General features: G+C 34.6%; 2 protein-coding genes across 2 annotated transcripts; both read left to right on the plus strand.

Annotated features, from left to right (window-relative positions):
- Positions 1–7,337: 7,337 nt before the first annotated feature.
- Positions 7,338–9,783, plus strand: LOC128551936 (uncharacterized; the record flags this gene model as incomplete). Its single annotated transcript, XM_053532894.1, has 3 exons — positions 7,338–7,443; positions 8,973–9,046; positions 9,624–9,783. Coding segments are annotated over 3 exons (335 nt in total), but the record flags the coding sequence as incomplete, so codon positions are not given.
- A 9,749-nt stretch (positions 9,784–19,532) lies between these two features.
- Positions 19,533–36,634, plus strand: LOC128551935 (uncharacterized). Its single transcript, XM_053532893.1, has 10 exons — positions 19,533–22,849; positions 25,032–25,619; positions 25,912–26,633; positions 26,827–26,905; positions 28,492–29,079; positions 29,376–30,097; positions 30,284–30,368; positions 31,894–32,103; positions 33,937–34,072; positions 36,274–36,634. Exons 1-10 carry the CDS (start codon positions 22,819–22,821, stop codon positions 36,488–36,490), a joined length of 3,378 nt encoding a protein of 1,125 aa, XP_053388868.1. The 5' UTR covers positions 19,533–22,818; the 3' UTR covers positions 36,491–36,634.
- The last annotated feature ends 34,711 nt before the right edge of the window (positions 36,635–71,345 follow it).

The raw sequence follows: 71,345 nt of genomic DNA on the forward strand, positions 1-71,345 counted from the left end.
CTTTGTTCTTCATTATTTTATATCTAAAATATCGCGCAAAATAAGAAAAGATTAAAATCATTAAGATCTACGTATGAATTGTATACATAAATACGAGGTTTGTTCGTATCCACAAGAAAGAAATATACAACATTTAGAATGAGCAAAATGTGAGGCATCTCTCTCGTATGTGTGGACAAGTTTAAAATGACCCGAAAAGGCATTTTAGTCGGAGAAATTCTAAAGCGATTAATCTAATTATGAACACATGTTTCCTCTTTTTCATAACACTATTTTATAAAATTTTTGTCTTTGTTTGAAAACAGGATGTAAAGTTTACGATTTGTGAAACGTCGTTTTAAATAATTTATCCCTATTCATACAAATTATTCCCAAAGTAACCTTTCTTTGATATTTCTTAAATAATGTAACTTTGAGAAACTCTACATAGACCAATTGTTTTGTCACCAGATTATTAGAAATTTTGAAAAGGGCGATACAATTTTACACGTTGCTGAACATGATCAAATATTTTTACGAATTCAATTGTCCTAATGATGACGTCATCGTTTGCCCAGGCTTTCATGGCTGACTGATTCGAGTGTTCCATATCCAAAATTTATCTTCTGGTATTGTTCATTAAGAAATGTATTATCTTAAGTCTCTACTAAAAATATGCAAGGTTCGACTATTTTTAGGATTTATAAGCCGGGCTATTATATACACTACACTAAAATAGCTATCCTTTCTTTTACATTAAACATACAACCCTAACCTACAGCAGTAATTTAATCATCTTTTATATTTGCACCAACTTTAACATAAACAGTACGTTGATTCTAAACAGAGCAACCACACCAACAATTTGTGATAGTTTTGCTAAACACAGAAAGCATGACACACTACAGTACTAGGATCACTCGTTCTAGAGAAAACAATGCAAATAGAAGTAGGATTTATTAACGAAACCCTGCTTGCTATAGAATTCCGTTTTAGAACCATTACAGAATTTGGCAGTTAATAGTTCAGTCAATGCTGACTTTTACAGTATGTATGTAATAACCGGTACTCAATTTATTTGAGGGTCTTCTCGACCGTCAGGCCGTGTAATGAAGTATTTCGACCCCCATAGAATAACGACCCCCCGGTCATTATTCTATAGAAATGTGACTCCTTTCCTGTAAAATATTGACTCCCCTTATAAAAAACTGACTCCCTTTGAAAACTCTATAGAATAACGACCCCCGGTCATTATTCTATAGAAAGACTGACCCCTCCAAGAAAAATACTGACTCCCTAAAGATGACTCCCTTCGAATATCATTGAATAACGACCCCGGTTATTATTCTATAGAAAAAGTGACTCCTTCCATGTAAAATACTCACTGCCGATTTACTACATTCGAACTCTCATACAATATCGATTCCCGTACATTATTCTATTTAAAACAGTTACTCTTTCCGTGTATAAACACCGGCTCCTAAAAGACTTCGACGATAATATCTATTAAAAAGTGATCCCCACCAAACCTAACGGACAATTTTACTAAATCTACAACTCTAATACCCTCCATTGCCAATAGTTAACATTTTGATTGTACTACTGGTGCCGCTACTTCTATTGCTATTACTACATGTACTTATTCTTCTTCTACTACTACTACTACTACTGCTACTACTGATACTACTATACATGCTTCCACTAATACGTCTTGTACATCTACCCTCTTCTTCTTCTCCTGCTGCTGTTGTTGCTGTCACTTATTCCTCTGCTGCTGCTGCTGCCACTATACTACTACTATACTACTACTACTTTCTATTGTTGCCGCTATCGTACTTTACTGCCACTGCTAAGTATTGCAACTTCTATTAATACTAAGTTCTATGCTAGCAGTTTCTTGTGCAGTTTTCTTCTGAAGAATTACTTCATAACGAAGTTGCAGGGATTATTGACACTGGTGTGTTTGTGAACGTATTGTGAATTGTTATTATCCTGAAAAAACACACATGGCCATAGCTTATCAGATCAAGTGGTTCCAACGTTGTTTGAGCGGTGAATATTTACGGAGAAATATGGCCGATACTACAAAATTTCCGGTATTGTAAGTATGATTTTAAGGAATTTCTACCTGTTAATAAACTAATCAAATGAAAACGATGGGTGCACCTGGAGCGCAAATGTGTCTATGTTTTAGGCACATATGTCCATTTAGCTGAGATTTGTGCCGTTTATTCAAACACTTCTGTACAGTACGGCGGGGGAAGGAGATTTTTGACAGTTTTTGACAATATCGCATCAAATATAGTGTTAATCGAGAACAAGTAACTGTTTATAAACACTTTTTATGTAAAGGGCTACCTCTTAAAACAAAGCGTGTGTATTTTCATAGAATTATTCAGGGTTATTTCTGAAAAATCGGCGGAAAAAAACCTAATGCAACGCCGTTCGAGTGGGTCGCTATGCAACGCAATCAAGTGGATACCGTTCTGTGTCTTACTTGCGAAGTCTTTACCCGTCTTAAAAACAGCCATTAAAGCCTACAATGAATAAATTTAGTGAGTTTTATAGCATTATAATGATCCCGCGATTTCTAATATATTGTACTTTTACATTTTTATGTTAGCTTAACATTTAACATATTTTTGTGGAAATTGTCAAAAAACATCAACACAAAAACTTTAAAGCAAGGATGAACATCGAACAATATCATTAAGTAAATAATAGTAATAGTTCGTAAAACAAGAACCATTTTACGGATATGTCTCCTCCACGAATGGTAATGAACTGCATACCAAAAGCAGGTTGACTCTTTACATCAGTATAGTTACAGTTGGTTACTTTTTAGTCCCTTAAAACCATTACATTGCGATTTCATTACTGACTTGTTGTGCATTTAAGCTGTTCTTAAAAAATAAATAAAATTTGGTCCATGATAAAAAGTATTGATCAGTTGTTTGTATTCATTTTCGTTCATATTGTTGGTGTAGCGTTCATTTATTTTCAGAGAGATAAATCACAGAGAACGTTAAAATTGGCCAGGGAAAAGACAAGATTTTATTTGTCCTCCATAAAAACAGAAACGACGTAATAAACCTCTATGGTTGCCGTTCAAAAATGAAAATACAAATGAAATACAGACACCAATGAAAGAAAATAAACGGACAGTGTGAAAAAATGTATACACAAGAACAGCGTCTAGAAACAGAACCCCTTTTCCCGTTGCGGAATGCTGATTTCTGTGTCAAGTGATGGTATCTGGGGCTAATGGCAAACGGAAGGACGGACGGACGGACAAGGGCAAATCTATATGCCCCCCTCCCCCGAGTGGGGGCATAAAATGCAGCAATTAGGCCTTAGATACATGAGTACACTAAATTTGACCAAATGACCCGGGGGTCGTTTTTTTTATGGGAGTCAATATTCTTCGTGAGGTTCAGTTTACTTCACGTGGGGGTCATAGTACTATGATCTGGAGGTCATAATACTCTGACCGGGGGGTCACTTTTCTATAGATAATGACCGGGGGGTCATTATTCTATGGGGGTCGAAATACTTCATTACACCGGCCTAAACTATAGACAGGTACTAGTATAAACAAGCAGTATTTAAGAAAAGTATTTAAGATAATACCTGCTGAATGTATTTTCATTTTTTAGGTCATTTATTGGGAAGTCAAAACATGAATTGCGCTCAAGGTTTACTGGGGGGCAGATTGCAAAAGTACATGTCCCGAACGATGCTCGTCCGTTGGATGTGCAAAGTTACTGGCTCTTGCTTCGGATGCGACTCAGGATATCACGGTAAACATTGTGACATTCCATGTCCGCTTCACTGCCGGTATGGATGTGATCGTTTTTACTGCGAAATGCTCCTCGTGTTACGCTGTTGGTATGGCGATTCTTGCAATATACCATGTCACAATTGTGTCTCCTGTTCAAAAACTACGGGTATATGTTCAACATGTAAAAATGGTTGGTATGGGACCAACTGCAGCATCCCATGCTCCATTGAGACAGGTTGCAACAGAAATGACTGTACCAAGTCTACCGGAGACTGTTTAGTCTGTAAAATAGGATGGTTTGGGTCAAAATGTGAAAAACAATGTCCAAACAGTTGTCACAATGGATGTCATAAAAGTTCTGGTTATTGTAATGCTGCAGCTCTGGATATTGGGGTTCTGATGCTCAAAACGTTGCCCCAACGGGTCATAAGGGCTGTTACAAAAGTAATGGTCATTGCAGTTACTGCAATTTCGGGATTCTGGGGTTCGGACTGTACAAATATTTGCCCGGGGAAATGTGAAAGTTGTGATAAAATCTCGTGGAACGTGTTTGTTTTGCCCATATGGTTTATGGGGAAGTGACTGTTCGAAGACGTGTAATACTAATAACTGTAAATGTGTGATATCAACACAGGTATCTGTAAAGCCTGTGTATCAGGCTTTGGGGACCAGACTGCAACTACCTATGCAATAACTGTTCCAATAATAAATGATGACATTTCCACAGGTGTATGTGAGACATGTCCAAGGGATTTGCAGGAGAAAATTGTAATATAAAGTGTGAGATTTCTGCGTGTTCAAATTGGCTGTGTGACAGGAAGCAAGGATTTAAATGTTCCAGTTGTGTGAATGGGTTTTGGGGAACGCTTTGTGAGAAAAAATGCATGTTAAATGGCAGTTGCAACTACTGCGACAAGACAACTGGAATATGTAAATCATGTTTAAGCAGTTATTGGGGAGCAAATTGTGACAGAAAATGCAATGGAAATGACACTTTACTTATTGCAACAGAAACACTGGAGCTTGTACTTCATGCTTCGGTGGATACTGGGGAAAACATTGCGAAAATGGGTGCAATAAAAACTGTGCTGGAAATTGCCAAGTTAGTACGGAGCATGTAATTCTTGCAAAAATGGATGGTGGGGAACATTTTGTGAGAAAAAAATGCCCGATTGGAGAAGGATGTCAATATTGTAGCAAAACTTCTGGAACTTGCAGCACGTGTATAATTGGTAACTGGGGTTAGTTTCTGCGACAAAAAGTGTTCTACAGTCTGTACAGGTCGTTGCGACAGGTAACAGGAAAGTGTTCCTATTGCAGACCCGGTAACAAGGGTGTAAACTGTGGCAGTAAATGCATAGAGGAAAATTGTGAGACATGCAAAGGTTCGGAGGATAGTTATTCATGTACAAAATGCCGAGCGGGTTACTGGGGCGAAAGCTGTGACAAAAAGTGTAGATCAGAGCGATGCCTGGAATGTCATATGTCTGAAGGACGATGTACTTTTTGTGAGGACGGCTTTTGGGGAAATTCATGTAATCAAAAATGTCATGGCAGTTGCCAGTGTGCAGCCTGACTTACGGTAAATTGTAGTGCACCGCATACCCGTTTGATGTACAAAGCACCAGGTATTTTACATTTGTAAAGACTTACTGTTTAATGTCTTCAAATCGTATATACAAAACAATTTCTAAACTTTTTAGATGGAGAAGGAGATACATTTAAATTTGACCATAATTTTAGACATCATTATTTTACATAGAAATGTTTTCTTATAAGAATGTCAGTGTTTGAATACTTGACCGTGAAATGTTCGACTTTTCGAAAGTTTTAAGTTAGTTTTATATTATATTTTATCCTAACTAAGACATTTGGAAGTTTAACATGGAACCGAGATGTCAATATTATTATTTCCAAATTGGTTGACTTAAATAAACATAAAAACCTCTCATGTCTGTCCACGATTACAATAACTGTGTTATACTGAAGGAAGAAATCATATTAACATAGCTACAAAAATAGAGTTCTGATTACAACTTGACTCCTATTTATAAGCGTCTGTTCCATCATATTCAACCCAAAAGGTAGCCTTTGTTTGGGGTTGTTAAGATGCATCACCTTCCAAAACTCACTCTCAAAAAGCATTTACGGTATAGCTGTCATTATTTAAAGGTTATTGCAAACAATGATTATAAAAATGATAAGGGTAAATGCTTTTAAAAAAAAGAATCACAAGTGCAACATTTACCCATTAGTATATTTGTCCAGGTTGGAAAACTTTAATTTGATTTCATTTGGAATCACTGCGAAAAGACTGGTCGTCGACTGCATTCGTTTTAAAGTCGACACGAAGAATTGCATTTTCTAAACATGCATAAGGCCAGACTAATAAACGCCCCATAAAAATAAATAGTAAAACACAAAAATAACATCGGTACATAATTGTATTCCATGTAATTTATTTAGGTTGATTTCCTATACCTTTATTCAATATATCGTTTGTTAATAAACTGAAGTGAAGACAGTTTAAACATTAAACTATTCAGCAAAATCATATGATAGACTTTTACAATACATAGGCTTTGCAAAAAGACGGAACTACATCAAAAACACACGTAATACAATTCATATCCATGAAATTAGTAAATTAAGTAAAAGTAGACTGTAGCAGAAAATATAGCCGAAAGTCGGCTTTAAATGTGTATTTCATTCCTGAAATTAAACGGTGTTGGTGGGTTGAACCAAGTTGTTAATACACTTAAAAGGTATGTATGCATATTTGAATTAATTATGTAAACAACTGAAACACGAAAGGGTTTTGAATATATTGTCTGGCAACAACCCGACTTTTTGTTTAATTTTGTACGACAAGATAATGTATTACTAAGCTTTAGAAAGTAATTGTTATTACCAGATAGTGTGCTCCTACGGCACAATTTCACATATGAGATATTAAAAGTACTTTTTTTTGCTATTATTTTGCTTTGTTGCATCTATGCTTCCAAAGGATAATATCCATTTCGATTTCTACAGTAATGGCGAAGAATAGCCGCTGTATTGTTCTCCTACTTCCACGTTCAAACTACTACTAGTCTAGTAGAAAATATTTTCTCTTATTCTGACTGTTGGAATATTCCTGACGTCAAAATTTTACGCAGTGAATATCAACAGAGTGACACACAGTCTTATGAATCTAAATAATGCTCTTAAAGCAAATTAAACCTTTTTGATGTGTGGAACTTTTAATTATAGCATGTTATGAAATCTTTCTTTATCAGATATGACAGTTAAATAAAATGAGTTTTGTTACAAGACATTACACATAATTCTTATTGTGTAATTAGTATATATTAACGATCTTTTCACATTTTTGAGTACTTGTTGACAGTAGCCAATGAAAACAATATATTTGAAATAATACGGGAGTATAATATTAGGTTAAGATATTAGTACAGCATTCAACCTTTTGACATGAATGCCGTGGGTATCAGTTTGCAGAAATCACTAGCCTTAATATGTGTTTTATGATTTTATTCGGTATGTTAACATACAACCTCTTCTTTATTTTGATTTCTAGCGGCGCCTTCACAGACAGACACTGTGATTATCGTTGGCATTATCTTGATTATTTGCTCTTTAGTGGTACCGTCTCTGGCACTTGGTTTGTTTTGCTACATAAAGCGGTAAGACGTACCCCTTTACTCTATATTTACTCCGTATAATGTAAACAGCATAACGATTCATATTCCATGTAATCTAAATAGTACAACTTTTTCATACTCCATGTAATTCAAACAATAAAAAGATTCATACATACTTCATATAACCAACACAACGGTGCATAATCAAATAATCTTAACAGGATAACGGTGCAAAGTCTATATAATCTTGAGAGCACAACAGAGCGCAGCCGTTAAATCTAAACAGCACAACAGAGCATAATAAATATAACAATACGGTGTATATTCCATGAAATCTAAACAGTATGTGATTAGTGACCCGCGCCAGGGGAAAACAACATAGTGGGTTTTGCAACCGGGCCTGCGCTTCCGCGTAGCTAACATTTCTCTAATTGCAATAGACTTTGAAACCGAACAGCAGGGATCCTGCCCAAAGACTGCGTGGATGCGGCTCATGTGTGTTTTCTCGGGTTTAATCGCCTTTTGCAACCAAATTTTTCAGTCATATAAACTACGGCCCAATTTTATAGTCTGTATCACTTTAAATATCACGCTGTAGACACATTATACGACACCGGGCTGACCAGTTCTAGTTTTATCCACTAATGCTGAGCGCCCAAGCGAGGAAGCTACTAGTAACAAATTTTTTACTTTTTGATATGACGCGGCGAGGGATCGAACCCACGTCCTCCCGCAAACGAAGCGGGCGCTCTTCCACAACTACCAAGGAGGCGGGAACGACCAGAGTGCAAACACATTAATCTAAACAGCCCCCCGAGGCATATTCTTCATAATCAAAACAGAACAGCGGTATATATTTGATATAATCTTCATATAGGTTTGTATATGGTTTGCCAGTAATTAGACCAAATGCAAAATTATCCATTTTTTACTGAAAATCATGCAACTGCTTATGTTGTTTCCCCATAGATGACGCGCCTTGTATCAATAAGTATTGAATTACTGAAGTTGTAAAAGTAAAAGGTAAAGAAACTTTCCCTTGTGCTAACGATTAAGCTAATCTGTCGCATAATGAAAAGTAAGACAGAGCCAAAAAGTGCTTTATGCGTGATACTAAAATTTTAAGGCAAAACTAAGGCTAACACAGAAATCATTTGTAAAAGTGTTACATCAAAATGATCAAACGGAACTTCGTTGCCTTTTGCGACAATAACTTTTATAGGTTGAACAATGCAACAGGCCCATTATTTTAAATGAGGCCATACGTCGCTTTTCATGAAATTGCACTCACTTTATTTTAAAGGTTTCAAAAATAAAACTCTTATTGTTTTTCGATTTCGTATGTAAATTATGGGTTATGCTCAACCCGTAGACGAGGGCTTGTGGACATGGATAGTAGCTTGCTTTCCACTACCGTCCATGAACAGGTTCTCCTCAAACTAAGCCTATTGTATTTTCATTTATATGTATTTGGGACCTATAATTTTCCACTTTTTCTATTTTAAAAACGTTTTTCGTATTATTTCTTTTTGATAATCAATGTATGAAATATAGCATACTTCTTTTTATAGTCGGAGCAAGCAAAAGGCAGACACAGCTACAGCTGAAGATAGAAATGTTGGACATCAGAGCGTTTCATATTCAAGTACGACTAGTAACTCTTTTACTTTTAGTCAAAAGAAACATATTTTACTTTATTATCTCTTTGCAACATCTAAACTGTACATGCTAGGAGTCCGTATTGATAACAAATGTATTTTGTTCACAATGTTTAAGTGTTCGTTTGTCGTCTCTCATACTGAATACTAATATAGCATGTACTTCGTTTATAATATTTTGAATGTACATTCGGCGTGTCCGTATTGATTACAAATTTATTCGTTCCAATGTTTTGAGTGTACATTCGACGCGTTTGTTTTGATTACCAAACGTTTCGAGTGTAGATTTGATGTGTCCGTATTGATTACGAATATATTTCGTTCCAATGTTTTAGTGTACATTCGACGATTCCGTATTGATAACAAATATATTACGTTCTAACGGTTTGAGAGTACATTCGATGTGTCTGTATTGATTATCCGACGTTCCACGTGTACATTTGATGTGTCCAATACTGATAACAAATATATCTACTTAGATATAAATTATATTTTGTTGTATATTTTATACGTTTGTAAGAAATGTGAATTTAAATAATCAATTCTTTTTTTTCTGATGATTAGTGGATCGTAAAAGAAAGGCCAAAGTTGAGATAGCATCGCTTCAAACCGGAAAAGTCAACCGCACATATATGGATCAGGAAACAAACAAAGGATTTGAAGAAGAAGAAAATTATGAAAGCGTCCTCGAGACAGACGACATCTACGAAAATCCGTAGGGCTCTTATAAGAAAAAGCTGACTTTTATTATTGTTGTTGTTGTTTGTCATTTTTAAATCAAACATTTTATATATACTTATTAACTTGTATATACAGTGTGATATGGAAATATTTCCTCATACACAATATCCTTAACATATATTGTAACGCAATGCGTGTACTGTTTCAACACGTGTATTGTTTTGCTAATATCTAAAATGTTTAACTTTTAAACATGGTTTTGTGAATTCAATACATAAATTTCAATGGGGATTTACCCATCAAATACGCAATCCGTTTATCAAAAAAATACACAAATGTACAAATTTTTTAACAATTACACAGAAAAGAACTGACATAAAAAATTAAAACATACACGTTTAAAATTTTTTTGGGTGAAAAAAAATTTTTTTTTAAATTTTTGATGTAAAGTTAAAAACCCTTTTCTTTAAAGTCCCAAATCTGCTTCAAATGGAAACGGGAAAGTATTAAAGCAATGTCCCTTCAGATATAAAAAATTAAACTTTGTAATAATCCCAAGTCGAAAAAAAAATTCTTTTTTAAGTCTTTTGAAGGTTTTATTAGACAAATTTAAAGTAAAAATATGTGTGAAATATCAAATGAAAATTTTAATGTTGAAAAATGAAAAAGGAAATTTTTTGTATTTCTGATTGTTTCAAAACTCGTTGGTTTAAAACTGTTTTTATTTGAATGTATCGGTCACTTTTGTAATTTAATTCATCAAAGTAACTTCTGCTTGATTTCAGAAAATTGAATTATATTGCCCCGGATCTGTACAAACAGGGGCTTAATGTGTAATAAACAATATTGTTTGTTCGTTTACAAACAGTGGGATATTTTTTTTTCTATTTTGAATGCAGCTCTGCAGTAAAAGTAACAGTTGGTTGACTTGCTTTTTTGATGAGATTTTTTTTAAATTTTTGATTATTGAATGAAAAGGGAGGCAAAGTTTCGTCAGTTTCATTGTTTTATTTTTAAAACACAAATATTCAGTGCTTTATATTTGTTAATTTTATTTAAATCGTTGCATGCATGCTTCTTAATGAAAAAGTTTAAAAGTTTTGTTTTAAAATTTTTTTTATATGCCCAAAAAGGTCCCTTAAATGATTTTAGAACTATTTTAAATTTTATGATTTCTATTAATTCTATTTTGTGCAGAAAGGCCGTACCGGCGCAGTAACCCTCAAAAAAAAATCAACCCCTTACAAAATTTAAAAATTTATTTACATAAAAGGGTTATTAACAATGAATAAATTTAAAGAAAAAAAAAAGATTATAAGGAAAAAAAAAAAAGTTCATATCTTAATACAAAAGTTTTATGTCCATTTCTATCAAAGTGAAGGGTTTTTAATGTAATTGGAACTTTAAGAGCAAAAACAAAACATAGCTTTAAATTCAAAATACAGCCCCTTTAAACCGTGAATACTTTGTTTCCCGGGGTTTTGGGGTCCCTAGGTGGTAGGTGAGCACCCCTGAGCGGGATTTCAGAGGAAACAAAAACAGCGTTTTTGCGGTTTACGGCCAACCATGGGACGAAAGCTCTGCGGGGAATATCAACCCGGGGGCGAGTAAAAGACAAGTGAACCTCGGCTTGTATTTCCCGGGGTTATGCTCACCCAGGAAACGTCGGCGGAAAAAGAAGCTAAAATATATAACTAGGGTAAGCACCATAGCAAAACAATAAGTCGGGGATAAAACTGCTTTTTTGGGGTACACCATACCCCCGTATGCTCCCTAAAAATACGTGCTACTTAACAAAACATATTGTACAAAATTCAACGTCACATGTTTAAAATACTCACTTATTACTCCATTATTAAAAAAATTACTTATTTAAAAAAGATAAAGTTAAAGTATGAAATGATATAAAAAGATATTGAAACTTTTAATACGGACATGAAAAAACTGCAGCTATTTTTTTACAATACAAATTAAAACAAAATTCAATGTAAATCAAACGTATATGTATTTGGGCACCATATAATATAATGCCATACATAAACGCTTTTGTATGTGTTGCAATAGACTGTACACAATTTCATATTCAAAAATTAACATGGTACAGACTTGCCAAAGATTTATAAAAAAACATAAATGCAGAAAGGGCTTTCCCATAATTAAAAAAATTTTGACATAATTTTTTGAAACAAAGATTTTAAAAAATATCATGTTACAAATTTCAGACAAAAATTTTTACATCTTTTTAAAACGAAAATTTTAGATTCCCTTTTCGAAATAATTTACAAAAGTCTAAAAAATTTAAAAAATATCCTGACATCCCGAAACAGCTAAATCATATCCCGAAAAGTAAATTTTACGAATTCTTAAAATGAACAAAAATTTACCCAAAAAAAATGAAAAGCAAAAATCAACAAAAATCTAACAAAAAAAATTTCTTACCTCGATCAGCAAAAATTTTCTAGCAAAAAAATAATTCAACATAGATTTCGTCTTAAAGTCGTAAGGGGGTTTGGGGCAGGCAATCTAGTCCATCATTTTAAAGGGAAAGCCCCGCCAAATACAAAATTTTCTGGGTTTCACGGCTAACCCGGGGACCCCGATTTTGTCTTTTTACGGGATTCACGATATACCGGGGAATCTAATACTTTGGGGGGAAATTTTAAAATTGAAAATTTTGAGCCCTTATGGGGTTTTTGGGGAAAAAACAAAAAATTACTGAATTTTATAAAATATCAAATTTTTATTACGAACAGAATTTAATGAAATTTAATAAAAATTTAAGTTATAAATACAGAAAAACATGAAGGTATTAGCGGAAATTGACTTTCCCCTCAAAACCCAAAAAATTTACAAAAAGATGATGCAATACCTGCATTTACAATACATATAAAAAAGGCCCGTATGCAATTTTGGACCACGTCCCCCTTAAAAAGAAAAATTTAAAATTTTTTTAATTGAAAGCAAAATGCAACTGAAATAGCAAACACAAAAAAAAACACCACTGCCTATCTGTCACCATTAATATACCACTGTTACACTCACTAAATAATCTGCGCCTACTTTTCTCTACCAGAATGCTCTTATATGACCCTATATGGCTGCAATGCCAATCCCCCTTCATCAGCCTGGAATTGCAAAAGTTCGTTTTATTCAAATAAGTGAGGGGTGATGATCTGTCTCTAATACAAAGTTTTCCCCGAACAAAACCGGTGAAACTTAGCTACTGCCCATACTATCGCAAAAAACACTCCTTTATCCTGAGTACTTTTGCCCCCTGGGTAGCAATTTTTCTACTAGCATACGTCAGTAATTTTCTCCCACTTTCTGAAGCAATACTGACCCTAACCTAATCTGAAGCATCTACTTCAATAAAAAGTCTGTCTAAATCTGGCAACTTCAAAATAGGGGGGGCCCTTTTTAAAGCTACCTTAAAAGTCGAAAACCCTTTTTCTTGATTTACCCCACCTACAAGTTTTGGGGAACCCTTTTTCGAAAAATCTGTGATGGAACGAATGGCTGAAAAAATTTGGATAAATTTTGTAAAACCCAACTACCCCCAAAAAATGAACGTATGCCTTTTGGTTTTCGGTCTTTGGGCACCCCCGGTATCCCTGACCTTTTTTGGAACTGGTTAAAGGGGTCTGAACTTCTCCTATCATGTGCCAAAAAATTAAAACTTCTGAAAACCTATAAAACACTTAGCGTTTCTGTTAATTTAGCCTCTCTTAGTCGGGTTTAACAACTCAGAAAGGGTATACTGTTTGGCCTGGTTTGTATACCCCAGGATTCATCTATGAAGCATCTGAGTGCCCTGGGTTTAAAAAACCTTCCGAAAGTCTAAAAAACGTTGCGGGTGGTTAACAATCCAAAGGGCACTTACGGAACGGGAACAAACCTTTGGGGGTTTAAAAAGCGTCATGGGTTTTGCCTTTCAGAAAAGGAAACCTCCGTAATTTTCCAAAGTCTATTTAGAAAAAAATCTATATTAGTATTTGAAAAATCTCCTCCATGTTTGGCATGTTCAGATCAAAAACCGTCATTTTTTGCCCCTGACGAAATTTACGAACTTATACTGTTATTTTTTTCCTAGAGACGATAGGGGAGGAAATGGAGCATTGGATGGTTGTTTACCCCAAAACCCCCAACATTTTATTATTTCCCTTTCACAGGGCGCGAATAAAAAGGGAAATAGGATAACCCTTTACTCTTATGGGTCGTAAAGTTGACAATGAATATCGTTAAAACAAGTTGTATTTCCAGGAAATCGTCGTAATCGGGAAAAATTTTCTAAAAAATTTACTACTTCCTGTTAAATTTACGGTAACTCGGGTTTTTATTTTACACTTTGTCGTTCTGCCCTGCTTTATGGGACAAAAAACTATACCCTTTTTCACTCTACTTGAAAATCACATACTTTCTTGGGATCAAATCTGTCATAACCTTGACCTCCTTAAAATAGCTGCTCCAACCTTATTTAAAAATACCTTATCGGGTTAGAACTTCATCCTTCCTTTCACAGTACGTTTCAGCATGTTTGCATGAAACGTTTTCAATTTTCCCGTTACATCTATCCTGAAATCTAGTCATTTATACCTCACTCCCGTAAGGACCTTCCCAAAATGAACAACAACTTATTAGTTTCGTAGGTAAAAATACAAGTCCCTTACCCTGCCAAAAAACCCCCTATCCTAGCCTTCCTATTGAAATTCTTGACTAGAATTTTTGCTAACTTTTGTGAGCTTTTTACACTATCCCCCAACTTTTCTTGCAAACCATAACATACGGGTAAGGGGTTTTTTTCCCTCATCTTTCTCCGTCTACAGCCCATAACTCCTTTAGCCAGTTATCGGTCCACGGTTTGTTCTACCGAAAGTAACTCAAAGGGAGAAAATCCCAAATTTTCTTGCGGAATTTCCCGGGTAAGCAAACAAAAAGATTAAATACCATCCAATCTCTAGGTTCTCATCCATACCTTCAACATTTGCTTTAAATACCGTTAAATTTCTCTACAAAACCCTTTACCATAGGGTGAACGGGTTGTAGTTAACTCCTTAATACAATACCTACTAACTTCTCCCCAAAAGTTTGACGAAAGCGATCCAAAATCGGTAAGCTTTTCCTCGGCACTCCTAAACTATACAATCTACTAATGCCTCTGCTACTCTTCAGTTTCAAAATGGGAGTGCTTAGTTTTGGATATCTAGTAGCATAACCCCATATCAAAATGTACCTTTTTTTTCCTATCAGTCATAGGTTCGATGGGACCAACGATCGACGGAACTCTCTTAAACGGAGTAAAATCAAAGGCATTTTCCTAACGGAACTTTATTTACTCCCCTTAGCTATATACGTTGACAAATACTACTGCTGACGTCCCTTCTAACCTTGCCATTACTCCGGCCAGAAAATTCGCCTAATCCCCTTTTCACTGTTTTCCTTATACCAAAGGGCCGACAGTCAACAGTGCAATTTTCATACAGTTTTCTAAGACATTTAGGTACAACAATTTTCCTTATCTCAAACCTAATGAACCTTTTTCCTCACACGCTTAATGATTCCTCAGCCTTCTTTTACACAAATCTAATGCTATCTTTTTTTTGCTTTTTTAAGAATTCCTCTTGAACATCTAAAATCTGAGACGGAAATTTTTAAGTTTACTTGCTTTTAACTTGGCTTGCCCCCTATTTTTTCTGCGCAAACACAAACTGGGGTTTCTACAGCTCCCTCCATTCCCATTATAACATCATTGGGAGGATTTTCTCAACCAAAACCCCTCTGTACCCCTTTAAATACGGACAAACAAAACTTTTGCTACACTGCCCATGTTACTCCCTCTATGTACTTTCATCTAGGGTTTTCTTTAAAAAAAGACTTGTTTACTAAGCCCCTTTCCTTCACCCAAAGTACAACCTGTATCTCGCATAGCGATTTCACCCCACCCTTTCAAGTACCGGTTTGTAGGGCATTACTTCAAAGCTACCCAAATCCCCACATATTTGTTCTATAATTATTCCCTCTTGACCTGCTTTCTTACTCCTATTTTTCTCTATTTCTTCCCCTACCTTCTCCAGATCGGGCACGGCCTCTCCCCTTTTTATTTTCCTTTCTATTTCTATTTCCCCTTTACTACTTCTTGTTCCTGCCTATTTAAAATTGCCTGTTAGCCATTACCGTACTTTCCCCTCCCCACAGAATATGAGCATCCCTATACGACCACAAATTGTCATTTCAGTACAAACCAAAGGGTCAAACCTCAACTCTATTAGCAACATTGTACTACCCGTTTTACTAGTTCTACATTACGAACTGGTAGTGTCTTGAGGGATTTAATGGTTTATACTCCGGGCCTTATGGCGATTTACGACTATTGGGGCCCCCCGAGTCTTTGCAAAAAATCTGATCTTCTGCTAATCCTTGCTTTTAAATAAATTCTTACTACTCAAATTTTGGTTAGTTCCTATACATACATCTAAAAATTGGGCCCTAAGAATAAAATCAAAAATCCCCCGCGTTTTTTTACCTTTCCAATCTAACCAACCCTCTAAATATCTATTTTTCTGGCTAGAAAATCACAAAGGTTCATTATCACGAGGCCTCTATTCTAAATTTTTTTTTATAGCATCGCGGAGTTCGAACTGACGCAGCAAAACGGCTTAGTTTTATAATCCTTCCTATCTTTCCCAAAGGGAAACCCATCAAAAAACCCTTTGCCCACCCCTTTTGAAGGGAAAGGTAAGAAGTGACCATATCTCTTTATCCCCAACCTGCGCAAAAGCGTACGTTTCGTACACATTAAGTACCATATGGAATCAATTTTCTCACAAAAAGGGGGACATCTTAACCCCTTTTCCTTTTTCTTACTCATCTTTTAAGTCGTCTTAAACTTTTGCTTGTTTCTAATTTCCCACTTTTGCTTCCTCTTCTTGTTTCTAACTTCCCAGCCAACATTTAATTCCCTTTTCCCTTTCTAACATTAATTAACTTTGTTTAACTCAATTTTTTTTTTCACTCTAAACTCTACGTCGTTCATTTTTTTTTTATCTTTTCTTCTGCAAATAGTTTAACTCTAATCTTTTCCTTTGCTTCTAAACTACCTTTTTTTGCTTTTACTCTTAAACTCTCTGCTTCTAACCCCATCTTTTTCTCTTTCTCTCTCTGCTTTAACCCATCTTTTTTCTGCCCCTAATTACTATGTTTTCCTCACGTTCCCTAGCCTGCCTTTCCCTTTAAAAAAGTTTCGTAACTCCTCTCCCTTTAAACCTAAAACCCTTTTCCCACCCTTTGTAACTCATCACGTCAGATTACCTACGTTAACACTATATAAACTAATCAAAGCCTATAAAAAAACCGGAAAACTAAATAAACAATCGTGGGGAATATAGTACACTAGTTTACAAAAGGGTCTAATTACCACTGAAGCCAAAAAAAAAATACTAAAAACCTACGTAAATACACAAAACGTCCTCACTAAAAAAATCCTAAATTGCGCAACAGTACTAGTGTCAACAAGGTTGCATAGGCAACAACCCCAAAAAAGTACAGTGACAGTAGGCTGTAACAAAACCCCAGCCTATCAAATATCAATCAACTGTAACTGGTGTTAAAAATTAGTTAACAAAAAAAACAAAAATAAACAAGTGCTTATCCTAAGATAAAGTATAGGTATAACACAACAGGTAGCACAAAAAAATAAAAAGTAGGTTAAAAGTATATGCAAATAAACGAGCTTTTCTAACAACACAAATTAAAAAAAAATCTGTATCTAGTAGTATACAGTACCTATAATAAAATAGGATCACTGGGGAGAAGTAGGGGAACGCACAAGTAAGGTGAGTAGGGTAACTCCCTTGCAAGGGGGTCACTTCAAACACAAATATATGGTGGCTTAAACATTTTGGGGACACAAAAAAACCCAAAAAGGGAAAAAAAAAAGAACGAACCACCCGCCAAGTTCGTAAGCAACTGTCTACAGTCTGTGACCACTAACTTGTTACTGAATATGGATCTGCCTTTTCTTGTCTGAGGTAAGACGTCACTCTGAAAAAGAATAAAAAAAATATATGTGTAACAATAAAACAAAACAAAAGGAAACTTTACAAATATTGCTGCAGTTAAATGGGTGTTTAAAAATGTTTGAATGCATGGTCTGGTCGACCAAACCCACTTCTGACCCATTGTGACGGAAAGGCCGTACCGGCGACAGTAACACAAAACAAAAAACACCCTTTTCAATATTTTCAAATTTTTTTACAAAAGATTTTTTAACAATGAATAGATATGAAAAAAAAAAAAAACTGTTATAAGAAAAAAAAAAAAAAGAAAGTTCAGGTTTTTGATACAAAAGTTCTTATAGTCCATTTAATCTGACGGACACGGGCTTATGTAAATTTTGGGAAATTTAAGTAGCACAAAAAAAACTAGTTCTAAATTCAAAATACACCCTTTAAAACCGGAAAACTTGATTCCGTGTTGGCCCCTAGGGTGTAGGTGATTGCATCCCGAGCTGATTCAAGGATAACAAAAAAACCGTCTTTGCGGTTTTTTCGGCACAACCCTGGGACGAAAACTTGCGGGGGAAACACATCCGGGAGTGAAACAAGTTAACCTCGGGGATTGTACTTGGGTTATGACTCACCCGGGAAAAACGTTTTTGGGGGAAAAAGTAAAAATAAAATAACATAGGTAAGCACCATGCAAAAAAAAAAATCAGGGAAAAACGCTCCTTTGGGACACCCTACCCCGTATCTCCATAATAAAGTGCACTTATACAAAAAATTGTCTACAAAATTTAAAAGTCACATGATTAAATACTCATTATTACTTCCCTTTTTACAAAAATTACTTCTTAAAAAATAAAATTAAGATGAAAGATATAAAAAAAATTATATGAAAATTATAGATACGGAATGATAAACTGAGCTATTATTTTCAACTACAAAAATTTAAAAAAATTTTAATGAAACAAAAAGTTATATGATAGTGGTCCAATAATATCTATGCCATACACTAAAACGGGCATTTTAGTGTATGCAATAGATGTCCACAATTTCAATTTTCAATAATATATACATGGTTAAAATTGCCTATAATTTATACATAACAATACAATGCGTAAAGGGGTTTTTCCCAAAATTTAAAAAAAATGTTTTACATAATTTTTTAAACAAAATACTTTTTAAATATCATGTTACAAATTTCAGTAAAATTTTAAATTTTTATATAAACAAACATTTTTGATTCCCCTTTTAAAAAAAAATTTTCAAATCGAAAAATTTAAAAAAAATATCCCGACATACCCCAAACTAGAAAATCATATGCCGAAAAAATAATGTTAAAGAATTTTTTTGAATGAACAAAATTTACCCAAAAAAAAACGTAATGAAAAAAAATTTCAAAATCTAACAAATAAATTTCTTACCTCGATCGGCATAAAATTTTGCAGAAAAAATTCAGACATAGATTCGTTATAAAGTGTAAGGGGTGTGCGAAGGCATATTAGTCCCGTTTTTTAAAGGGGGAATGTCCCCCCAATCAAATTTTTAGGGGTTCACGGCTAAACCGGGGCCCGCTTTGTCATTTTTCACGGGATTCCGTATAGCCGGGGAAAAACTACTTTGGCGCGGATTTAAATTGACAATTTTAGGGCCCCTTATAGGGTTTGGGGATAAAAACCCTAAATTTCTGAAGTTTATAAAATATCAATTTCTTATTATGAACAGAATTTAATGAAATTTTCATGGAAATTTTTGTTATGAAATACAGAAAAACATGAGAGGTATTTCATGCGTGAAATCTGACATTTACCTCAATAACTCAAAAATTTACAAAAAGATGATGCAATACCTGCATTTACAATACATATAAAATAAGGCCCGTATGTCAATTTGTGACAATTCTACGGTATATAATTTTACAACTGTTAATTGTCTAATCAAGAATTAATTGTAATTTCATATTAGTCAGAGTCTTGCCTTACTTCTGTAAATAAATGTTCTTCCGTTGCATTTATATTTGATTCATATGTCATAAATGGCCCTTAATTGTTTTAAGAAATATAAGGGCACATCTATATAAATAAATAATAATCTCGTAAAATTTGGTTGCAATGTCAGTTTTAAATAATGGTCATCAGTGTGTTGAACCCCAGGATCTGACACAAGCACATGACCATTTTACCTTGTTGACATTCCATATCACTACCTTTAAGCGCCCCCGGGGACGTTACATTTTGCACAAAGTGTGCGTTTATTTCTGTACCAAAATAAAAAAATTATATTAGAGATTTGAAAAAGAACTATGTTGTTTTCTACTACCTAAAAATGTCAAGTCCGCTACTTCCAAAGTATTTACGCTTAGTTAAATCCTGCAACAAAATAAATCCGTTACCAATTTCAGTTGAGAATTAAGAGTAAATACGGCAAATAATCAATGTCCACGTGTAGTGTACCGTTCGATGACTGAATTTATTATATACAATTAGAGGGTCGCAATGGGGTTTGTTTCCAATATTGACCATGCATTCGAAGGTAACGACGTATGTTAACCTTTGTGACAAATAAGATGTTTGGCATGATTCCAAAAAAGCCATTTTCTGTTTCGGGTTTAGTAACATCTAATCCGCGGAGCGCGTTCAGTCAGAGAGTCGCCTCAATTAGGAAATAATGATTTTAACGTCAAAGGTTATTTCTAAGGTCACGGAGTTTGATTGGCCAGCTTATAATTACAACAGCTTTCTGGCTCAGTTGCTCAGTCAAGTGTGACTTACCAATTCAAAGTGTGTGTGTGTCTGTGTGTCTGTGTGTGTGTGTTCGGGTTCAACGTCTTTTTCAACAATTTTTCAGTCATATAAACGTCGGTGTCTACTTGTAGCAGTGAGCACAATGCCCATCTTTTTAGTGCTGCCTCATTGGAATATCATGCCGTAGGCACATGGCATGATACCCTACACAGTCACATTATACTGACACCGGGCTGACCAGTCCTAGCACTATCCTCTTAATGCTCAGTGCCAAGCGAAGCAGCTACTAATACCTTTTTACGTCTTTGGAATGACGCGGCAGGGGATCGAACCCACGACCTCACACAGCGGACGCTGTACCACTAGTCTACCGAGGCGGTGTTCAAGAGAAGGAACAACAGTTGTTTAATTGTCTAATCAAGAATTAATTGTATTTCATACCAGTCAGAGTCATGCCTTACTTCTGAAATGAAATGTTCTTCCATTGCATTTATATTTGATTTATATGCCATAAAAGGCCCTTAAGTGGTTTAAGAAGAATTACATTCTATGATTATCTATTATTTTCTATTATACGTTATATAATGTTACAACTGTTAATTGTCTAGTCAAGAATTAATTGTATTTTCATATCAGTCAGAGTCATGCCTTACTTCTGTAATAAAATGTTCTTCCGTTTCATTTATATTTGATTTATATGCCCTAAATGGTCCTTTATTGGTTTAAGAAATATTGTATTCTATGATGTTCTATTCTATTGTATTGTATTCTATTGTATATAATACTACAATTGTTAATTGTCTAATCAAGAAATAACTTTTGTTTTAAATTTAATATATGAAGAAGTATGCATATTTTCGCGAAAAATGATACATTTTGAGACGGTCCTCCGACGAAATTGTCGGCGGTAAATTTATACAAGTTACATATCGGTTTAGATAATGTTTGAATTTAATTTATAAAAGTTATTTCATTAAAATATCTTGTGTTTGGAACATTCTACAATTATTTGAAGTTAATGAAAAACATGGACATTTTACGTACGGAAAAGTGCGGAAATACAGCTTTTTATCTTAACCTTTCACCGGTAGACGGGCGACATGCGATACGACATAATAAAAAAGTCGCTTCGTATTGTCGAGTGTCACTTCGCGTGTCGTGTATCGTTTGGAATTTTCGCGCGTCGACCCTCACACAAACCCGCGACACGCGACATACGATACGATATTTGGAAACGTTGTCGAGCGTCGTTTTTGATTATCGTATGTCGTTTGATAATGTCGCCGTCGCGTTTGGAGGGTCGACACAAGACAACGCGAAGTGACATCGCGACATTACGAAGTGACATAGCGACAATGCGATATGACGCTCGATAACGCGAAGTGACATCGCGATATATCGTGCTTTTGAAAGGCGACATTTCAAAGTGGATATCGCGACATTGTCGTTTGGGATTGTCGCCGTTGTTTGCGATTGTCGTGTGTCATTTCGTAATGTCGCTATGTCATTTCGCGTTGTCGTGTGTCGACCCCACAAACGCGAAGGTGGCATTATAAATGGCCCCAACAGGATTCCGTAACTCGAAGACAATATTTCGTTCCAGTTACACTTCAAGCTAACATTTCAAATAACTCCATTTAACTCTAAAAGCTAAGATTATTACAGTAAATATATTCCATTCAAAATAATTTCATAAGTCAGGATCAATATAACATGTACATTTAAAACATTCATTTTCTGTTAAATTGATTTTGACTAATGAAAGTATTTGCTTCTTAGTAACATTCTTAACTTTTGCCGGATATATTTTTTTTTTGCCATTCCTCGCCACAAACCCTTTCGGTGGGGATACCAATTCATCGAATTTGCTTGTTATTTTTATTTTCTGTCGCTTTGTTTTGATTTTAAGCAAATATTTGGATGCGTTTTTGAAAATGGGCCTATGACTTGTGAAAGTCTAAAACGTATTAAGTGACTTAAATCTTTATGTGAAAAGAACAATAAATTAAGTTGGTATATGTTAACATTTAGTCAATTTCCAATGTGCCGTGTTTCACAATTTTAGGACATTATTATCATGTATGTGATAAGATTTTAAGTATGCAATCTTTTGACCTAATAAATGCGATTAACAACGAAAGAGGTAGGTTTTCTACTCGCTTTTAGTATCTGAAATGTCCATTTGTTTTTCATAATTGAACATCTGCCTAGACTAAATATATTTTTATTACTGTGAGAACTAAACTTTGTATTATTTCAAAAGTTTAATTGTCAGTTAAAATAGGTTTAAATTTTGTATTTTGCTCTCATAGATATTAAAACAATTACATTTCAGTCACCATGAAGTTTCTTCGAATTTTAGTCTTGATAGGTAAGACCTATACTTTCTTCTTTTTATTGTAAGTGTAGAAAGTTCACCGTGTTGATTTGGTTGCCAAATTGAAGGCTTGCACAATTGCTATAAAACATATTCCAATATGTGGAACGTTACAATGAAATATGACCATTAAGCTCCTCTGCTTTTTGATAAGTTTTTTTCTTCAGTTTTTGCATTTGCTTTAATATAAAACTGTATCAAGCTCTTACAAATACCAATAAGAAGTCTGACCAAAAACTTAACAAAATTGTTTGTGCAGATTTAATTACATAGCAGGCGTGTCCAACAAAAATAATGTTATTCGCATTAGGACTACCAATATGGCAGATATCACTTAGGAACCATTGAGTCCATTAAATGTTTCTGCATAACGGAGTTATATTAAAACCGATGCAAAAGAGCATTTTTCATTACCTCTAATAAACAGATATATTCAAACCGAGCTTTCATCTAAAATCAAAGTATTGCCAATGCCATTGTCATTTAGTTTATAGCTTTATATGAATAGCAAGGAGATAATGTTTAAAATTTGTAGCCATGTTTGTATACTACCAACCACAAAAAGGAAACTTTTGTAAAATATCTCACACTTTCATTATGTTAAGTAAATATAGGTCGCTTATGATAACAGATTTATGTCTCGTAATTTTAGATATTGCTCAATAAATATAAGTAGTAGAGTATGGCACTCTACACCAAATTTGAGCTCGACTATTTGAAAAATAAGTAGAGCTATCCTACTCACCACGGCGTCAGCGTCAAACCTTGGTTAAGTTTTTTGTACCAGTCCACATTTTGACAAAACCTTTTGAGATAAAGCTTCGAAACCATGTCCAGTTTTAGGCAAGAGCGCATACCTGAATTATGGCCGTTTTAAACTTACAAATGTTGGTTAAAATTTTCGTACCAGTTCATATTTTGTGTAAACTGGCTTTGAAACTTTCAACACTTGTTTATTATAACAATCTCTATCTGTAGGCAAGAATACATAACTGTGTCAACTAATTTAGCTGAATTATGGTTCTTTATGGACTTGGAATTGGTACAGTTTTCGTATAAGTCCACGTTTTGTCAAACGTATTTGACATGTGGCTTTGAATCCTTTGATGACTTTTTTATTATTATAATTTTCATCTATAGGCAAGAGTACAGAACTCTGTCAACTATTTTAGCGGAGTTATGGCCCTTTTTGGACTTGGAATTTAGTTCAGTTTTTGTACCAGCCAACGTTTTAGCAAAACTATCTGACGTGTGGCTTTGAAACTTGAACACTTGTTAATCTCCATCAGTAGACAAGAGTACATATGTCCCTTTTTGGACTTGGAAATCAGTTCAATATTTCATACCAGTCCATATTTTGCCTAACCTGTTTGTCATATGGCTTTGAAACTTTGACCACTCCTTTGCCATTATAGTCTACATATGTAGGCAAGACTACACAACTAGTACAAGGATAGCTGAATAATGGTTTTTACATAGAAGTTAGTTTCGCATACCATTCCATATTTTGTCTATATGTTTGATATATGGCTTTTAGAGAGATGAACATGAACAGACTCAATCAAACCGAGTCTGCAATTTTCACTGTTTGCCTTGTTTTCGGTGCTTCCGAGGGATCTACTTTTCAGATTATATTTTAAACTTTAAACACTCTTGAACAAGACTGATCCAAATCCATAATAACTATTATAGGTACATTGTTTGTTATATCTATTTTTCTTCTCTTCTCTGAAAATCTCTGGTAATATGTTGATCCCACACTTCCATCAATTCTTCGAATAGTCGAGCGTGCTATCAGGTAATGAGATCTCAGACATTTATTTTCTCTACACAAATATAAAAAGGCGTGGAAATAATTCGTTCACATAAGTTTTAGCGTCATTTTCCGAATTATAACTGCAAACAATCCAAGATGGCGGCTTTAAGTAGATCAAGAAGGGAATAATATGGTATAGAGTGACAACCTCAACTACTAATGTAAGTGTACACGGAAGTCAAAGTGAATTTTTGGTCATGAACAATTGCACCAAGAGCCCTTAAATGTGCTTTCTAACGAATAGAGCGTTCCAAGTAGCTTTCTGAAAAAAATCTGTTCGCAGTGGCAGCTAAAATAATGCAATATTTCTGTAAATCCGTTTAACCAAACAAATGGATCATGTCCAAAACTTTTTTTCAGCGTCAGCCGCTTCGACCATTCCACCGGATAACACTGGCAGCGAATTCGTTTTAATGTTTATCGAAAACATGAAAATAGGCAGTCAAGTATTCCCTCTAGAGCTGTATTGCACTACACAAGAGAAGAAACAAGTAAATGTTCATATTTATTCGCCTAAATGGACTTCTCCGAGAGTTGATGAGACATTTACGGTAAACGAAGGCCAAGTTCATAAGACTTTAGTTGATTCAGAGCTACAAATGGTTGGAAGTTGTGTTTCCTCAAAGTCGATTCTTATCCAAGCAGATGCAGAAATTGCGTGTTACGGCGCTAACAAGCAAACATTGTCAAACGATGTGTACCTTGCATTACCAGTCGATGCTCTTGGCACCGATTATTACGCAATGGCATATAGTCCTGCATACGTCAAAACACAACTTGGTATAGTAAGTACGGTTGATTCAACAAATGTCAAGGTCACGTTACCGGTCGGTCGTGGAAACGTAGATGTGTCGTTCAAAGGGATAACGTACCATGCTGGAGATGTTATCAACATCCCCGTGCAAAAATATGATACTATACAATTACAGAGCAGTGGGGATCTCACAGGTTAAAATACTAATTTTTAGTTTAATGTCGTGATAGATAGTATTAATTTGAAATTTTAATTAATACGAAGTCATTCAAATTTCAAAATATTCAATGATTCCAAAATTTTATTATTTTATTATATTGTTCATTAACAGTAAAGTTTCACTTAAAACGGTGAAAAGGGGTGCACTTATCACTACCTAAATCGAATCTGCTTGTTTACTTGGTTGCATCCTGTAACTATAAAGAAACTTCGTACAAACTGAAACAAGTGTTTAACTACAAATTTAGTGTACTTCGCTGTTTTTAGGTGCTCACGTTGAGAGTAACAAACCTGTAGCAGTATTTAGCGGTAACGTGAAGACAAATGTCGGCAAAGGTGCTTTCATGGACCATCTTGTAGAACAGCTAATATCGTCTGACAGATGGGGTCAAAATTTCGTTACTGCTCCTATTCCAGGAAGAACGTCTGGTGATGTTTTTAAAGCGGTCGCTAGGGAAGACAATACTGTGATCAACGTTCCTAGAAAAACACTTATTAACTTAAATAAAGGAGGCGTTACAACGTTTGAATTACCGTCCGACCAATACAGCTATATAACATCGACAAAGCCTATCATGATCGCACAGTTTGTAAAGAGTCAGCAGCGCTCATCAGAGCCTACTGATCCATCTATGATTATGATTACCCCGAACGAACAATTTGGATCTGACTGCACTTTTGCCACACCTGAATATTCGCATCCGGAATACGGAAACGATCAGTTATTTCAGTACAAGAACGAATTCATGATTGTCATTAAGAAATCTTATATACAGGGACTCATTTTAGATGGTAATCCTTTCCCAAAAACGAATTGGACGGATGTACAAGGTACAGACTTGGTCGGGTCCTACGTAACCCTGTCCCGCGGACCACATAATGTGCGACATTCATGCCCGTTTTCAACTTTTGGAGGCTACCTGTACGGTCATGCCTACCATGAATCGTACGGTTTCCCTACAGGAATGAGAGCTGCAATTATATACTCTGTAAGTCTTATTTTTCTCAAGTTGGTTGGTATATCATAAGAGCTTATATTGCAGTCGTTTTGAAAGGCAAATTCTAGTTAGATTTCTTGAAAACAGTGTTGTCTTTGTTTCACTGTACAATGTAAATGTTTCTATGAGTTCTTTTTATTTTTAAATATAACTAGAACTTAATTGATTCTGTAACTACTTACAGAATTGTACACTTGCTACCTGTGCGAGTTTACCAGTTCATGGTAAAGACTGTTGTGAAAATATAGAGTCAAGCAGCCTTGGTACGTATCCAGTACTGTAACAGTAACTTCAGTTTAGATATATTTTGGAAAAAGAATAACAGTTCTCTATATTCGAACAAATGTGAAGGTATTTCAAACAAGTCTTAACTGTGCCCATTATAAGTCTGTTGTATTGACATCTGCATAATTTGACATAATATAGGTAATGAAATGAGTGTAGTTAATAAGGATGTGAAAATGATTTACTTGCAAGCAGTCAGTTTTCAATACCGTGCGATTTTGAAACAAAATAAAGAAGTATTTTTTAACGTTACGTTCTTTGTCTATAATGTAAACATACAAACCAAATAAGTGACTTGGATTAAGTGTGCGCGTGTGCACCGTCATCATGTCCAGTTTTAGGCAAGAGTGCATAACTGGCTGAATTATGACCGTTTTAAACTTACAAATGTTGGTTAAAAATTTTCGTACCAGTTCATATTTTGTGTGGCTTTGAAACTTTCAACACTTGTTTATTATAACAATCTCTATCTGTAGGCAAGAATACATAACTGTGTCAACTAATTTAGCTGAATTATGGTTCTTTATGGACTTGGAATTGGTACAGTTTTCGTATAAGTCCACGTTTTGTCAAACGTATTTGACATGTGGCTTTGAATCCTTTGAACACTTTTTTATCATTATAATTTTCATCTATAGGCAAGAGTACAGAACTCTGTCAACTATTTTAGCGGAGTTATGGCCCTTTTTGGACTTGGAATTTAGTTCAGTTTTTGTACCAGCCAACGTTTTAGCAAAACTATCTGACGTGTGGCTTTGAAACTTGAACACTTGTTAATCTCCATCAGTAGACAAGAGTACATATGTCCCTTTTTGGACTTGGAAATTTGTTCAATATTTCATACCAGTCCATATTTTGCCTAACCTGTTTGTCATATGGCTTTGAAACTTTGACCACACGTTTGCCATCATAGTCTACATATGTAGGCAAGACTACATAACTAGTACAAGGATAGCTGAATTATGGCTTTTTTACATAGAATTTAGTTTCGCATACCATTCCATATTTTGTCTAACCTGTTTGATATATGGCGATTAAACTTTGAAAGTCTTGAACAAGACTGATCTAAATCCATAATTTTAGAAACATTGTTTGTCTTATCTATTTTTCTTCTCTTCTCTGAAAATCTCTGGTAATATGTTGACCTCACACTTTCATCAATTCTTCGAATAGTCGGGCGCGCTATCAGGTAATGGCATCTCAAACACTTATTTTCTCTACACAAATATAAAAAGGCGTGGAAATAATTCGTTTACATAAGTTTTAGCGTCATTTTCCGAATTATAACTGCAAACAATCCAAGATGGCGGCTTTAAGTAGACCAAGAAGGGAATAATATGGTATAGAGTGACACAACTACTAATGTAAGTGTACACGGAAGTCAAAGTGAATTTTTGGTCATGAATAATTGCACCAAGAGCCCTTAAATGTGCTTTCTAACGAATAGAGCGTTCCAAGTAGCTTTCTGAAAAAAAATCTGTTCGCAGTGGCAGCTAAAATAATGCAATATTTCTGTAAATCCGTTTAACCAAACAAATGGATCATGTCCAAAACTTTATTTCAGCGTCAGTCGCTTCGACCATTCCACCGGATAACACTGGCCGCGAATTCGTTTTAATGTTTATCGAAAACATGAAAATAGGCAGTCAAGTATTCCCTCTAGAGCTGTATTGCACTATACAGGAGAAGAAACAAGTAAATGTTCATATTTATTCGCCTAAATGGACTTCTCCGAGAGTTGATGAGACATTTACGGTAAACGAAGGCCAAGTTCATAAGACTTTAGTTGATTCAGAGCTACAAATGGTTGGAAGTTGTGTTTCCTCAAAGTCGATTCTTATCCAAGCAGATGCAGAAATTGCGTGTTACGGCGCTAACAAGCAAACATTGTCAAACGATGTGTACCTTGCATTACCAGTCGATGCTCTTGGCACCGATTATTACGCAATGGCATATAGTCCTGCGTACGTCAAAACACAACTTGGTATAGTAAGTACGGTTGATTCAACAAATGTCATGGTCACGTTACCGGTCGGTCGTGGAAACGTAGATGTGTCGTTCAAAGGGATAACGTACCATGCTGGAGATGTTATCAACATCCCCGTGCAAAAATATGATACTATACAATTACAGAGCAGTGGGGATCTCACAGGTTAAAATACTAATTTTTAGTTTAATGTCATGATAGATAGTATTAATTTGAAATTTTAATTAATACGAAGTCATTCAAATTTCAAAATATTCAATGATTCCAAAATTTTATTATTTTATTATATTGTTCTTTAACAGTAAAGTTTCACTTAAAACGGTGAAAAGGGGTGCACTTATCACTACCTAAATCGAATCTGCTTGTTTACTTGGTTGCATCCTGTAACTATAAAGGAGCTTCGTACAAACAAACTGAAACATGTGTTTAACTACAAATTTAGTGTACTTTGCTGTTTTTAGGTGCTCACATTGAGAGTAACAAACCTGTAGCAGTATTTAGCGGTAACGTGAAGACAAATGTCGGCAAAGGTGCTTTCATGGACCATCTTGTAGAACAGCTAATATCGTCTGACAGATGGGGTCAAAATTTCGTTACTGCTCCTATTCCAGGAAGAACGTCTGGTGATGTTTTTAAAGCGGTCGCTAGGGAAGACAATACTGTGATCAACGTTCCTAGAAAAACACTTATAAACTTAAATAAAGGAGGCGTTACAACGTTTGAATTACCGTCCGACCAATACAGCTATATAACATCGACAAAGCCTATCATGATCGCACAGTTTGTAAAGAGTCAGCAACGCTCATCAGAGCCTACTGATCCATCTATGATGATGATTACCCCGAACGAACAATTTGGATCTGACTGCACTTTTGTCACACCTGAATATTCGCATCCGGAATACGGAAACGATCAGTTATTTCAGTACAAGAACGAATTCATGATTGTCACTAAGAAATCTGATATACAGGGACTCATTTTAGATGGTAATCCTTTCCCAAAAACGAATTGGACGGATATACAAGGTACAGACTTGGTCGGGTCCTACGTAACCCTGTCCCGCGGACCACATAATGTGCGACATTCATGCCCGTTTTCAACTTTTGGAGGCTACCTGTACGGTCATGCCTACCATGAATCGTACGGTTTCCCTACAGGAATGAGAGCTGCAATTATATACTCTGTAAGTCTTATTTTTCTCAAGTTGGTTGGTATATCATAGGAGCTTATATTGCAGTCGTTTTGAAAGGCAAATTGTAATAAGCTTTCTTGAAAACAGTGTTGTCTTTGTTTCATTGTAAATGTTTCTATGAGTTCTTTTTATTTTTAAGTATAACTAGAACTTAATTGATTCTATAACTACTTACAGAATTGTACACTTGCTACATGTACCTGTGCGAGTTTACCAGTTCATGGTAAAGACTGCTGTGAAAATATAGAGTCAAGCAGCCTTGGTACGTATCCAGTACTTCAGTTTAGATATATTTTGGAAAAAGAATAACAGTTCTCTATATTCGAACAAATGTAAAGGTATATCAAACAAGTCTTAACTGTGCCCATTATTGTACTTTTTAATTGACCTGTCAAAACATGTTCCCGGCTTTCATGTTAATCTTATATAGGCTCGAACAGAATATAATGAAATCCGGGTCCATATTTTGACAGGTCAAATAAATGGGACAATACTAGTTTGTTATATTGACATCTGCATAATTTGACATAATATAGGTAATGAAATAAGAGTAGTTAATAAGGATGTGAAAATGATTTACTTGCAGGCAGTCAGTTTTCAATACCGTGCGATTTTGAAACAAAATAAAAAGGTATTTTTAACGTTCTTTGTCTATAATGTAAACATACAAACCAAATAAGTGACTTGGATTCAGTGTTGCTATATTTTCTGGTCCTTTGGGATCATGGAGTACACTCATTGTTACTGTAATATAATTCCCCGTAAGCCGGTGCTAGGGGTCGTGAGGGGAGTTGCACCTTGCATTACCTCTCATGAACAGACTCAATCAAACAAAGTCTGCTATTATTTTGCTTGGTTGCATTCTATGCCGCCAAAGGGTCTATTTACATATTTTATTATTTATAAATATAAAAAAGAAAAAAGTGGAAACTTCACAGGCCGCCCAACACGACAAAAACGAAAATGTTGCAGGCTCGGTTTGATTGCACCTTTTTTTTCAGGGCATTTATTTCGTTATACATTTTACCATAATTGCTAGATCTACATTAAGTGTAATTAAAATTTCATGAAAGGGCTTTCTCTGGGTTTGTTAATGATGTACAAGTAAGACTGATGGTACCATTAACCGGGGAGTGTGTGTGCGTGTGTCCGGGTGTGGGGTGGGGGGGGGGGGGGGGGGGGAGTTGAACCTCTATATCCAGCTCGTCTGGTCGTACCATGTGATGCTTTAAGCACTAGTATTCGTAATAGGGGTAAAATGACCTCAAGGAGAGGGGTGCGATCATGACTGTTTGTTACAATAAGGCTGTTATTATTATTATTGTCATTATTGATATTGTTATATTAATTATTATTATTATCATTATTATGTACAACGCCATTGAATATACCATTGTATAAAAATAGGCATTTAGTCTAATTATTCGGTTTTAGTTTCTAGTAAGTAGTGGGTCAAATCTTTTATGCGAACAATACGCAAAAAAGTATCACTGTTCATATGTTTTTTCCCGAGTTCTTTTGTTGGAACGGAGGTGGCTCGTAAAAATGTAATTAGTTTCGATTGATGGAACGCCGTTTACGCCATATTGTTATAAAAGAAGCCTTCGGGGAAACGGTTGCTTGTCCGTAAACAGAAGTAACATCTTGATATTTCAAAGACAAAACAAAAAAGTCCCTGTTAAGTTTCCTTACTTGTAGTGTAACGTCGTGTTTCTTTTTCGTATAACTCGTGTAAGATGAATTATGATAGTCATATATCAAAATCATTGTAAATGAAAAATATGCAGGTCAAGTAACGAATGTTACAACATCGCATGCGACCAACACAGTATCAACACAAGTAACAATAGCATCAGTAACTACAAAACTGTCAACAATATCAACAACTCAACCACCAATAACAAAAGCTACTGTAACAACAACGAAAGCAAGGGCACCCAGTACAATACTTGCTGCATCAACCAGCCCTCCGCCGAAAACATTACCACCAACTACAAGTAAGATTTGCGTACTCGTCTTTTCGTAGAATTAGGTGTTTGAAAATATTTTGTTTAGTAACTGAAAAATTTGGAAACTTCAGATTAAAGCAAATCAGTAGTGTAGGGATAACGCATATCTTTTTGTATTATAACATCTGCAGAATGCCAGTTGATTGGCTGGTGCCCGAGACCGATACTGTGAGGGAACGAGCGAATACCAAGAGATTTGGAGATGTTATAACACGACACAAACAAAAACACATGTTAGAAGCTGGAAATTGATATATTGTCTATCAACGTTTTTAAATGTTTATGAAAAGTACGGGAATTTCATCGTTGGGGTCAGATCACATTGGTTTTCCGTTTGAATGATCTGTTCTGGGATCGTGATACGTTTTCTCTGTGCCACGGAAAGTGGACATATACAAAGTTGTGTAAATAGCGCGTGATCTCGAGAACTTCTGTTAACACACGTCTACTCTCCTGTTTAAGGTAGTTCTGCACGTTCGATAAACAGGAAATAATGACGACATTTATACGGAAAACGTAAAATAAAGCCTGGACCGTTATACGGAAACTAAAATCATTTTATGAATTAATGGAAATCCGTGGATAAATTTACTTATAGAGCACCGTTAATAACTATCTAAGGAAAGAACAGTGCGGTCCCGTTAAATCATTCCCAATAATCGCTTGAAATCAGCTTGAAATAAGCAAATCAATCTAATCCTGGGGATATATCTAAAAAAAATAGCACAAGGACCTTTACCTTTCATTTCACCATATTATATGCCATATGGTAATTTATGACTGAAAGTAGGTTTTATAAAATCTGTAGACTCCTATTGTGAAAACTTGTGTGAAGTCCAAATTTTTCAACTTAGTCTAGCGAAAAATTAGTATGTTCCGAAGTTTTGAAAAAACAGAGTTTAATCAAATTCTACATTGTAGAATGTTTTAATACATGTAAAATTATCAAACGGAGCCTTCAAAGTTTTTTATGCTTTATAAAGACCTTACAGATTTTTTTTTCTGAGAAGTCTTTACTCACCTTTTATCCTGACACACAAAATGCAGCCCTTACTTACGTTCTTTAACCTGACGAGTCAATTGCAGTCCTAGCCCTCTTTTTTTCATTACGCTCAAAATGAATCCCTTACCTTCTTTTAGCTTGACTTGCAAAAGAAATTCCTTACATTCATTAGCCTGACGCGCAAAAATGCAGCTTTACTTAGTCGTTTTAGCCAGACACGCAAAATTTAGCCCTCGCTCACCTTATTTTATCATGACGCTCAAAATGCATTCTTTTAGGCTGATCCGTAAAATGCAACCCTTTCTCATTTTCTGTTAGTCTAACGTTCAAAATGTAGTCCTATACTTCTTTTAGCCTAAAGTGCAAGATTCTTGTGTAGCTTTGGTTTAGAATAAACGAAAGGTAGAATATAACTTCAAAAGATTTGAGTATGGTTGTTTAAATTTTGATGTAAAACGTTCTTGTTTAGCATTGGCAGTCGACGAAAAACACCACCCGGAATGGACGGAACAACTTATTTCTAGTCGAGATTCAGTGCGTTAGATGTTACAAGTGGATTGCACTGGTACGCTGAGCGAAACACGACGTTGTTAAAGAAGAAGTTTTTGCGCCGCAGCACTGACGCAATCAATTTGTGTATACGTAAAGTCTCTTGATGGTCAAAAAAGGCTTTCTTTTTGTTTACAATTCCACTATTTTGAATACAGTAAAATATTCCACACACAGGATATAATTGTATATCCTACACTCTGATTAGTGGACGTTTCAGTTATGAATAATTCAATATTGAATTATTCAATAAAAAATGTTTATTTCAGCTACATGTGCAGTGTGTGCTGGTCCAAAGTTTCTCTGTGAAAAGCTGTATGCCCCTACCCCATGTCCTCCACCAAACAACTACTGCATTAATACTATAAGAAACCACAAAGATAGGACAAAAGCAGTCGACAGAGCGTAAGATTCGATCATTTATCTATATTTTGCGATCTGTTTTAAAATATTCACCAACCGGAAATTAAAGAAGTAAAATATGTTTATAGTCGGAAGTTGATGTTACTGCATTAAAACAACTTTCTAATTTGGTCCACAGGTTTTCAAGCTGGGTGCTCATCCATAAAGATCAATTTTAGAATTAATCAATTAAAACATCTTGTATGTCTATTCCAATCTACAGAACCTTTCAATTTTTCAGTGAAATACACCCGAGTTATCTGCAGCTTTAGCACTTTGTGTATTATTTAGCAAGAATGGCGTATTAGAAGTTTCCATATACCTCGCATTTTTTAAACTTAATAGTCCATAGCTAATATAAACACGTGGATAATTTTTCTATACTTCGAAAAATTATATGTTATGTGTTCCATTAGTAATATTTTTCGGCAATCAGTATGACGATCACGTCAGTTTCAAGATACCTGGTATATTTCAGTAGCACGCTTAGGGATGTCGGTCATATAAAGAAATGCATACATTCGTCCTGAAATCCATGACACTTAGCACCCAAATCCGTAACCAAGTCTCGTGCAAAAACTTTCCTCCACGCGACCGACATTCCCTTAAGCGTGAAGAGGTATACTGCTAGATATTTAAGCTGGCATTCAGATAACATGGTCCATTTCAGGGTTGACAGTATACATAATCTTTCGGTATCATACATACAGGCAAAAGATCACTCGATTTCAAAACATTTTTGTTTATAATTTCCGTATAACTTGACGGATTTCAATAAAACAGAAAGCACCGAAGACAGGGAAACGAGTGTTTTCCTTTGCGAAAAAAGTAGATCTATATGCTACACATTTTCAACAATCAAATTTTAGGTTGCGTGCATTTGATCTTTGAGGAAATTACTGAGAAATATATGAACGTTTATTACCGAGGAAAGCACTTGTTACACAGTGGTTTTGTGTGTGTGTTTTATTATTATTATTATTTCAAAACCAGTCGAGTAAAAAGGACATGATTAGCAAAAATGTTATTTGAAACTAGCCATTTTTCCGTGAGTTGGTAACTTCAATGTTCAAAACGATGCAACTGTCCTACTGATTGGATAAATGATTTATGAAATGTGCAGACTTCATGTACTACGAACTGGAAACCTTAAATTTAATAAAAAAAAATAGCAAAGGAAATATTGTTCTGCTCTAATATTACTCATTTTTTAAAATATATTTCTTTCGCTTTCTGTAATTTATCTCCCTTTTAATTAAACTCCAAATACTGATTCCGTTTGAAATTGTTCGACAGACAATAGCATTCATGTAGAAAGAAAACTTTTGAATTACAAGAAATGCGAGACCAAGATGGTATGACCGCCGACTGGATAAAGTTTCGTAATATCAAAAGGTGTATTGCGTATATAGCACTGTAATTTCAAGCAAGTAATGTTTCCATAAAATCTAGTCGTACTTGCCAGACTAAAAGATGAAAGGTAAGAGTAGATTTCCCGGAAGAAAAAGCACCCAAAACTCAGTCATAGAGCCATGCATCGCAAAGTAAGCCCACAAGAAAGAAGCTGTAATGGTAAACTATTGTAGACGTGTTGCTTCAAAAATCCAACAAAAAGTACATTATAAATATATGCAAAATACTGAAAATAGGGGTTGGGTGGTAAGGGGCAGATAAAAGGGTCTGATGTTGGGGAAAGGTGGAGCACGGATGAATATTAAATAGGGAACCCCACGTTCCTTAAACGTAGTATTCCTACAACGTCGCAGACACGCACGTACAAAAGACAAACACCCGCACATACAACTTACATACACAGATAAACAGACAAGCAAGAAAAAACATCACTGTGGGGCACCGCACATTACAAACACACATAGATACACACACCCACACACACGCACACGCACATGCACACACACGCACACACGCACACACACACACACACACAAGCTTGAACAAATAAAAATTTTGAAATTGTACATTATAATGACATTAAATTTCTTTTGTAAGCTTACAGTACTGTAAACCATATTATATAGTAGCACAACACTTAGTCTTAAACTTGGAACACTGAAAAATAGCAACTGTAATCTTTTTTGTAATTTTGATGCACTGTGTAAGTTTATGAAAATGTTTTTTCTGTCATTGTGTGATGTTACAACGTCTATAACCAGGCTAAAAATATGTTTAACTTAATTTCACAGATGTGGTAGTTTTGACACGTGTTACCGTGAATGGTTCCTAGGATCCTCGGACAACGACAAATGTCGAAAATTGAGAGATAATTATGAGCAGCGACTCGACTTCCAGTGCACATTTTGCTTATTAAAGACAACTGTAACACCCCACTGCACCCAGCAGACGACACCTTGTACAAACCCGTGTAATGAAGACATTGTACACACAGTGCTTGTATTTTAATTAATGTGTTGCAAACAATTCGTTATTAAAGAAATATTCAGCGTGTTATCGTTCATGATGTTATATAAGCGTTCTGACTACAGCCACCGAGTTGAATGTAGGCATGCTCTGCTCCGGAATCCTTAACTGAAATCGCCATGAAAAACTTCGCTAAGATAGACGATATTATTGCCGAAAAAATGAAAGTCCCCTACTGAAAATGCTTTGGTGAGACTTGCTGCCACAGAGACCACAATTTTGTACCGATAATTACTTGGAAAAGCTTTATTTCTCAAAATAAACTACCATCTCTTTAAGTCAGTTTTCTTTATAAAATTCTTTGCACATTGAAAGTTAACAAACAATCTATCTTTTGTAATGAATGATTGACAGAGGAAAAGATGGACAAAGAGACAAAATAAAAGTATCTGTATAGTCTACATATTATTTTCTATCTATGTCCATGGTTTCGTGAAAACAATTCTTGTACTCAGATACCACCATTCGTGAGTAACAATTTGACGAAATAACGGACGAACAGAGAAAATAAAATGGTATGCCTGCTTTCCACAATATCGTCTACTTATTTAAAAAGAAAACATGAAATATTTTTTGTACTTTTTAAGTTGTCGCAGGACCAGCGTTTTTAGTCACATATTTCTGGATAACTTGTTGCTGTAGCAATGAAATAGAAGGACATGTGTATTTTCTGTTTCTCTGTATAGCTATTTATCCTTGTACCAAGTTTCTTAAACAATTAACTTGTACTTAAAGAGGTATCTCAGGATCGTACTTTGTGTGACTGGCGGACTGGAGGACTGACGGACGGGGATTTGGGCAAACAATAAGCGGTACTAATACTGTATTCTATCAACTGTTTGTTCATGAATTTCGGATTTTTGCATGATCTAAATTTAGACAATGCATCGATCTAGAGGTCATCTCGGCTACGAGCAGAAACTTTTCAAATATTTAAGATGTCTTTAATAATGTTAATTTTGTAGCCAAAATGCATTTTCGCAGTATTAAATTCTGGGACATGAAAACATTTGAAAATTTATTTCCGAAATTTACAAAATCTAACAACGGAACTGTTATCTACTGACCCCAGAAACCCATCCGATGAAGTTTGAGCATTGTGAGACAAAGCATTCTCTATTGATCGGAAACCAGACTGTCTACTGACTGACACAGAGACAGACTGACCGACAATAGGCAAACCAATATACTCCCTCATCTACGCTACGAAAAGGCGGTTCAACCAGCAACTCATTGAGTAAAGAACTGGGGAACATTTGTGAACGTTTCACTTTTTTTCTAAAGACGATTCCGTATAGCCTCATTCTCGCCGATGTACACAATTAATTTTGGTCAAGTATTTAGTGACATTTAAGTGGTCTATAATTTTGCACTACAGTAATAGGGCATCTGTTTCTACCTGCTAGTATTATGAAACCAAACTTGCGGCGAAACTGACTACATCTCAAATGTGTTTTAGTGTTTGGCAAACTAATTTGTTTCTTCACGTTGTTTCCACGTCTGTAGGTTTTTTGTATAATCTGTGATCTGGAAAGTCTGTCTTTTTGTGAAAGAGCTTCCATTCTCTTGTGTACAGAGATTCTTTTACTATTTCATGCAAATATTTCGTTTACACTCATGTTTTGGCCTTGTGCATTGATTCATTTGTAAAGCAGAACTAAACAGAACTGGGATATCATATTTATCGAATTCAGTGAAAACTCACGACAGTTCAAAAAGTGAACTAAACAATGAGTGATCAGTTTTGCTATATATTTCGTATTAGTCATTTTATTTTAGTCAAAGGAATGGTGTTCTTTCATATTTACCTTCAATGAATGATTGGCTCACATTTATCTTTATTGAACGAATGAATGGGCTATCAAAACATTATATTATTAAAGATATGTGTACTGATAAAATAAAACAAAGCAAAATATGAAGAAAAATATATATTTAATTTTCACTTCGAGACATATCACCATTTTATGAACCTTAACCTATATAGGACAAAAATAAAGCTATCACAGACGACATTACAATATCAACGTTCTTGATGAAGTACATATTCTTGAAAACTATTCGAGACACAAGAAAACATGTTCTCTGTTTCCTACTGCACTCAAAACAGTTAGCCATGAGTTTTAGCGTACTCTTTGTGGTTTCCACAGCAACACTCATTACAATAAAATATATCATTTGAAAATATTGATAAATTGAACGAAAGATATTTACAAAGCTTAGAAAGAAGATTTGTTGCAACAAAAGGTATTAAATTACTTTCAAAGCAGGTGTCACACAAGCAATTCCACTAACAGTTTTAATAAACAGTTAAAGACCTAGCAGTACGTAAGTTATCCGGGAAAGCAGCATTACTATGCAAGAACAAAAACCTCCTATCAATACTATGACAACAAAACTAGCAGTAAACAGTTTTGGCTTAATATATATTCAACTGCAAATGACCGACATTCATTACTTATAACATTACATATTACATATAATATAACAGGACACTTATTTTTTTACATGCAAGGCACTGGCAACAACTCGTCTATGTATCTACTTTGTTATTATAACAGATCTTTTTCAGTTACTAAAGATCAGCTTCTTAACTTTGCATTTAAGACACTCAAGTTACTAATTAGAAGTATTTTAGTATTTCCTGTTATCGACGGCCATGGACCATGACTTGTCATTAAAGACATATGGATTTTTAGTTACAAGTATTTTGATATTTCCAGTTATCAACGGGATAACATCATTTAAAAGTTTTGTTTACGCTTCTTGATTGCCATAACCTGCAAATTTATGTCATTTAATGATTTAAACTGAAGTGCTTTGATCATTCTATAACCCTGTGACATGAAAGACGTACCGGGGACAATAACTACCAGAACATAACACCCATTACAATATTTCGTGACTATCTGATAAACGGCATTGTGTCTGAAATCATTAGTCCTCCACCTCTGATTCATGTGGGGAAGTTGGCAGTTACTTTCGGAGAACAGGTTTGTACTGGTACAGAATCCAGGAATACTGGTTAGGTTAACTGCCCGCCGTTAAATTACTGAAATACTGTTACAGTAAAAGTGTTGAAAAACGGCGTTAAACCTAAAACAAACAAACATATCTTCAAATAAAGTCCTTCTAAACCGTGAAAACGTTGACTACTTTTTGGCTCCCTATGTTGGTAGGTGTTTGTGTCTTTGCGGTTAAGGCACAACCATGGGACGAAAGCTCTGCGCTGGGAAAATCACATCCAGGCAAGTGAAGAAAAGTTAACCTCGGGTATTGTACTTCCAGGTCGTGACATCATCACCAGGTAAAAGTCGTCTGGTGGAAGTACCAAAAATATATAACATATGGTAAGCACCATAGGCTCCCATATATAATACGCCCGCCCGCTTAGCTCAGTAGGTAGAGCGTTGGTCTACGGACCGCGGGGTCGTGACTTCGATCCTCGGGCGGGGCGTCTGTTCTCCGTGACTATTTGATAAACGATATTGTGTCTGAAATCATTAGTCCTCCACCTCTGATTCATGTGGGTAAATTGGCAGTTACTTGCGAAGAACAGGCTTGTACTGGTACAGAATCCAGGAACACTGTTCAGGTTAACTGCCCGCCGTTACATGACTGAAATACTGTTGAGAAACGGCGTTAAACCCAAAACAAACAAACGTAAATAATACGTGCTACTTATACAAAATATGAGTGCTACTAAGTTCATACGTCACGTGATTACAATACGTCATTTATGACTTCCATCATTTCTCAAATTAATTACTTACAAGTCTAAAGTTAAAGAATGAAAAAAGATATGAAAAGATTATGATGAAAAATTATAGATAAGGAAATGATAAACTGCAGCTATTTACAACCACAAATTAGCACGATGCAATGCAAATTAAACGTTATACAATAGCTGGTATGAATGAAATGTCAACTACCATACAACAAAACGGACACTGTATAGATATGTTATAGACTGACACACAATCACTTCAAATAACAATCACATATTAAATACACGGTACTATACTTGCCAATATATACATTTATACATAACAATGCAAAGCAGTACCAGCGTTCCATAAATTACAATGAAAAGATTGACATATACGATTTATGACTAAGATAACTGACAAAGGACCTCGGACACTTTCCTTTTCAGATTGCCTATCCAATTAAGTAAAAACTGACCAAGGACTAGACTTCTGAAATAGCATAATAAAGGTAGTTAAAGATCATTTCTTGATATATTCGACTAAATTTTACAAGTTTGTGAACAAAAAAGATGACTTTGTAGACATTTCTCATTCTCATTTCTGTTGAAATGTGAACAATAAACAGTTTTCAGTTTTAAACATCTTTCCCGCCAGTGACGCAACAAAATATTTTACATGCCTTTGTAAATAATTATTATATACGTGTGTTGCAAAAATGGTGCTTGGTCACAGGTGGGAAAGTGTTTAAAATTGAAAAAAACTACCTACAGGGTGTGAGTACAATATTGTTACATTAAATATTTTTGACAATTATTGCATGCATTTTCTAAACCTTAAATATTGATATTTTACTCGTTTTTGTAAATAGTTCAAACATGAAAACACTATAGTATATATATATATATGAACAAAATGTCAAAATATTTAGAAACCAGTGTTTCTATGAAATGAAATATATTTGAAAAATGATGCGTGCATGATATAAGATATTCTTCTGGTTGTCAATTGCAGTAAGCTGATATATCATTAAGATATTTACCCTTAAAATACATATATTAACTTACTCTATGCCTTCCCTGCGACGTGCACGCCACCAGAACAGAGGAAGTCATTTTTTTTGTATTTTATATTTTTTTAAATTTTTTTTTATTTTTTTATTTCTATTTTTTTGGTTCAAAGTTTATTCCACAGAATGCTACATTTGTTCTGCATCCAATACATTCCTGTCCGTTTTCTTGGCCAAGTTTATCGTTTTGTCAGTGTGTCTGACTGATCCCAAGTACCACATTAAACTGACTATGTGCGCACAGCAACCAACTGTCCTCTTTCCAGCCTTGCAATGGCAATACCAAGCCTGGACATTGTCTATCCCGTATTTAATTCAACAGAAGTATTTTTTTGCGTTGGAATGTCTGGACTGAAAACGAGATCGAAGCATGCCAGGAGCTAACAAGTGTACATCTATATTGTACTCTCCATCATCTGAAAGATGCTCACGTGTATAACTCCTGGCTTGCTTCAACTGGTAGAAACCAAATGTCAAAGCTTGGAGTTGCTGTTGAGTTAGTTGGGGAAAGACTGGCACAGCATCCTCAGCGTCCACATATGATCTCCCACGACTTAACAGATGACCTCTCTCGACCTTCTCACAAAGTTCATGTTGAGAGGCTTCTGCTTTGTGGAGCATTTCTCTCGCAAGCTCAGCATCATCCTCATTTGTCTGTATGAGTTGCAGGCGGTATGCATTTATGGCAGCTGTCAAGACCCTGTTAAGGCAACCAAGGATATCCTGAAAATCGTGGTGAATCACATGATCAAAAAACAACCACTTTTTCATTCTACCTTGGTATGCCTTGTCAAACTGTGCTGGGCAATACCTGCTTTAAGAAATGCCGGCATCTTTGTTTCTAGACCGAGATCTTCAAAGACTTCTAGAACGTCACGGAAATCCCGATCCAGAATGCATACATCTCCCTCCTGGAACCAGTCAATAAGATCATTGTGAAGTGAGAGAATATGCTTGGTTATGCCGGCATCATTGTTCTTGTAGTTAGCGAGGTACGGTCCAACAGAGTCTAGAACATATCCACTGGGCAAGACCAAAGTCATGAACTTATACAGGGGCCTACCTTTATGTCCAGAATAAGTTTGACGTGCGAACTTATTGTCAGTAATTTTCTGGATATAATAGTATGTCCCGTCCCATATCACACACAGTTTGCCTTCGTATATGACAGAAGAAAATTGGTGTCAGAGTTACGCATCTTGTGTCACATGATGTGGGTGTGAGGCGGAACATCTATTTCAAGTTTGAATCAATTCAATCTAGCAATAACTGAGATATAGTAAAAATGCATCAAAATTTACCTTAAATTCTAAGTAAAAGGGGCATAATTCATGTCACATGATGTGAGTGATAAGGTGGAACATCTATTTTAAGTTTGAATCAAATCCATTTAGTAATAACTGAGATATAGTGAAAATGCATCAAACTTAACCTTAAATTCTAATTAAAAGGGGGCATAATTCATGAAAAGTTGGTGTCAGAGTTATGCACCTTGTGTCATATGATGTGGGTGATAAGGTGATACATCTATTTTAAGTTTGAATCAAATCCATGTAGTAGTAACTGAGATAATAGATTTAGGGACGCGACGCAACGGGACAAACTGAGTCCTATATAGCCCCCACCCCGCAAACATGTTTGGTAGGGGAATAATAAAGGTTAGCGCTATGTCTAATCAGTGATTAAACAATACCCAAAGATATGATAACTGGAGTCTAAAAACATGCCGAAATTTTAATGCTGAGAAACTAAACAGTACTACTAATACAGCAAAAATGTCGATCTGTAAAGATCGAAATTTCGAAATATAACAGGTTCCACTGATTGAATGTACACGGAAACTTTTTATGGCCGACACGACACAAACAACACTTCTGTGTTAATAAAAAAGTGGAAAACGCACAGGTCATGAAGTTGTGCATTATGCATAATTCTAGCATAAACTGCTGTTCTTGTCACTTTACGGGAGTGTTTTAACATTAGAGAAAACGTGTGTTAACAGAAGCACGTGCTGTTAAAACACCTTTATATATATGTATTATGTATATATGTATTATATAATATGTATATATATATATATATATATCACGGCCCCGAAACGGATGATTTAAAAGGAAATGACGTAAACGTGAAAAAAAACTCAGATATTCTCGTACATTTCATTGAATTTGAATGACGTTGAAAGGATAGTGTATTACTTTATTAGTGTTTTTTTCACGTTTTATGCTAGAATTGGCAGGCTTATTTCATATTATAACATCCTCAGAATACGTTGGTACTCTCGACCTACGTGCTCGAACACCAACACCAATGAAGAAACATACGTTATCTCTAAAACCAGGTTAATAAATTCGGTTCAGTAATAAGAAAGCTGATATTTTTAAACTTCAGTAATTTATGTTTCTATCCCCAAAACCATTATAACGGGCCTTAAATTGTCAAATTCATAGCCGCGCCAAAGTAGTCGAATTTCCCGGCTATATCATGATTCCCGTGAAAACCGAAATAGTAAGAGTTCACGCATATGCCGTAAGTCCCGTGAAATCCAATATTTGGCGGGACATAAGCCTACAAATAGACTGGACTAGATATCACCCAATTGCTGACAGTCTTGAGACGAGATTATGTCACTTTGATTTTTTTTCTTGGTAGAAATTTTGATCGAGGTAAGAAATTTATTTGTTAGATTTTTGTATAATTTTTGAATTACAATTTTTATGTAGTAAATTTTGTTAATTCTACAGAATTTTGTAACACGTTTACTTTTCGGCATGAAATTTCAGCTAGTTTCGGTATGTCAGGATAATTTATTATTTTTTTTCAGACTTTTCTAAATTGTTCATTTCGAAGGAGGAATCTGAAATGTTTCGTTAATTTTATTTATATTTATATTGAAATTTTGTAACATGATAAGGACGTCGGACATTATGATAGGGATTTTGCCCAAATTTCAATGCCACCTTATGACTTCAATAACCGATAATTTTGTGTATTGTCTTCAAATACTCATAAATGTGTAATATGGCTACCAAACTGTCACAAAGAATAATTTCATTCTCTATTTGTTTTGTTGAAATTCTAGCATTTTGCGACTAAGGGTCATATTTTCTGTAAAATGTGCAATGTCTATTTTCAGTAAAATAAGCATATGAATTTAAGGTATGCCTATTATAAAATGTTTTAAAACAATAATTACATTTTTACAATGCAGATTGTCAGTTTTATTAACATTTTTAAAAAATAACTGAAAAGCAAAAAATAAAAGTAGTACAAAACTTTTGATAACACAACTGTACTTTAATCCTTTCCACCCGAGTGCCCATGATAACTGATGCATTGAGTTTGTTTTCTATACATCTACTGTTATACTGTATCGGCACATGCAGTACACATGTACAATACTGACCGGGCATTATAGTGAGAGTTATATACTATATACATGCACTTTTATAATGGCCAGCAAAACAGATAAATGTGCTTTGTGTTACTCCAATACAAAAAAGAATAAAACAAGATATAATGGTAGGAGAACACTGAGTGGCCCAGCATATCAATGGCACAGAACCTATCTAGCTAGTATCGACATTAATGTGGACGATACTTCCATATTATGTAACTTTTGCATTTGCAAGTTATACAGAAAAAGAAAAAGGCTAGATAGTTCTGCCAGTGGCATCGGAGTTGGGATTAATGTTGGCGACATCGGCGTTAGTTGCGGTGATGTCGGGGTCACTTCTGTGGGTGCCAGTGTTAGTACTAGTGCCGTCGGTATTAGATCTGGAGGCGCTGGGGTTAGTTCCGAAGATGCCGGAATTGGTGGAGTTGAGGATGCTAGACCAAGTAGTTCTTTGGTTAGAATTAATGCATAGATTGCCCCTAAAACGCATTCCAGGTGCGTGATATGTCCTACAAAGGTTAAAAAAGACATTTGCACCATTATCCCCATAGCAGCTCATCTAGATCTCTTGGTCAGGTTTAGGTTGTTGACACATACATCTAGTCGTTTATGTGTAAGCCACTTGCTTGGTTCACGACTTGTGGCAGATGTAGTTGTCTCCAATCCTGATGAAACTGTATTGACAGACTTGGAATGTCAAGCGGCAGCAGACCTGATTGAAGATTTCATAAGATATACATCACAGAATCAGTCTGCTTTCATCATTTACAGATGAGGACTGCGCTTCATGGACAGGGTGGACAAAGCAGCAGTTTAGTTCCATGATGGAATACCTGCCCAGCGTTAAGTCTAGCTGCAACCAGGACGGACACAATGCCATGCTCATTTTCTGGGTTTAGCTGAAAACCAACCTCAGTTTTCAGCAGATAGGTAATCTGGTCGTAGGACACCTAAATGACCCAGAAAATGCACGCCGAGTTGCAGCTAGATCATTCAGATCTGTAGCTGAAGACCTAGATAGGCAACTAGTGCCTTTGTATCTTGGTGCAAACCATATAACCAGAGACGATGCCTTGAGTTAGCACATGACAGCATATTCTTCTGTCATATACGAAGGCAAACTGTGTGTGATATGGGACGGGACATACTATTATATCCAGAAAATTACTGACAATAAGTTCGCACGTCAAACTTATTCTGGACATAAAGGTAGGCCCCTGTATAAGTTCATGACTTTGGTCTTGCCCAGTGGATATGTTCTAGACTCTGTTGGACCATACCTCGCTAACAACAAGAACAATGATGCCGGCATAACGGTTGACCAGGGTTTTTTCTAGCTAATTTGGGAACATAGCCTATACCTCCAAAATTGGGAATTTTGACGTGTAAATGTTCCAAATTGGGAAATATTTAGTCCCATAGGATAAGATAAGGATGTGTTTAAGCACTTTCTCATACACTTGTTCCACATTTTAGAACATCTTTAACATACTTCCATTACAGAATTGTCCATAATTTGGTCAATTTTTGTGCAATTTTGATGAAATTTTTTTCAGAATGTAGATTGGGAATTATTGCACTCATTTTGGGAAAAAAACATACTTTGTGGCATTGGGAATATAGCCGAATAACGGCTATAAAAACGGCCAACCCCCCCCCCCCCCCCCCCCCCCCCCCCCCCCCCCCCCTGTAACCAAGCATATTCTCTCTCTTCACAATGATCTTACTGACTGGTTCCAGGAGGGAGATGTATGCATTCTGGATCGGGGTTTCCGTGACGTTCTAGAAGTCTTTGAAGATCTCGGTCTAGAACCAAAGATGCCGGCATTTCTTAAAGCAGGTATTGCTCAGCACAGTTTGACAGACGCCAACCAGAGTCGGTTAGTGACCAAGATCAGGTGGGCTGACAAGGCATACCAAGGTAGAATAAAAAAGTGGTTGTTTTTTGATCATGTGATTCACCACGATTTTCAGGATATCCTTGGTTGCCTTAACAGGGTCTTGACAGCTGCCATAAATGCATACCGCCTGCAACTCATACAGACAAATGAGGATGATGCTGAGCTTGCGAGAGAAATGCTCCACAAAGCAGAAGCCTCTCAACATGAACTTTGTGAGAAGGTCGAGAGAGGTCATCTGTCAAGTCGTGGGAGATGGACATCTGTGGACGCTGAGGATGCTGTGCCAGACTTTCCCCAACTAACTCAACAGCAACTCCAAGCTTTGACATTTGGTTGCTACCAGATGAAGCAAGACAGGAGTTATACACGTGAGCATCTTTCAGATGATGGAGAGTACAATATAGATGTACACTTGTTAGCTCATGGCATGCTTCGATCTCGTTTTCAGTCGAGACATTCCAACGCAAAAAAATACTTCTGTTGAATTAAATACGGGATAGACAATGTCCAAGCTTGGTATTGCCAATGCAAGGCTGGAAAGAGTACAGTTGGTTGCTGTGCGCACATAGTCAGTTTAATGTGGTACTTGGGATCAGTCAGACACACTGACAAAACGATAAACTTGGCCAAGAAAACGGACAGGAATGTATTGGATGCAGAACAAATGTAGCATTCTGTGGAATAAACTTTGAACCAAAAAATAGAAATAAAAAAATAAAAAAAAAATTAAAAAAATATAAAATACAAAAAAATGACTTCCTCTGTTCTGGTGGCGTGCACGTCGCAAGGAAGGCATACAGTAAGTAAATATATGTATTTTAAGGGTAAATATCTTAATGATATATCAGCTTACTGCAATTGACAACCAGAAGAATATCTTATATCATGCACGCATCATTTTTCAAATATATTTCATTTCATAGAAACACTGGTTTCTAAATATATTGACATTTTGTTCATATATATATATATATATACTTTAGTGTTTTCATTGTTAAACTATTTACAAAAACGAATAAAATATCAATATTTAAGGTTTAGAAAATGCAATAATTGTCAAAAATATTTAATGTAACAATATTGTACTCACACTCTGTAGGTAGTTTTTTTTATCAATTTTGAACACTTTCCCACCTGTGACCAAGAACCATTTTTGCAACACACGTATATAATAATTATTTACAAAGGCATGTAAAATATTTTGTTGCGTCACTGGCGGGAAAGATGTTTTTGTTCACAAACTTGTAAAATTTAGTCGAATATATCAAGAAATGATCTTTAACTACCTTTATTATGCTATTTCAGAAGCCTAGCCCTTGGTCAGTTTTTACTTAATTGGATAGGCAATCTGAATAGGAAAGTGTCCGAGGTCCTTTGTCAGTTTTCTTAATTATAAATCGTATATGTCAATCTTTTCATTGTAATTTATGGAACGCTGGTATTGCTTTGCATTGTTATGTATAAATGTATATATTGGCAAGTATAGTACCGTGTATTTAATATGTGATTGTTATTTGAAGTGATTGTGTGTCAGTCTATAACATATCTATACAGTGTCCGTTTTGTTGTATGGTAGTTGACATTTCATTCATACCAGCTATTGTATAACGTTTAATTTGCATTGCATCGTGTTAATTTGTGGTTGTAAATAGCTGCAGTTTATCATTTCCTTATTTATAATTTTTCATCATAATCTTTTCATATCTTTTTTTCATTCTTTAACTTTAGACTTGTAAGTAATTAATTTGAGAAATGATGGAAGTCATAAATGACGTATTGTAATCACGTGACGTATGAACTTAGTAGCACTCATATTTTGTATAAGTAGCACGTATTATTTACGTTTGTTTGTTTGTTTGGTTTGGGTTTAACGCCGTTTTTCAACAATATTTCAGTCATGTAACGGCGGGCAGTTAACCTAAACAGTGTTCCTGGATTCTGTACCAGTACAAGCCTGTTCTCCGCAAGTAACTGCCAATTTACCCACATGAATCAGAGGTGGAGGACTAATGATTTCAGACACAATATCGTTTATCAAATAGTCACGGAGAACATACGCCCCGCCCGAGGATCGAAGTCACGGCCCCGCGGTCCGTAGACCAACGCTCTACCTACTGAGCTAAGCGGGCGGGCGTATTATATATGGGAGCCTATGGTGCTTACCATATGTTATATATTTTTGGTACTTCCACCAGACGACTTTTACCTGGTGATGATGTCACGACCTGGAAGTACAATACCCGAGGTTAACTTTTCTTCACTTGCCTGGATGTGATTTTCCCAGCGCAGAGCTTTCGTCCCATGGTTGTGCCTTAACCGCAAAGACACAAACACCTACCAACATAGGGAGCCAAAAAGTAGTCAACGTTTTCACGGTTTAGAAGGACTTTATTTGAAGATATGTTGTTTCTTTTGTGCTACTTTAAGTTTTAAGTAAAAGGAAACACCTGTGACATGCCATGGTAGAAATAAACTGCAATTTTTAGAACTGTACATGTTCTAGAAAGACATACTGAGTTCAGAATATTTTTTTATTTTTCTGTTCGTTCTTTTCTTATAATAAGATTTTTTTCTTTTTCTTCATTCATTGTAAATAATCATTTTCTATAAATAAACCTGTAAATATTGTCATGTTTGTTTGTTTTAGGTTTAACGCCGTTTTTCAACACTTTTACTGTAACAGTATTTCAGTAATGTAACGGCGGGCAGTTAACCTAACCAGTATTCCTGGATTCTGTACCAGTACAAACCTGTTCTCCGAAAGTAACTGCCAACTTCCCCACATGAATCAGAGGTGAAGACTAATGATTTCAGATACAATGTCGTTTATCAGATAGTCATGAAATATTGTAATGGGTGTTATGTTCTGGTAGTTATTGTCCCCGGTACGTCTATCCTGTCACAGGGTTATAGAATGATCAAAGCACTTCAGTTTAAATCATTAAATGACATAAATTTGCAGGTTATGGCAATCAAAAAGCGTAAACAAAACTTTTAAATGATGTTATCCCGTTGATAACTGGAAATATCAAAATACTTGTAACTAAAAATCCATATGTCTTTAATGAGAAGTCATGGTCCATGGCCGCCGATAACAGGAAATACTAAAATACTTCTAATTAGTAACTTGAGTGTCTTAAATGCAAAGTTAAGAAGCTGGTCTTTGATAACTGAAAAAGATCTGTTATAACAAAGTAGATACATAGACGAGTTGTTGCCAGTGCCTTGCATGTAAAAAAAATAAGTGTCCGGTTATATTATATGTAATGTTATAAGTAATGAATGTCGGTCATTTGCAGTTGAATATATATTAAGCCAAAACTGTTTACTGCTGTTTTTGTTGTCATAGTATTGATAGGAGGTTTTTGTTCTTGCATAGATGACACATATATTCAAACATAATTATTTGACCTTCAACCGATGTTTATGTGAACAAGTTAAGGAACTTGCTGACAATCCAAGCCTTGAAAATCTGTTGAAAGTCAAACAGCGTTCAAAGAGTACTTTCAAAAGTACCAACACTTCAAAAGTATCAGAGAGAGACATCACGGAAAAGGGCACACTTCTGTATATACTTTATTGATATCATTCATTGTATACTGGCATTAATAGAGGCCACAAATGTAAACGACCTGGATGTGCATATAGGAGTCTGGCACAAGTTGTGCCCACTATCATTTGCGTCCAATCATCTGAACGATGCAATGTATCTACCTGCTTATCCGTTGGTTTATACTAATTTGTTTTAGCTCGATTGTATTGAAAGCTTCAAGCCTATTGGTATCACTGTCGAGTCCGCTTCCTGGAAAACCAGTACTGGTGGCAACAGAAAAGCCATGGTTGTGACCCCAGTGGGGCTCGAACCCAAGACTCTTGGATTGAGCCGACACCTTATCCACTAGACCACCGCTCCCCTATCTGTTCCTTATGATGAATCTTGAAGTAACCCACCCTTGTGCAGAAAAGCTTTTGAGGGGTCATGGCTTCAGTGTGTCTAGATCAGCCGTACCAGCATCACAGAATGCTGTAAAACATACTATAGAACGGACTATCAACCTTCATGCCAAGAAAAAGAAAAGCATCATAAGTTTCAGCAGAAAATGTTCTTCATTCTGCAGGTGTTGTTTGACACAGCACATGCGAGCTAAATATGTTGAAGCTAAACAACCGAAAGCAGACATGACTTTAGAAAACAAATTCACACACAAAGCCTGATCAAAGCCGATTATGCGGATGTAAAAAGGTGATGACAGTTGTAGAAAAATTTATGTTTCCATTCAAAGCTGAAAGAAATGTGTCTGGATTATTCGTGATATTAGTTGTTGAACGTGCATGATGTAGACATAGATTTTCCTGTGTCCTTGACAAACTACGGAAACAAAGACAGACAAAGCCAAACTATTATACTACGTAGAAGGAAGTATCGAGCTGCAACAATCATACCATTCTTTTGAAAATGTATCTCACATCATTGATGAAAATGCTTTTATAGTAGCTTTCGTTGCAGATACATACTTTTCCAAAACAATCTAGTCTGTCGAAAGAAAACGACGTGGAACTGCACCTTCTGTTTTCTGGTCAAAAATACCAAAACATCCGCAGAATTAGAAATATTTCATGAGCAATGATGACAACAAAACTCAATTATGTTCAGACAGCTTAACAGGTGGGACGTCAACATGTGTGCTCCGACGACGTTTTGGAGGACGGAGAGTCATTTGTATTTACAGTATAATGGTCATCCAAAATATCGGAACATCAACAAGGTTAGGTACGAATGTTTGTCAAGAAGAACGGCAACCAAGACGGCGTTCTTGATAGTTCCGACGGCATAGACATGACCCTGTTGCCACCATATCAGACCAGTCAGCTATCAGTTACTTATTCATTTATTTATTTTAATCTACACAATTTTTAATATACATATTTGCGTAGCTATTGTAAAAAAATAGGAAAACTTTATTATAATAGACTCAAATTTGATACAATCCCTTAATGTTTTTCTACATTAAATTAATACTTTTGTAGTTTTATTCATATAAAATTAAACGACCTTGATCTTTTCTTTAAGGTGTATATTTGGTTACATGTCCATGAGAATAGCCTTTGTCTTCCTGGTTTTGATAAAAATTGCTGGGACTTTGATGACGAACAACAGTTAGTGTACAACTAGAGTGACAAAAAGATTGTTCCTGATAAACTTGTTGACATATTGTGCAACACTGACATAAATGAAACCAGTGAAACTGATGAAGATTATGAGCTAACCAATATTGACGATATCTTATAAGATTCAGACAGTGATGAAGAGTCATAACTAAGAATGTTCTAATACGTTGAATACATAGAAAATGTGGTTTATTGAAAACAAAGAATAACCTTGACATGATATACAAAGACAATGACTGAAAATCATAACAGCAGCCTATTACCGATTACGGTAACATATTGTAACATAAATTACACTTTTCCATTCAATTAATTAACATGGCATTTGATATCTAATTGTAGAATGATCTTATTGATTAGTTAAAATGTTTCTTTTCTAAACATAATACTAAATAACAACCACTTTATCATGTTTATATGAAATATTATGAAAATCTTGATTTTATGGTAACGTATTTTACTGTATAAAAGTACCATCTGGTATTATTCAGCATAAAAATGTTTACTGTTTAAGCATAAGAACATTAATACAGAAGTAGGCATGAGTATGCACCTTTTAGACAGACCAGATAGTAAAACATCATGTTTAAACAACATATTTTGTATTTTGCGTCTACACGTGTATTGTCACGTAAATTACAATAACAACAAGGTGACTTTGATATTAAAAACTAATGGCCTGCGAATAAATGTCTAATTGTAGATTTAACATATCAAAACTAGTTCAGAAATTGCTTTGATTTAACGATATTCATACTTTTCTGTTCTAGTTTTATAGATTTAAAATACTGTTTATATGCCAAATATGCCAATTGTTATATATATATATATACATGTAATTAAGCAGAATAAAATATTGTAATCTATACAATCATTATAGTATTAGACTATACTTTTTTGGTGAATAATGTTATCTAACTTATCATCCCAACTTTTTAGATCTAAACCATTTAAGATCTTGTACATCCAACTTTACTGTAAACAGTCAAATACATAACTCTGGTGATCATATTCTATAACAGAAAGCATGTACAAATTATTAACGTGCTAGATCTATTTCTTCTTTTTATGACATTATGGACAAGTGTGTTTACTGTTTTAATTAAATTTGACTGTACATAAAATATATACATTATAATTATAAATCATAATAATGGATGTAAATCTAATCTATCATATATGTACATCTAAATTGAGCATAGTTAGTCCATCTATTGGTAATCTGGTGACAGTGTATGACGGATTTGACATATGTGTTACCATAATTAGAAACACGTGTTGTACTGTACCACGCGACCCTGGTGTGACGGAAGCGAAATGATATTTTATCACTTTCTATGAAAGTGTGAGACAAAAAGACAATTTAAAAAGTTTAAAACAGCTAAGTGATGGTGTAAATATAAGACTGAAAAACTTACCTTTCACAATTACTTACCTGAGTTTTTAGTCAATTTTCCCTTCACACAAAACATCCGCGTGTACAAAAGTGCGCATGACCGTAAATCAAGTATTTTTTTTTAGTACCTGATTATTGGATTTCCTTATATGGTACTGATTACTATAGTTGTGTAATACAAATTTAGTACGGATATTTCGATTGGCTACTGCATACGATCTAGTAGTAAAAAGTTTAATCAATGAATCTTGTTAATAATGATATAGGCCTACATTACTTAAATTGTATCAGCTACTGTGACTTCTAGTTTTTGTTTTCCTCTTTGTGTTAGTTTATATACGATTGAAAGAAGTTCATGCTTAGGACCACCCTCAGAATTTATATAAGTTATTACTTAGATTTTGACCTGTATATTTTGTATTTATTATAATTATGAATTGTATTTGTATGACGAGAAACTGTATAAGTTTAAGTCAAATAAAACATTCTTCTTCTTCTGTTCCATATCATTTATAGAAGTATTAATTAATTTCAAACAAGTAGGTAACGCACATTAATAGGCCGTAAATTACAAGCGCCCCAACAGCCAATGGCAGACAATTTGATTTTGTGATCTGTAGAATTCTACTGCCTTATAATCTATGTATTTAAGCATGTCATATTAGTTCAAGAATGAGCAAAATACCTTTCTCACTGCATATTATGAAACAATATTTGTGTTCTTTAATTATGTTTAAGCACTGGTCTATGTGTGTCTGTAATTGCAATCACTAAACGCTAAAGAGGCAATAGTTCAACAACAGTTCTATAAAATACATAAAATACATAAACTGAGCTGTTTGTCTATCAATTTCCAAGCAAATATAGTCAAAAATAAGAGAGAACCATTAGTTTGAAATAGAGTCTTCTTATATATGACAGAAGTTAACAGACGTTTGATGAAAGTCTATTTTGGGATGGGGTTACTGCACGGCTAATAACTCACAAAAAGCTACCACCACTGCAATGCTATTACATAGTTTCTGAATTGTCAGATGTTTACCTATCCAAAAATAGCATTGAGCTTTAATCCCCTCGGATGGTACCGCTGGACAAAATTACTGGGTCTGGCTCATCGACTATATGTAAGTGTAATCGTATCTCTTAATCAACCATACGATCCAGTTTCGCGCCAAAATTAGAAATTGCGTTTCCGTTTTACAAGTCATGTTAAGGGTTGTAATTATATATGAGCCGTTCCATGAAGAATAATGTAATCAAATATAGATTTGAAAACTAAATATTCATGAAAACAGTATTTTCATTTAAATCTGAAAATGTGAAGAAGTTATCTTCATTTATTTGTAGAACAGCAGTGTTTTTGAAGTCTGTCAAATTGTAAATCTCTAATAAGACATTATGTATTAAGTATGCAGGGGCTGATAAAAGTTTAATAAAATATAACTAGCCCGTATATATTTCTGGTTTCATCAAGGGCTTTTCCGCTAAAAACTACAAATTTCTCATGATGCATGGATATTGTTTTGATTTTGGTTGTAACAACATGTATTTGTATAACACCTTAGAATCTGCTTTGTCTTAAATAACGTAATGAGAACATGCTAGTGGCTAGATTTTGCTAATGAATTAACACACTACAGTCAGTTTGGAAAGAGAACATCATCAGTATATTAACAAATGTTTCAGCAAATATAGTAATCACATGGTATATTCCATCTGACAGCATAATTAAGAAAATTGCGAATAGATGATACACAAGATAACTTAAAAGAAAGTTTTCAAGAGTATCATCTTTTACATAAAATTAAGAAGTAATTGTTATGGGTAAAACGTCCACTATTATATATATTTTATGGTCTACAAGTACTTTATAGAAAAGTAATAAACTCTTTGTACTTAAAGGGACCTGCCTTTAGATCGTTCGACAACAAATATATATATATATATTTAGAAATCTGGAAATAAATGCTATATTTCTTAAAAATGCTTTAAAATTTAATTATTGAAATACTATATGTTACGGAAACACATGAGAAATTGCTGTTTTTACTACTTTTTACGATGAAAATCGAAAAGCGTTGTAACGCTTTACTCCAGGTAAACTGTCTCGATTATAAATATCTATATTTTGAAGTCATAATTCACTAATTCCGATATAGCGCTATTGGTTACGTTACGACGACGGAGGCCTGGGTTCGATTCCCGACGCGGTGATCTTTTTTTCTTGATTTGGAATTTTGAAAATATTTTAGACACAAAGTCTCATATTCTAATGTTCATAATATGACCAAACTTCAATTTGAAAGAAATATTATATTTGGCCAAATCTGGAGGTCAGTGCCTTTAATAAATTACTTTTGATACAAGTACAACTGTCTATAAGTGCATGTACAAAAACGCACACACATATACACATACATATTTATACATATATACACATGTTATATAAGACAGATCGCATTTTTGAAAATAATTTCGTGCTTTAAGATTTTATTTCGCTCCAGGGTTCACAATTAATATTGATTATTTACAGTTATTCATACAACAGTTTTATTATCGATTTATCATCATTAATTAACAAACGACAATCTGTTTAATGTTTTGAACTTTTAAAGTAACAAAGTTTGATGCAGTTTAAGTAAATTCCTATGTGCTAATGATTTACAATACACAAACAATTAATACAAAATTACCTGTACATTAGAAATATCTTAAATAACATAGCGTATCTACAGACAGACATACAGTCATTGCATGCCACTAGCTTTCACTCACCTAGATTCTATTTAATTCAAACGGACGGACGAACGGACAAGGTGGCGACTATAAGACCCCCCCCCCCACCTCGGGGAGCATAAAAACATGAGTACATCCTCTCATTTTAGTAGTCAGACACAAAATGAAGCAAATACCTATTTTTTATATTCTTTAATAAAACGTTTAGCCGGTGAAATATCTCTGTTTATTAAAAGAGACTGAAAAAAATAAGACCACATACCTTTTCATTAGATATCCTTAAAAGTGCACTTATAAGATATAAATTACAACGACGCATTTGACAGTTAATGTTGAGTTGATCAAACATACAAAACAGTATAAAAAGTTAATATAAACATTTATCTAAAATAAAACATTTCAAGATTTTACAAACACGTAAAACCGGTTTAACTGTTTATTGAAAATGATAAGTTCGATTTATGTAAAAACATCCACGTGCGGCGCGTGTACTAATAAGCTTACGGCGGGCCTCCACGGCCGAGTGATTTCGAATAACTCGCCCTCCTTCCATCATCAAAGCTGGAATGTCGCCATATGACCTATAATCGTACCAGTGCAACCCCACCCCCACACAAAAAATTACGGCTTTAGATGAATTCACATTAGAGTTGTATACCAGCGTTTAACTAAATGTTTTTCCTAATCAATTAAATAGTTACTGTATTGCAAGTCATGCAAGTTCAAACGTATTAGTTAAGGTAGTTCTGCACGTTTGGATCAGATTTTTTTTCTACAATGCAGAATTTGATTAAACGCTGTTTTTCAAAACTAAAAAATATACTAAGAAAATTCGGCAAATAAAAACATAGGGTCGTGTGCTTGTTTTTATGCGAGACTGTTTTGAAAAAAAAATTGAACACGTTTTTCATAATGAAAGTCTATGGGATAATCAAAGTTTTGATAACATTTTCGCGAATAGAAAAGGACCTCGGACATTTTCCTATTCAGATTGCCTATCCGATTAAGGAAAAAGTGACATAGGGATAGACTTCTGAAATTGCATAGTTATGATAGTTGAAGACCATTTCTTGATAAATGCGACTTCATTTTACAAGTTTATGAACAAAAAAAGAAGACTTTGTAGACATTTCTCATTCTCTTTTCTATTAAAATATTAACATAAATCATTTTTACGTTTTAAACATCTTTCCCACCAGTGACGCAACAAAATAGTTCACATGCCTTTGTAAATAATTATTATATACGTATGCTGCAAAAATGGCACTTGGTCACAGGTGGGAAAGTGTTTAAAATTGAAAAAAACTACGTACAGGGTGTCAGCAAAATTAATTTTTACATAAATATTTGACGTTTATTGCATGTGTTTCCTAAACCTTACATATATACAGCTTTATTCATTTTTGTAAATATTTCAAGCACAGAAAATACTATACTAAATAAATAGGGGACATAGAAAGTGAAGCTAGAAAGCAGACAGATCCTTATAAGTATATCTTATGAATATTTCAATCAGATCTGTTACCTCTTGACAGTCTAAGTCCGTCGATTGAGTGTCATCAGGACTGAGACAACTGCATCTGTCGCAAGTCAACAACTAAGCAAGTGGCTTCGACACATTACATATTTGTCTTCAACGTAAACATGACAAAGAAATACAGACGAACTTCTATGGAATAGTGCCACATAGGTGCAGTTTTGTTACCTTTTGTAGGACACAGTTGAAGCAAACCTAGAATGCATTTTAAGAGCAACATTTGCTTTTATTCGATCCAGCATCCTATACCCTAACAGAACTACACCAGACACCATCTCATTTACTAACCTAGTTGCTTCCAGAACTTACACTGACACCCATAGAACTAATACTGACTCGCCCATAACTAAGACTGACACCCCCAGAATTAACATCAATTCGCTCACACGTCTGAAACTTATTTCGAAGCCAACCGAAATACTAGTAAGGACCTCAAAGAACTAGCACAGACACCCCAAGAATATCTATATAAGTGTTGATACTAGCTAGTGAAGTTCTGTTCCACTGATATAAAATGCCAAAAGTAAGGCATCCCTGAACCCGCAGTGGAATAGGCAGTCTCCTGCACCCCTCCGTTTCAACTGAAAAAGGCCAACTACGCCAATGTATGGCCAGCTACACCACTGCATGTATTCAATAATAATCCTCCACATAATGCCCGGTCAGTATTGTACATGTGTATAAATACAGTATACAATAGATGTATAGAAAACAAACAATAGGATATGATCAATGCACAGTGTTATCATGGGCACTCGGGTGGAAATAACTGAAGTACAGTTAGGGACCAAATGTTTTGTTCCACTTTTATTTTTTCCGTTTCGTTTATTTTCAAAAATGTCAATAAAACTGATAACCTGCATGGTATCAGTTTATTTATTGTGTTAAAATATTTCATAGTAGACATACCTTAAATACCAATGCTTATTTTAACTAAAAATTCACATTTTAAATTTTTCAAAAATATGACCCTTACTTACAAACTGTTCGAATTTCAAGACAACGAATATAAAATAAAACTATTTTTTGTGACAATTTGATAGGAATATAACTTATTTATCAGTATATGAAGCTGTTATATAAAACTATCAGCTACTGAAGTCAAGAAATAGCATTGAACTTAGGGCAAAATCCCTAGCATAATGTCCGATGTCCTTTTCTACAATGTAGATTTTCATGCAATTTCTCACAGTTGTAAATAAAGATATTGTCTATAATATGGTGAAATAAAATGTATATGTCCGTGTTCTTGTTTTTGAATTGTTTGCCTATGATTAAAGAGATCAGCATATTTCAAGGTGATTTTCAGACAATATTTGGACTTATTTAACATGTCAAATGTTTTTATATCATATAGTAACGTTGCCGTTTTAATAAATTAACTTATGGGTTGCCATTAATTCATGAAATAATTTTCATTCCAGGTTGGTCGTTTGATGGTTCCCAGACAGGGTGGTATATCGTTAAGATTTCTTTCAGAGTAGTCTTAATATGATTTAGGTTTTGATTTATGTGACATACTCGCTGTGCATATTATGCACATTTATTACTGATCTGCACTGGTAATTTCTTTGATTGATATGTATTTTGTAATTGTTGTTAATTTCAGATGTATCTATTAATTACCTACTATTTATGGCTCAGACTATTTAATCATTTTATGTGTGTTTCGAGGAATGTACGTTATAAGTTAGAGTCTTATGATTGATAAGCGTCTCATACAATTTGTTTTCTTTGTTATTTTCTAATTAATTGTACATTTGATTACTGAATATCTTTCTTATTGCTTCAGACTAAATAAGTCGTGGCTCACAACTTTGAAGAATGCGGTTCCGAGTTTGCGAAGTTAGGTCAAATGCTGCCCAAGCGCAGAATTTAGAATCAGCAGCCGTGCGTGATAAACTAAATATATCGGAGAACAGGGTTACACCGCTTTTTGAATGGAATACAAATTATAAAGAAATATAGGACAAAACAATGCGAATTATCAAGAAATAAAGAACAAAACAATGCGAATTATAAAGAAATATAGAACAAAACAAAGCGAATTATAAAGAAATATAGAACAAAACGAAATATAGAACAAAACAAAGCGAATTATAAAGAAATATAGAACAAAACAAAAAACCTGGGAAAATTGAAACGCTGAAATTCGTTACTTCTGTAAAGTCGCATAGTTGAACGGAAGGTTTCAATTTTTACGACGAAACTTCAGGTTTGAAACAAACGAAACGGTACGTTGTCACGTCCGTTTTTCCGTGTATCCGTTCAGTAAGTAAAAGTGACTGATGAAAATGAAATTTGTCGCAGTAAAGAAACAGGGCATGTTATCTGGTAAACGTGTTATTAGAAATAATTATACTATCCATAGGATTCCGAAATTTAGATTCCATACAGTATAATTGTTATTTCTTAGACTAATACCTTCCATAATATGAAAAAAATAGGGATAACAATTATACTATATGGAATCTAAATGAGGAATCATGTAAACCTTGATTGTAAATAAGTGTAAAGTCCATGTATATTCGTTCAATTTGCATATTTAGTAAACCGTTGTTGTAATATTATTTTGATTCGGAACGATGACTTTGAAATATTTTGTTTGTGTAAATAAGTGGGGAATTATATAGACACACGTGTCCACTTTCGATTTGAACCGGTCCTATTTCACAACTTTCAAAAGTCCTTACTGAAATGTTCGTTTTTTGATATAATTGATCAAGGTCTTAAATGTATTACAGAAAGTAACAAGTTAAAACATTCTTTTTCCTATTTACATTTCTCGTATAGTTCCGGTCATAAGCTCTGCCACAGAAGTAGCATTGCCTCTTTTTCAACACTTCACATCCAAAAGAAGAGGGTGCAAGTGTCGTGATGAAATTAAAACCCTTTCATACATTTTAATTATCGAGTAATTTTTGAGCCGCTTCATGAGAAAACCAACACAGTGCATTTGCGACCAGCATGCATCCACACCGGCCTGCGCAACCGCGCAGTCTGGTCAGGATCCATTCCCTTCGCTTTCAAAGCCTATTACAATTAGAGAAACCATTAGCGAACAGCATGGATCCTGACCAGACTGCGCGGAAGCGCAGGCTGGTCTGGATCCATGCTGGTCGCAAATGCACTATGTTGGTTTTCTCATGGTGCGGCTCAAATATCTTTGATATTTTCAGACTAAATGAAGTAGCAAGATACGGTTCATTTGTGAAAATGTTACACAGTTCAGTGATAAGCGTTACTAACAATTTAATAGATAGTAAATACGCATTTTTGCAGAAAAGTTGACCGTTATCAAAATTAAAATCTTCCACGTTTCAAAAGAGTGAAAAAAATCGCAAAACACCAATCAACTTCATTAAACTTTCATAAAAAGGTATTAAAAATGATTTCCTTCTTTTCAATTAATTTATCCAAAATTCATGTTTCAATGCAACTGTAGTAATGCGACTATTTAAATGGCGTGGCTACATGTGCAACTGTATAACTTAACGATTGAATAAATAAATCTTCCGTTTTGCAAGTATGACGCATTTACACAAGGTATTCGATAGATTTACAACAAATAAATACTACAAAGCAACTCAACAATAATATCAAGGACATTGTAAAAATAATATGACAAAAACAACGACGATTAGTGACCTTGCCGAGTTATATAGATGATATCTAAATTCTAAATTGGTAGCAATCTGTATTTATTCATATGCAAAAGATCAACTAACATCATATGGTTGGTCCTAACCTTATAGTCACATTTTGGAAACACAATGAGCGATACATTTTTATCATTAGTCTATTTAATCAGATTGAATATTAGGTTTAATGAATTTATTGGTAGTACTATAAGGTTCTTTTACCTGCCTGCCTGTGTACAACTAAAGGAGAGGGCAGTTCATAGAATCCGATCTGGTAGTGTTTGAACTTGATTGAATATTTTACTATATCTGGAATGTTTCCGACTTATTCTAGGACTTACGACCAGAAGATACAGGTATACTATACATGAACATATAAATATAGCTCCTATATGCCAGCGCATGTGATACATAAATGTAGAGTAGGTTTTATATTTTATGTATATGTAGATGATTTGTAACGTTTTGACTTTTATTCGTGTCCCTACATGCTATATACCAAGAAGTGCAAAAAGTAACATATATGAATGTATAAGAACTTGTATCCACTTTACATTTGTGAGTTAAATGTCTTAAAAGCTTAGACATTTAGAAGTGGTTGCCATAATAGACTTCATTAACCTTTTTGATATTTGGCAGTTAGACTGACATTCAAAATTTGAGGAAAAGAAGGCAAGGTTCTTTGTCGTAATTAACAATAAGCTAGTCGATGTAGTTTATGTTCTTGTTCTTGTAGTGTTTATAATAACACGAAAAAATTAACTTGATTACTTTTCGACCCTAGATACGCACCCCCTCCAGCATAATCCATCACGGGCGGGCACCTAGGTAGAACCACAAACCTTCCGCAAGCCATTTGGATGGTTTTCTTACATTAAAACTTGAAGGAACGATGACTACATGTTTAGACCTATTACATTAAATGGAGCGTCGGAGTTAATTATTCTCTTTATCTCATGTTCACTTTTCGGATTTTACAATAAAGAAAGTTTTTGTAAAGAAACCTTCCGCAAGCCATTTGGATGGTTTCCTTACATTAAAACTTGAAGGAACGATGACTACATGTTTAGACCTATTACATTAAATGGAGCGTCGGAGTTAATTATTCTCTTTATCTCATGTACACTTTTCGGATTTTACAATAAAGAAATTGTTTGTAAAGAAATAAAGATAAACAATTGCTGAAAACTGTGTTCCACGTTGTTATGCGAAATTTCACCACACGCACGCTATTGCAAATGCATCAAAACGAACATTTGTAACTGGTCTTTGAAAATGGTGAGTTTCTAAAGACATTTAACTGTCCGGAAGGGGAGCCCCTTTAGGCAGTCCTTTTCCGGAATTCAATGTTTATATCAGTATACTGACACTTGTTTCGTAAAGTAATATACATGTTTTACATGCTGTTCAATTTTCATGTCAAACAACTGTTTCATTCTATGATTTGGTGTTGTTTGATTTTTGTTTCTCAAGGCCTACTTCTTAACTTTAATTAAGTATCACACCCTAAAAACGACTGTACTCCTCCTCTTCCTCTTGCCAGTGATCAAAACAATAAGCTGACAGCTAAAAGTTGAAAACAGCATTTTAAAGTGACTGATTTGCTTTGAAGGTATGTATATTTATATTTTATTTGAAGCTGAACATGATTTGTTTCTTTATATAATGTGTTAGTCTGATTACTGGTAGAATTATAGCAAAAAACTCGACTGATCACTGATTTGGTCCATAAATTGTACATTGTCGGCGTCAAAAGTACATATTTTCTTGCTTGAAGAATGGCATAAATGTTAATTCCACTGTTTCATGGATAAAGAAACAATACTAGTTTGGTAAAATAAAATAAAATCATTGCTAAAGTCTCCAGTTTGTTTATAAAGGTCAATGAAAGAAGATTCGGTGTTATTACCTGACTGTATGCATGCTTGCTTTAGTACTGTACAAGTGCTTGCGACTTTCGGAAAAAGACTGTATGCCTGTTTGTGACTGACTTATGTATAAACTATCGGCGTTTTCTAAACTCCTGTAGTATTTATTCATAATTATAACCTGCAAACAAAGTTTGAAGGAGGGTGGTATATAGGAGTCACCATGCGGTCTGTCTGTTCGGTCTGTTTGTATATGTGTCCTCATAAATTTCGTAGTGCAATTACTTCAGTACTATTACACCTACCTCTATCAAAGTGAACACACAAATATCGGCAATATGTAGTTAATTTCCGTCTTATCCATTTCCTTTTCTTTTTAAAGTGACACTTAAAGGTGAAACAGGATATGTTTTCGTGACCGTGCCATAACTTCGTTATGCATGAATTGATTGTGAAATAACTTGGCACAAATATTCACCATCATGAGACGATGTGTTGCACACAAGATTATATTTTCTAGAATTTCAACCCGTTGAATTAATAAGCTTTGAAACTATGAACAGTAAAATGGGATGATTTGTAGTGAAACGGCGCCAGATTTAATCCACTAACCCTTTGTGGATCGCTTTCTTGACAGCATCGCACAGTAAACAGCTCTATTTTGGTTTTGTCTTTTTACCTTAAACACACGAAATAACATGAAACTTTTCTTAATTTACTGAACAAAAGCTCTGTGAATAAAATAAGTCCCCATTTTACAAGAAGTGTCACTAGAAGTAAAATAAGGGTTTATTAGGCCACCTGAGCACGAAGAATCTTGGACGAGTTCGATTTTGGGTCATCTGGGTTTAAAAACTAGGTCACCAGGTCAAATCAAAGGAAAAGCTTGTTAACACTCTAGAGGCCACATTTGTGACCATATATTAATGAAACTTCTTTCAGAATGTTAATTTTGATGATATTTATGTCGAGTTCCAATCTGGGTCAGATGAGTCAAAAATTTGGTCACCAGGTCAAATCTAAGGAAAAGCTAGTTAGCACTCTAGAGGCCATATCTATGACCATATCGTAATTGAACTTTGTCAGAATATCAATCTTGATAATCTATAGGTGACGCTTAAATCTGGACCATGTCGACTCTATATCAAGATCTGAGAACGATTTGCCTATTTCTGGGCAGAGAACATAGCATATGCATGCGTGTATCACTGTCACCAGAGATTATCATTAGATCCACTGGTAGCTCTAGATGCAGAATTAACGCATTGTTTCATAGATAGTGAATCGATCAGAATAGACAGAATAGATCATGGTCATAGCAAAAAAGAAAAAAAAAAAAAAGAAAAAAAAAAGGTTATGTACTTTTTGCATTCAAATTGACCTAATTTGAACATATACTCTGCATTATGCCATAAAACATGATTGGACGTGATGAATCATCCGGCAAAAACCATCAAGATTTCTAAAGTAACATTAAGATTAGGCCCAGCGTGCATTGTATTCGTCTTGTCTTTGTTTCAGATGAATGAATACCTGCACCATGGAAATAATGTCATTTGTAAACTGTTTGAACCTGTGCTGGGTGTGCATGTTGACATTTCTTATTCAACAGGAATACATGATGGCGACCAACAGTACAGCCAGGTAAATGTCAATATTCTATATATATTGTACAATAATTTTGTAAAAAAAAATGAACAATGTCTGTAAGTAAGCCAAAGAAAGGACACCTCTGCATAACTGACAAGGTCATGGGTCTGAATGAAGCATGATCATGCACCAAAATATCAACAAATTTATACAAGTTGAATGAAATAACATACAGTAGGCCTATATTACACCAAGATTTAATTAATAAATAATATAATAATTGTTTATTTTTCATGGCATGCATGAATTGATCAACTTTATTTGTACATCAACTGTGCTGTAGACCTACAGAATCAGCTTAAAGAAGTGAAGCTACATGAGTAATTTTAAGATACTTAAATCCACACTTGTCAAGATTCCATATAATGCTAATTTCCTTATATGGGTGGTTTTCAAAATAATGAAGCTTTTTCTTCTTTTTCACCTTACTTTAATTCAGTTCAGTTTTAGCATGTGTTTTGGGGCAAATCATATCCAAATCAATGTAGTCAATAAATGTGTGCAATTTCAGCTGAATGGCTCAAACATTTTTAAAGTTATGTTAAATTATATACATGCAGCTAATTTTGTCCCCTGTGCACCAAAAGTGTGACATTTTGCATGAAGGATAGTTTTCAACTGTGTTTTACTTTTTCAAACCAAGCTTTCTTGTCACAGCTTTGGCTTTTTTTATGTAATCTAAACTCTGCACATATAAAGCAAAATACATTTTTTCATTAACTACATCCTATTCTTACAAATAGTTCATGTCTTGTGATGGATTCCCCTTCATAAAAAATAGTGATAAATTCCAAATTTAAATGTTGAACACTACAATTTCCTAACCCCATTACTTTTCTAAAGTCCTAATGTTTTTCTAAGATCTTTATCCTTTCAGCTTGAGACAACTTATGATTTTATTTTGCTTTTTAAATCAACTTTCTCAGAATCTTGATATATGTCTATATACCCAAAAATGTCCCTTGTGCACCTTTTCATTTATTAAGTATTCTTTAAATAAAATGGGTTTTTACTTTATTTCCCTTGGAAGGGAGTTACAATGGGTACAAAAGCAGCTTTTAACTTCACATATTAAGCCAAAGTGATGTCCCCTGTGCACCCTTTTTTTGATATTCATCAATTATCATAGCATTACTGTAATATGTTGTGGCAGGTCTATATTCTTAGCAGTGTGTAAGCTAAATGCAGGCATTACTTGATAACTAAGCATTATATAAGAAACCCAGGACAATTTAAATTTCATTGTTTGCATTTGTTCCCAAGTTGCCAATTTTCAGGTTTAAAAGTGGAAACATCAATTTTATTGCTTCTTAAGCTCTAAAGTTTACCTACATATGTAAATATTCACTAGTGAATATTGTGTAGGTGAAAGAATTTTACCTACTATGAACATATTCTATGAATATATATTTTGCTGCAATTTGTCCCCTGTGCATGATTTCTTAAAATTAGTAGCATTATAAAGTATGTATGAATTTTACCATTCCATTTCACCATGCATGGCATTTTGTCATTTTTCTACTCTGAATAAGCAGTGCATGTAAACTAAATGATTTCATTGTGTTAGTTATGTTTAAAGTCACTTATTTTTCATTTAAAGCATTACATGCTTTTGAATTTTCATGTTTTTGTTGTGAAAATTTTCAGTTTTGTATTTATTTTGTGAAATAAACTAATTGTTCAATAGACTTTGTCTTAAGATGATCACCATTAATCTTTTTATGAACAGAAAACTAATAATTAATGAATATTACACTGATTTTCAGTATGTGTCCCCTGTGCATCTCTTAAATAACTCAATTTTGAGTTGACAATTTTAGAAATTAAAATTACCAGACATTTTTTAAATTTGGCATGTGGTTTATAAACCTGCAAAATGTGAGAAAAAATAGATTTATTTTATTAACTATCACAACAGCAATATCTAAGTGCCGTGTGGCGGCTGTAAAATGTCTCCCCGTACTTGGATTCAGTGTTGTTATATTTTCTGGTCCTTTGGGATCATGGAGTTCATTCAACATGTGTATAATAGACTTCCGCTTAAGTCGGTGCTAGGGGGCGTGAGAGGTGTTGCACATTTCATTACCTCTCATGAATAGACTCAGTCAAACCGAGTCTGCTATTATTCTTCTTGGTTGCATTCTTTGCTTCCAAAGGATCTTTTTACAAATTTTATTTATAATAATATGTTAATTATTTTTCATTCGGCAACAACTATTCTAGATTCTAGGTAAAATCTTATTTTCATGTCAGATTTGTGCAGAAAGGGTGATTTTAAAAACAAATGTCCACAAACATTTATTAAATAAGTTTCAAACTATACACAAACACCTATTCATTATGTTGAAAAAAAATACTGTTATACATATTTCCTTGTCATATTAAACACTGCAACATTTATCACCCATCTTACTGGAAATTCTCTAAACTTATGAATTGAAGGCTGAAATAATATCTGACTGGTATTTCTCAACACTTTCCCAAAGTTATATATTTCCTTGAAATTTGAATTATTTGCTATCATAAAAATAGGTGACCACCAAAAGAAATAGGTTTGAATTTTCAACCCCTATGTCACACTTTTGCTTCATTATTTTGGAAACCACCAATATGTTTCCTCATAGTTTTTTTATAAGTTGTACTTATTTCAGATGTAGATATAAATTGATCCAAAGAAAAAATGGGACAATGAATGCTACAATTGCCAAGAAGAAGACTGCTATATTTACACACCATTTTATACAGGTAGGTGTTTAAAAAGTGTTTTGAAAATAGATGTGGCATTCAGCACTTATTTTACAAACTATAATAATTGATTTTAGCCCTTATCATGCTGAACACGACTGATTCTGCCTTTGCAACCAGTGTAGATCATGGTCAGCCTGCACATCCGTGCAGTCTGATCATGATCTGCACTGTTCACCATTCCGTCAGTAAATGTTCGGTAAACACCCCTTCGAATAATGAATGGTATTGCCCAAATTGAATGATGGACCAGTCCATTATAGATATTTAGCAGGGTAAGTGTTAGAATTATGTACATTGTACTTCTAAATTGTTTTTAATATGAAGTGTCAGCAATGGAAATTTATAAAGAAATCACAGTTTATTGTGAAAGAAAAATTTATGTATATATAAATGTGCATGTCGGTCTTTTATTTCAGTTACAGTATGATATGGTGAACAAAAAGCCCTCAGTGAAGCCTTATGGAGCTTTGGCTAGGCCATGAACAGTAGACATCAAAAAGGTACAGGATAGTGTACACCTGCATTTATTAAATTCTTTCATGTAATTACTATTTATCAGTTCAAATGAAACTTGGTACACAACATCAGCATGAAGTGGACATGCACATATTGTCAGAACTATCAAATTTGATTATTTGTTTCTTCAGTTATTATGTCATTTTTTATCAAATTATCATATCTTAGCTTCCTACTTACCTTGTGCATTAAAACTCTTTCTGCAGATTCCATCATATTCAAATGGATTATGGTATACTTCATGGCCAAGCAGCAGAAATACACATACTATAGCGAATTTTACATCTGATGACTCTTTTCTAAAGTTATGGCCCTTTTAGAATTTTGAATTAAATATTACAGTTTCTTTTGTTCTTCATGTACACAGCTCCTCCCCCACTTTCTATCCAATACCCTTGAAACTTGTAATACACTTTTACCTTAAATGTAAAGGCCTTTATGTATTTTAGCCTAAAATCTAAATCTGGAGTGTTATGCCCCCTTTTTAAACTATAAGAATTATATTTCTTCTCCTCCTACAGTTTTCATACTGTGTCACAATGCAAAAGTAAGTTGATATAAAATTATCAACATGAAGTAGGCATGCACATATTGCAAGATTTCCATTTCAGGTTACTTTTTCTTGAGTTATATCACAAATACACTTGTACATTGTGTAGGCCTACTCACAGTTTCAAACAACTCATAAGAAATTTAGTATACATTATGGACATGAAGTGATCATGTGCATAGTGTTAGTTGAAAATGAAGATGCATGAAGACATATAGACAAATATATATCATCTGTTAGAATTCTTATTTCTTAGTCTTTATTACTTGTGTAGGGTATTGTTTTTCCACTTCTTAATCATTTTCTTGATAATGTCTGTCAGACTGATAATGTTATTATTCTCAGATTTTACATTCTAAAATTTTGTATTTTTATGAATATATGAAACATGTAAGATTTATACTAGTGTAAAAATGACTACATTTTCCCATTTCAGATGATCATCTGAAGGGCCACAATTGTTTAAAGCATTGGTCAACAAAAACTGAACTATTTGATGGATCATACATGTACAGAATGTACTACCATATTTCCAGAATCAGAGAAATAGAAATATCAAGTATTAGGGCAAAAGAAAAGTATGCATCATGTATGAAGAACTGCCTAAGAATAATTTGCAGAATACATTGAAATCTCACAATTGCTAATTGCATAATGCATATGGAAGTTAGGAAAGGTGTACTCTTCTGGAAAATATGTGTCCAGTGCAACAATTTATTTTCAATTTTGTGAGCATAATTCTGCATAAAAAATTGTAACATGGCTACAGGGATAATACAAAATGTGTAATCTTATTTCCAAACACATATTGGGGGAATCAGAGAAGAAATATCAAGAATTAGGGAAAAAGAAATAATTGTCATGCATGAAGAACTTGCTTTTTATTAATTCACAAAATACTTTGAAGCCTCACAACTGTTAATGACATTATGGATATGGAAGTTTAGAAGCGTGCATTTTGACTAATCATCAACTGGCACAATATTTTTTTTTTCAATTCTCTGAGCATAGTTCTACATAAAAATTGTAACTTTATAATATAGTCTTGTAGAAAAAGTGTAAGTCTTTCATACTTGTTTTATAGAAAACGTTTCATGATGTTTCAATGTAAATTTGCTAGACCCAGATCCCTAGCTCCAAAGTTAAGGTTACACTTAGATGTCAAAGGTTAAAAGGGTCTGTTTCTGTCTGGTCCATAACTCTGCCATACATAAAGGGATTTTGAAACAACTTGGCATAAATGTTCATCATAAAGAGACAACGTGTCATGCGCAAGACCCAGACCCCTTGCTCCAAGGTCAAGGTCACACTTAGTGGTCAAAGGTTAACAGAGTCTTTTTCGTGTTCGGTCAATAACTGCGATCCATGAAGGGACTTTAAGATAACTTGGCATAAATGTTCACCGTAATGAAACGACGTGGCATGCCCAAGACCAAGACCCCTAGCTCTAAGGTCACACTTAAGAGCCCAAACGTCAGATACAAAAATGACTTTGGCCGGAGCATTTCTTGTTCATGCATGGAGGGATTTTGATGTACAATGGCAAAAATGTAAATCATCATGAGATGGAGTGTCATGCGCAAGAACCAGGCCCCTAATTTAGAATTACCTTCCTTTGCTGTTACTATAAATAGCTATTACTGTGACTATTTAATTAATATTAGCCATATGGGAAAATTGGGACTACTTTTCTGTAGTACAACACGCATGTTACATCCAATTGTTGTTGTATTTTGACCTATGGCTACCTGATAAGTACTTTTGTGTGGATTTTTTTCAGATTAACTTCTCTTTGTTGTCACTATAAACAATATATATATGACAACTTTTTATAATTGACCGTAGGGGAAAATCAAGACCATTTTTCTGGGTTACTTTCAAATTAAGGTGTATTTTAAGGTACCTCTTCCTGGTAAGGAGTTTCTTGTGGACTTAAAGCAAAACTTACTTCCCTTTGTTGCTAGTATAAAACGATTATTCTTGAAACTTTTTATCCTGGTTGTTAGAATGGATATGTCATTGTTTTGGCTTACTGTCTACCAAACTTATAGTTTTGTACATAAAATGTTTTATTATAACATCTACCTGACGGGCATGTATTTAACATTCTGGCACTCTTGTTTTATTTTTTTCATGCAAAGATGCTGTATTGGCATACAGTATGTATGATGAAATTGTCCTTAGGCGGGGGACGTTACTAACTCTGTTACAAATTCTTTTTTTTTCTGGAGTTGTTGCCCTATTTGACCTTGAACTAATTCATCACATCGTGAACTTAAGTCTAACAGATCCATCCAACTTAATTGAAACTTGGTATACATCAACAGCATGAAGTGAATATGTACATGTTGCCCTGACTTTTATGAGCGATTATTTTGTCTGGAGTTGTGGTCCTTCTTTAACGACGAATGACAACTACATTGTAGTTTCCTTCTCTTCATTTCAAATAAAACTTGTTAAGCATCATAAAACATTATATAGACATGCGCATTTGTTTTGTGTTCAGTTGTTTAAGTTATATATATTTTTTTCTTAATAACATTATTGAGCCGTCGTTATTATAAATTATTGAATGAAACATTCTTGTTGACATCATTCTAGTTCGCTTTGCAACCTCCGTGAAGGAATATGGTCAAATTATACCGATAAGGGGAAGAGTTTGCTTCCTTTTGTAGCACAACTTTCTATTCATAATTGTGTATTGGTCATATATATATATATATATAACACTTTTATTTGTGTGAACATGCATGAATTTGTTATACTGCAAAATAAAACAGTCATTATTAATTACTTAACTTGTCGTCCCTTTCATCCTTTTTACCGTTAATAGCACAGTCATTCACAGACTGTATACTAAACATATTATCTCAAAATTCACACCAAAAAACCTATCAGATACCACCATTTACATACCTATATTTCAAACTTTTGCAGGGGGAGAACACCCTG

The sequence above is a fragment of the Mercenaria mercenaria genome, unplaced genomic scaffold, assembly GCF_021730395.1.
Source record: "Mercenaria mercenaria strain notata unplaced genomic scaffold, MADL_Memer_1 contig_1847, whole genome shotgun sequence".
In the NCBI taxonomy this organism is placed as follows: Eukaryota; Metazoa; Mollusca; class Bivalvia; order Venerida; family Veneridae; genus Mercenaria; species Mercenaria mercenaria.

Coding starts and splice junctions, on each gene's coding strand:
- LOC128551935 (XM_053532893.1), top strand. CDS start 22,819: ATGAAGTTTCTTCGAATTTTAGTCTTGATAG. Junction 26,906..28,491: donor TATAGAGTCAAGCAGCCTTG/GTACGTATCCAG, acceptor ACTTTATTTCAG/CGTCAGTCGCTTCGACCATT. Junction 30,369..31,893: donor TATAGAGTCAAGCAGCCTTG/GTACGTATCCAG, acceptor AAAAATATGCAG/GTCAAGTAACGAATGTTACA.